The sequence below is a fragment of the Nomascus leucogenys genome, chromosome 3, assembly GCF_006542625.1.
Source record: "Nomascus leucogenys isolate Asia chromosome 3, Asia_NLE_v1, whole genome shotgun sequence".
Taxonomy (NCBI): domain Eukaryota; kingdom Metazoa; phylum Chordata; class Mammalia; order Primates; family Hylobatidae; genus Nomascus; species Nomascus leucogenys.
The window spans coordinates 149,452,250-149,524,338 of record NC_044383.1 but is presented as its reverse complement, the minus strand read 5'-3'; positions in this window follow the sequence as shown (position 1 = coordinate 149,524,338).

Sequence of the window (72,089 nt, the reverse complement as noted above, 5' to 3'; positions counted from 1 at the left end):
TACACCAAATGATGGCTATCCAACCAAGTTCTTCACAGACTTTGGCCTATAAACAGCAGACAAGGACTACCATTTTATCATTTTCCAGGGAGAAAAAAACTAATGGAGGATTAGTTCCACTGGGGGAGACTAGTGTGGCCAGTGTCAAAACACAATACAGTGTAAGTACTGTACTGCTCAGCTTGCCTCTTTAGAGAGAGTCCTACTGGTCCAGGGGAACCAGCATTTATCTTAGTGAAAGCCCCTACCTGACATATTAAGTTCAGAGGTCTCCAGGCCCTAGGAGAACTGTCTAACACTAGTTACCTAACAACTTCCACTTGAAGATTAGCAGCCTCAGGTAGTAGAAAGTACTAGAAAACAAAGACTTCCCCGAAGCTACAGTGTGAGTCACAGGAAGCACCAGAACAATGTCTGATGCACAGTGGGACCTATTTCAGAGTAGCTTGGGAGTAAGAAGAGAACATTTATAATCTGTTTGGCCATGGTGTAACCATTCTGAACTATTTTCTTTTTTTTCCTTTTTTTTTTTTTTGAGACAGAGTCTAACTCTGTCACCCAGGCTGGAGTGCAATGGTGCAATCTCGGCTCACTGCAACCACTGCCTCCTGGGTTCAAGCGATTCTCCTGCCTCAACCTCCCAAGTAGCTGGGACTACAGGCACGCGTCACAATGCTCGGCTAATTTTTGTATTTTTAGTAGAGATAAAGTTTTGTTATGTTGGCTAGGCTGGTCTTGAACTCCTGACCTCAGGTGATCTGCCCACCTCGGCCTCCCAAAGTACTGGGACTACAGGTGCAAGCTACCATACCAGGCCTCATTCTGAGCTATTTTCTAAACAATTTTTTAGATCCCTGGGTCTCATGGATGTTAAAGGCATTCTCCCTATAAACTCGGGGAAGCCCATTGACAGACATTACTGTACAGCAATGGGTACACCACATTAAAGCCATACTACAAATCTACACCAAAACTTTGAAAAAGTAGAAAAATACATTTGTATATGTCTATGATCCACTTTGTGTTTGGAAATTTACTATTGAAAGAGAAAGGTTCAAAGCTGAAACATTAGCTGCCCAAGGACTCATGCATGGCTAGCAATTGCATCTGTCCGGTGAGCTTCAGCTTGGGTGCATTTGTGCAAAGGCAGAACTGCAGTGACGCACAAACACCCAACCACATACATGTAAAATCTGTATTTGTTCCAATAATCATCCTCAAGGTCACATATTTTTCATGTGTAAATTAGGAACTCGATTTTGAAAATTTGGCCCAGTATCTCTGCAAATTGTTCCTTCTTTGTCATTGAGAATGTCACAGCTGTTCTTGTCAGAAAGAAGACAAAAGAACAGAAAGACGGTCTATTTAATCTTCATTCATTGACCTTCCACGTAAAAAGGAAAGAAACATAGAAAGGAAAGAGGAAACAGAGAACTGTTTTTCCTTGCAGGTTTATTCATGTGCTCTCGTCCATGATATGATATGCTCTCATATCAGCCCAGTTCTTGACAGCCACAAAGCCCTACTTAATGATCTAAACCAAGGGTCTGCCCCACCTGAGAGAAAGGCTTGGCCATTTTCTCTTGAAGTGATACCACCTACGGAAGTCTGGCAAAGTGGCTTTTACAATTTTGCTAGACTGAGCTAAACACAGAAACGTGGATAACAGGCTGTTCTGAGCATGCTTGTGCTACTAATTTTAATGGCTGTACAAGAACAAACCTGTTAGAAAAGAAACATGATGGCTTTTGCTAAACCTTTCCAGATCTACCCCGTGCTCCTATCTTCTTTCATCTTTGCTTCTGTCTTCGTTCTGCTCCTCGTCTCACGCTCTCTGGAGTGCCTGTTCTTTCTGGCCCTGGTTCTTTCAGGAGCTGCTGACTGATGAGGCTTCTGTACTCCTTGAACAACTAAACAGTTTCATCCCACCCTTCCTGCAGCCAGTGAGGATGTTTGCAAAAACCCAAACAGCCTGGGGAGGTGTCAGGAAGTGAACCGAAGAAGGCATGCTGTTTATAGGCCAGAAACATTGCTGAGATTTTATTCTGGGTTGGTTGTTTGGATTGCAAAGAGAATACGGCCCCTCCCAGGGAAACGCTGACTGTCTACAGGTTATCATTCAGAGAAACCACCTCTGTAATGTCTGGCCACAAGCCTCAGAGGGCCCACGAAAGGAGACGAATGATGAAAGGATAGCAAAAATAATTGCTTACCTAGGATAGGGTAAAAGAGAAACAAGGAAAAATTTAGAACACACTTTACAAACTCTCTTAAATACTGGGACTTGCCAAATGCCTTGCTTACTGAGATATTGGAGACTTACATAGTTTGAAAATGTTGTAGAATTTTCATTGCCTTAAAACTAAAGAAAACAAAGATATGTGCTATAGAAAACCATCCTGGGAACATTTGGCGGCACATAAGAGATAAAGAAGCCCAAGAAACAGTCAAAGAACACTGATACTACTTTGATTGATGAGTGGATGAAAGGTTTATATTGCCCTTATGGGATAAAATAGAGAAGCGCCTTATGAAGATGAGAAAACGGATTATAGACATTTTAGAGCTAAATAATGCCTAAGACATCACCTAGATGAACTCTTAGGCTTTCTATATTAATTATATTGGGGAAAGATCATCCAAGATCATCCAGGATAAGCCATCCTTTGCTTCAAGGATTAGGCTGAATGAGACTGAGGAACTGAGAATAAGTCAGGAGAGAGAGGCAGTGTTTCCCATGACGGACAGTAAGTAAAGTCATAAACAGAGGAAGATCCATCAGGTATCAGGTGGAGAGAAGGAGGAGCTTGGGGCCAGCTCTAGAGTCATGGGGGTTGCCATCCAGGATACATCATAAAAAAAATTCATTCAATTTGAGTATTATCTTCAGAGTCCTTTACCTTTATTTAAACTATTTATTGTAAAGTCATTACAGAAAGGTCAAAATAACTTTAGAACTCTCACAATTGGACTAACCTGGCTATTATTTTTAAAGGAAAAGGCTTCATCCACTAGCACTAAAAATGACTTTTAATAGAACTAAATGCCTACAAGAATTTCATCTGGGAGAAATCATCTTCTTAAGTAGCCAAGAGTCTGAACAGTGGGGCCAAGAAGAACTAGAGACAGGAGGTCATCTCTGCCTTGGTGTAGGTTGCTGTTTCAGGGGAGAATGGAACTTGCCCCTTAAACTCATGCCTTCTATCCTCAATAGAAACAACACTCCTCTAATTCATCTTTCATCCAACCCACTTTCACCACATGACTGGAGAGTACTAAACTCCAAGATTAAAGATCTTCCCATGAAAGTGAGATGATGAGACAAGCAGAAACAACTGCACAGCTATCCACACCTTGGTCTTCCTTCTGGTCCAAACCTGCTGACAGAGGAACACAGGAGGCCACATGCACCCCTGGCCCTCACACTTGGGACTCTCTGCCTTTCAGAACAATTTGAGCTCCTAGGCTTCTAGTTTTTGCTTTCAAAGAGAAAACTAGAAGCAGAAAATATCCCATCTCAAATAGCTTATGCCACTGTGAAACAGTACTCTATAGAAATAAAATAGCTTGAGGACTTTGAAAAAAAAATCCAAAGGTTCTTACAAAGATGGTGTCAAACAATTCTTGAACATGTTAAGGCCAAGGCACTTGTAAACACTCTGGTCTTAGAATATGCTGTGGATTCAAGGTAATTCTGCCTTAAACACTGGGCTACTTCCCTTTCTTTAGATTGGATTCAGAAAATAGTGTTTATTCTCTTTTAAACATTGTTGGTTTCCCTCTCAAGTCATGCTTACAAGATTCAAACTCACAAAAAAATCACCCCAAGTTCAACTTTCTGAGTTGACTTTATGAGCTAGTAATCCATCACCGGTTCATCATTAAATCATAACCAAAATGAACATTAGTAAGTCTCCCTTTCCACAATGCCCTAAGAGGCATACAGCAAAGGTGATTGCAATTCTCTGGGATGTGACTTGGGTTCACACTGGTGTTACTGGCCTTCCACAGGGTCTGTTGCATTAAAAACATTGAGCTTTTTTTTTTTTTTTTTTGAGATGGAGTCTCACTCTGTTGCCCAGGATGGAGTGTGGTGGCGCGATCTCAGCTCACTGCAAGCTCTGCCTCCGGGGTTCAAGCCATTCTCCTGCCTCAGCCTCCTGAGTAGCTGGGACTACAGGCGCCCGCCACCACGCTCAGCTAATTTTTTGTATTTTTAGCAGAGACAGGGTTTCACCGTGTTAGCCAGTATGGTCTCAATCTCCTGACCTCGTGATCGGCCTGCCTCAGCCTCCCAAAGTGTGAGCTTCTTTACATATCAAAAATGTTCACACATTAATAGGCTAACAAAATATATTTTGGCCCTACAGTTGTTACAGGCTAAGCTATATTTCCCCTTCCCGCAAATTCATATTTTGAGGTCCTAAACCCCAGCACCTCAGAAGGTGAGCGTATTTGGAGACAGGGTCTTAAAGAGGTAATTATGTTAAAATGAGGTCCTACGTGAGGTCCCTAGTCCAATCCAACTGGAATCCTTATAGGAAGAGGAGGTTAGGACACAGACAGAGAGATAGCAGACCCTTGTGCACAGAAGAGTGACTGTGTGAAGAGGCAGGAAGAATGCAGTCATTTAAAAACCTAGGAGATGCCAGGTGTGGTGGTTCATGTCTGTAATCCCAACACTTTGGGAAGCTGAGGTGGGCGAATCACCTGAGATCAGGAGTTCAAGACCAGCCTGGCCAACACAGTGAAACCCCAACTCTACAAAAATACAAAAATTAGCCAGGCATGATGACAGGTGCCATTCAGGAGCCTGAGGCAGGCGAATTGCTTGAACTCGGGAGGCGGAGGTTGCAGTGAGCCAAGATCATGGCATTGCACTCCAGCCTGGGCAACACAGCAAGATTCCAAAAAAAAAAAAAAAAAAAGACCTAGGAGAGCATCCTCCCAAAGAAAACCAATTCTTCCGGCATCTTGGTCTTGAGCTGTCTGCATCCAAAACTGAAAAATAAAGTACTGTTGTTTAAGCCACCCAGTTTGCGGTATTTAGCCATGGCAGTTCTAGGAAACTAATTCACTTAGTCATCTCCCACATGTAAGCAGGTTTGGGAGATCTCACTCCATCAACCAAATTCCCCGATTCCATTAATCATATTCAATGGTATGGTTGGACCACATTAATCTATATTCTATTTGCCAGCTTGTTTCATGTTAATCCTTCAGGATCAAGACTCATCTAACTTGGTGCATACTCTGAGCCTAGAAATATAGAAGAGGGTTGTTTATTGGAATTTTCAAGGAAAGTGGAGGCAGAAAGTGAGCTGACCCTCTCAACTCAAAGAAAAAATGAAATGAGGAAAACTGATCACAGGAGCACTTCATTCCTCTTGTCTCTTTGTCTCTTTCCCTCATTTTCCTTTCTTCCCTCATGTCTTCAACTGCAAAATGAATATTATAAGCCCTAGTTCAAAGTTGATGGAAGAATGGGTGAACTAATATGCTTGACTGCCTCTGCAATGACAGAGGAGAAGAAAATGCAGTGGGAGAGGGGGTCTAAAAAGGATGAGGGACAGAGGAGACAGAGAGCTCATGTTAATGAGCTCTCACTGTGTGTCAAAAACAGTGAGAAACACTCTTCATGAACCCTCTCACTCAAAGCTCATGGTAACTGGGTGGGGTAGAAGCATTGCTCCACGCATGCATCTTTCATCCAACCCACTTTCACCGTGTGACCAGAGAGTGCTAAACTCCAAGATTAAAGATCTCCCTGTCAAAGTGAGATGATGAGATAGGGAGAAACAGAACTGCATGGCTATCTCTACCTTGGCCTTCATCACTAACTTCATTTCACAAGTAAATCTGCTAACATTTCAAGAGAGGGTAATTTGCTACCTAGTTCACATGGCTAGTAAGCAACAGATCTGAGAGAAAAAACTTCAAGACCCAACTTGTAAACTACGATGGTTGTTTCCAAGTTTGAACTTTCCTATTCTAGCTCTAAATTTATGCTAATTCTGCATAGTGGTTTGATGCTGCTGTTCATAGGCAATGGAGACAGGAGTTTTTAATGTACATGAGTACACATCACATTCTTCTTGATCTACGGAAAAGGCAAAGAATAATTGACGGGAAAAAAGAAAAACAGGATGGCAGAGAGAAGGAGACCCATCCCCCTGAGCAAAGTGTTGCATTGCCAAGTACCAGGTGGTGTGCAGTTTTGAGGCACTGGAAAGGAAAAATGCAGAGAGAGTGAGAGTTTCAGAGAGCAGCTGCTCTCCCTGTGGAGGATACCGAGAGGGGCAGAAATGGGGAGAAAGAAGTGTAAAGATTCCTGCTGTGCATCAAGAATGTACTCCCAACCACCCTCCTGATATTTCCTTGACAGATGAAGTTAAATATTTGAATTGCTTTACCTGACTTTTTTATTCTAAGTTGTGTTTATTTGAGCTGATAATGAGAAAATATTGGAGCCATGGTGCCCAGTTATACTTGGGTAATATTTTCTGTGTTGTTTTCTAGGCTTACCATTTGAAAGCCAACTTGGGGTCCTGAGCTGCACTTGGCATTGAGCATACCACTCTATACCCGACCAAGAGTGGATTTTGACTTTCTGCACAGGGTCACTGGGAGAATGGAAGGGAACAGAAGTGACTTGATCCAACGGATCCTGATTCTCAGCAAAAGGTCTACAAGTTAGAAGGATGTTACACCTATCAGGAGAGCTTAGGTTATGCCCTATAGCAAGCAGGACCACATTTTCAGTGGCCTCACAAAACAAAAAAAGTTACTTTCCCTCACACTAAGTCTGTTGTAAGGAAACAGTGAGGGGGGACATCTCCTCTACAGAACAAGGCACAGAATCCCAGGCTTCTTCCACCTGTGTCTACTCCATGGCTGTGTGCCGCATCTCCCAGGCTTCTTCTGTCTGTGGCATCCATGGCCGTACATGGCACCAGGAATGGCCAAGACACATGCAAACACAGTGAGTCAGCCCTGGGTTCTAGGGCTTAGCCAGGCTCTGCCCAACTGCAAAGGGGGCTGGGAAAGTAGTCTTCTTCTTTCTAGAAAGGGGAAGAGAACTGGAACCTCTGTTGGAAAATAGTCATGTCTGCCACAAAACATGTGGGGACCACAGAGAGATTCGTTTTGCGAGATGAAGCAAAAATTACTGATTAAGCTCAGTGTCTCACACATAAACCCATACAGTAATACGTAAGTTCACTTAACACAAAGTCTAAAGCCTTCCTCACAATGCTGCCAACCAAATGCTATGCTTTACCCCCACTTCCACAGACATCCACTTTCTGAAGGAATTGGAGTCTTCCTGGAAGGCAAGAGACAATGATGGCAAATGAGCTTGGATTCACTCAAGCCCCTGATAGAGCCACCTGCCAGGTCCCTCAGGAGGTTGGGGCTGCTGTAGGACTTAAAATTCAGTTTTGAAGATGCTTGAGGAGCTTGATTTCTATTATAAACTTGAGAAATTCACAGGATGTGCTAGACATGGACCAGAAACAAAAGGATGTTTGAGTCACAGGTTGACTCACAGGTTGACTTGCCACTGGAACAGTGCAGGATGGAAAACTCTAGAAGCTGAGAAATGCTGCTGGCAGACAGTTTGTGAAGTCTTCTGTTGGGGCTCATCCACGGACTCACAGGGAAAAACCCAATTTCTGCAGGAGAGCACCTCCCTGTGCTAGGGAAACACTGGGGAAAGGGGAGAGTCATCGGGGTCCTCATGTCAGATTCTAAAACACACTTCTGTGGGAGCAATGGGCCAGGCTGCAGGGAGTGAGGAGCAGCTAACATGTGCATTGTGGAGAAAGCTGCCATTCCAGGTGGAGAACACCAGGAATGCAAGAGATGAAGTGGGAGGATTTTTTTTTTTTTTACGTTTATGGTAAAATAAGATCATGCTTCTCCTTTTTCCTGTTTCTTTGAGGGGCTGAAAAAAATACATTGAGTATTTTTTACTGCTTTTTGGACTTGATTTGATATTTTGATTGACCCAAATATAGTTGGTGTGCAAACACTTGCTTCTCTTTAATGAATACTAGTGTATAAAATTACCACTTTCAGAAGACAGACTGTATTAGTTAGCTCAGCTGCCATAACAAAATGCCATTAACAGCGTGGCTTAAACAACAGAAATATATTTTCTCACAATTCTGAAGGCTGGAAGTCCAAGGTCATGGTACCAGCATGGCTGGGTTCTGGTGAGGACTCTCTTTCCAGCTTGCAGACAGCCACCTACTTGCCGTGTCCTCATGAGGCAAAGAGAGACCGCAAGCTCTCTAGTGTCTCTTCTTATAAGGGCACTAATCCCATCGGGACCCACTTTCACTGCTTCATTTGCACCTCATTACCTCCCAAAGGTCCCACCTCCCAATCATATCACATTGGGGGTTAGGACTCCGACGCATGAATTTTGGGAAACACAATTTAGCCCATGGCACATGTCATGGTTATTATATGGCTTCAAGTACGCCAAAACCATAGAGTGAAGCCATAGTTTGGCCTCCCTTCTCACTGGGAGATTTTTTAAATCTATAATCGTAGGTCTCACTTTCACAAAATGTCTATACCATGCATCTAAAACTCACTCATTTTAAAAGTCAAGCCTGTTATATTGCTTTTGCTTTCTAAATATTAATTTTAATTCTCCAGCTCTTCACATTCTCCTAATGGATTTAAATGCTCATCATAATATAGTTTTATTCATCAAATGAATATTTATCATGACACTGTCCTTGTGCCCGGTGCCTTTCCAGATGCTGATGCTTCAACAGTTCATGAGAAAGGCAACCCTATCCTCACGGAGCTTACGTTCTGACAGAAATACAGGTGGCTACACAGCTAGCAAAGACAAACACTCCTTTTACAGACTGTGATCGCTGATAAGGGGAATTTTAACAAGTGATGCCATAAATAGAGCCAAGATCGCGCCAGTGCACCCCAGCCTGGGTGACAGAGTGAGACTCTGTCTCAACAAATAAGTTAACAGGGAGGCTGCTACCTTCAATACATTAGTCAAAGAAGGCCTCTTGGCAGATGTGACATTTCCCTTGTGACTGGAAGAACTGAAACCACTTCAAAGCTGGGAGGGAGGCATCCTACATGGAAGACCCAGCAAGGTCAACGGCCCCTGAGATCACGAAGGACTGACAGGGGCCGACAGCAGCAGTGAGTGTGGTCACAGGCCCAAGCAGCAGCTGCCACAGCATCGGTGAGGAATTGGGATCTGAGTCCAAATGCCTTGGTAGAATTAGTTTTCCACAGAAATGAAACATGGATATAACCTCAAATATCTAACTTTCTTGCAATTAAAGTATTTTAGTGGATATTTATAGAACACATTGGAAAACAAGAAAATTTATAGGATAACATCTTTTCAATACCTAAAAGGCTAGGAAACCAGTGTGTGGCTCTATATAGGAGGTTGGATTGGAGGGTAATTGACATTTCCTAATATGCCAAGGTTATAGACGTACGAGTCTTCAACTTCTGAAAAAAGATGTCTTCTACTTCCAGCTCCTATTATCAGTGGTCCTATCACCACCCTATGTGCCCTTTTCTATTTATTTGCAGGAGTCACTGAACCTCTAGATTATACTTTTAGAAGTACGCAAAAGTAAAGTAAATGTTTACCATGGAGGATGGTGGTTTTTTCCTCCAATCAATCATTTAACAAATATTTATTCAGCACCTACCATGTGCCAGGCACTCTGCTATATCCTTGGGATGCAGTGGTGAGTAAAACAAGTAAGGACCCTGCATTCCTGTGAGCTGACAGTTGAGGAAGGGGGAAGACAGTGAGCAACCAGAGTGACTGCCTATGTACTGGTAAATGCTGGGGAAGAAAACTAGTCAACTATAGGAAACAACCAGCAACCGCAGGGAGAGACTATTAGCTTCAGCAATCAGAGAAGTGTTCTCTAAAGAACCAGCAACTTCACTGACCCAGAGGAAGGATGACCAGGGAGCAAGTAGGTGAAGAAAGGAAAAGAGAGCAATTTGGGAGGGGAAAAAAAAAATCAGAATCAGTCTCAGAATGTTCACATAGAATGAGCCTGGGGTGGCCAAAGGCCCCCGTACCCCACTCCCGAACTCACTCTGCTTCACTTCCTTGCCTCACGTTCTCTCCTTAAGTCACTCCAAATGTTTTCCAGCTCTCACTTTTGGCCATCTCAGCATCATCTCCAACTTGAAGTACTTCCCACCAGCTTCAGTTTCCTTCTCTTTCTTGATTTTCCTCCCATCTTCCTGGCCTTGCCTGCTCCTGGGTCTTCCCACTCTTCAGACCTTCAATCTTCCACCTGTTAAAAGAAAAATGTCAGCCAAATTAAATTTAAAGGAGTTCAACTGAGCAATGAACAATTGACGAATGGGCAGCCCCCAGAATCACAGTAGATTTAGAGACTCCAGAGCAGCCATGTGGTCAAAAAAGATTTACAGCCAGAAAAAAAAAAAAAAAAAGGAAATGATGTACAGAAATCGGAAATGAGGTACAAAAACAGCTGGATTGGTTACAGGTTGCTGTTAGCCTTATTTGAACTTGGTTCAAACAGTTGGCTACATTTGGCCAAAAACTCAGTGACTGGCACAGGTGTGGGCTATTGTTGGTTTACACCTCCACTTGTTATAGTTCACGATGTACAGAAAAACCTTTAGGCTGAACTTAAATATGTAAGGAGGCAGCTTTAAGATAAACTTGATTAACACACCTCTTCTGTTCTCCCCCCATTCCCACCCCCTGGGACCACATCACTGCTCTTTGAGAACCTAGGGAAGCCTGTACATATAAGATTGTAAAGAGTGGGTCAAGATAATCCAGAATATATTTTAAAGAGATTGCTCTACGTGGAGTATAAAAAATAAAAGCATGCATATGGGGAGCGGAGCTAGAAGGCAATAATAAGACGCACGCGGCAGTAATGAGGATGTGTTACAGGAAAGGGGTCCTGACCAAACCCCAAGAGAGGGTTCTTGGACCCCACGCAAGAAAGAATTCAGGGCCAAGTCCACAGAATAAAGTGAAAGCAAGTTTATTAAGAAAATAAAGGAATAAAAGAATGGCTACTCCATAGGTAAAGCAGCCCCTAGGGCTGCTGGATGCCCATATTTATGGTTATTTCTTGATGATACTCTAAACAACGGGTGGATTATTCATGCCTCCCTTTTTAGACCATATAGGGTAACTTCCTGATGTTGCCATGATATTTGTAAACGATCATGGCGCTGGTAGGAGTGTAGCAGTGAGGAAGACCAGAGGTCACTATCATCGCCATCTTGGTTTGGATGGGATTTGGCCAGCTCATTTATAGCAACCTATTTTATCAGTAAGGCCTTCATGACCTGTATCTTGTGCCGACTTGTTATTTCATCCTGTGATTAAGAATGCCTTCACCATCTGGGAATGCAGCCCAGTAGGTCTCAGCCTTATTTTACCCAGCCCCTATTCAGCCGGAGTTGCTCTGGTTCAAAAGCCTCTGACAGATGGACAAGAGTTGATAAAAGTAGATGCATGTACGAGGTATTCGACATATTTAACAGTTGAAATCCTCAGGACTTGGAAACGAAAGGAGGAAGAGAAAGCGGTCATAGTCTGAGGGTCCTGGTGACCAGGCAGATAACAGTGCCTTTTACTGAAGTGTGGAATCAAGGAGGAGGAGCAGCTTTCAGAGACAGACCAAAGGTTTAGGTTTGAACATGAAGAGTGTCCTTAAGAAGTGCAAGTGGGAATGTTAATGGGCAATTAGATCATTTGCATCTGGAATTCAGAGAAGCAAGCTGATCTACAGATTTAAAGTTTGGAGTCATTGGAATGCAAATGACACTTGTAGCTGGCAACAGCCATGACCAAGGGTGAGATCTCCAGGCAAGAGCAGAGTGTGAAGGAGACCTGAGAGCAAACTGTGAAGGAGCACAGGATGGAGAAGCCTGCTGAAGAGGACAAGCAGGAAGAGCAGCCTGAAAAGAAGGCAGGGCCATGGGGGGATACTGGCTGCCATCAATGAAGCCAGTGGGAAGAAGGAAAGGAGAGATCAGCTAGGTCAAATGCTGAAAGTATGAAATGAAGGCTGAAAATGCCCATCACACATGATGACGTGGAGATACCTACTATTTTGTTAATATGATATTAGCAGGATCCAAAGTTGAATGCATTGAGGAGTGAAGAGGAAATGAAAAAATTGGGCTAGTTACACTCAACAAAAAAAGAACAAAAGACGCAATTAAAAAATGGACAAAGAATAGATATTTCTGCAAAGAAGATATACAAATAGCTAACAAGCACATGAAAAGATGCTCAGTACCACTAATCGTTAGGGAACTGCAAATCAAAACCACAGTGAGATACCACTTTATCCCATTAGAATGGCCACTACTAAGAGAAATACGAAATAATAACTGTTTGCAAGGATGCAGAGAAATTAGAATCTTTAAGTGCTGTTTGTGGGAATGTAAAATTGTATAGTTACTATGAAAACAGTATGGAACTTTCTAAAACATTAAAAATAGAATTACCACATAATCCAGTAATCCCACTTCTGGGTGTATACCCAAATGAATTGAAAGCAGGGCCCTGAAGAGATATGTGTACATCCATCTTCACAGCAGCATTATTTACAATAGCAAAAGGATGGAAGCAACCCAAGTGTCCATCACTGATGAGCGAATGGATACACAAAATGTAGAAATATAGTGTATATACGGCCAGGTGCAGTGGCACACGCCTGTAATCTTAGCACTTTGGGAGGCCGAGGCGGGCGGATCACGAGGTCAGGAGATCGACACCATCCTGGCTAACACGGTGAAACCTCGTCTCTACTAAAAATACAAAAAAAAATTAGCTAGGCGTGGTGGCGGGCGCCTGTAATCCCAGCTACTGGGGAGGCTGAGGCAGGAGAATGGCGTGAACCCGGGAGGCAGAGCTTGCAGTGAGCTGAGACAGCACCACTGCACTCCAGCCTGGGCGACAGAGTGAGACTCCATCTCAAAAAAAAAAAAAAAAAAAAAAAAAAAAAAAAGAAAAGAAAAGAAAAGAAATATACATACATATATGTATGTGTGTGTATACATATATATATACACACACATACATATATATACACACACACATATATATACTACTATGGAGTATTAGCCCCAAAAAAGAAAATTCTGACACATGCTACAACATGGATGAGCCTTGAGGACATTAAGCTAAGTGAAATATGCCAATCACAAAAAGACAAATACTGTATGAGTCCATTTACATGAAGTATCCAGAGCAGTCAAATCAGAGAGAGAAAGCAGAATGGTGGCTGCCAGGGGCTGGAGAAACGGGGAATGGAAACTTGTTGCTTCATGGGTATAGAGTTTCAGTTCTGCAAGATGAAAAGAATTCCGGAGAACAGTTGCACAATAATGTGAATACACTTAATACGGCTGAACTGTTTACTTAAAAATAGTTATGATGGTAAAATTTTTTGTTATGTGTATTTCACCACAATTTTTTAAAACTCAGCTATGAAAATGTAACCCTTATATGTGGGTAGAATAAATCACATGTTTTAGTAGCTAAAAAGAAATACTCGGCTAATTATTGTATACACTTCTTTCAAGGAATTTGGTGTAGAAGAAAAAAGAGATCAGGTGGTAACTGAAAGACAAATGTGAGATTAAGAGAAATTCATTTCTTCTATAAATATGGTAGAAGCTCAAGCATATAGAAATGATGATAGGAATGAACTGGGACGGGGGGAATTTAGAGCAGGAAAGAATAATCAATATTGAGACATCTCTCAGAAGTGGGAGGAGATGCAATCCAGAATACAGATAGAAAGATGAGGCTCTGCCAAGAACGCAAACACCTCCTCTAAGTGCAAAGAGAGGGAATGAGGCTGGGAGGAGGGAACGAGGTATTGGGTCAGGTGTATTGATTTGGGAGCAGAACGTTGAAGGGTTCTAGTCTAAATGCTTTAATTTTCTTAGAAAAGAATCAAGGTCCTCTTCTGAGAAGACAGGTATTGATGAGGCTTTAGAATTTCCAAAATAGTAAAGAAAGTTCAAAATAGTCATTAAGGAGCACAGGAGAACGTCCTGGCCAGGGAAATATGGTAGGATTGCTCGGCAGGGTGGAGCCCCCATTCAAGGCTGGTATCTGTGAGTTTATCAGGATTCTTATCTGCCCTATTGTGAGTTTTCTCTGACCCCCTGGGATACCTGGGTACAGGTACAGAGAAAATGTATTGTTGAGTTCGTGCAAAGTTGGGGTTTTGACAAATCTGCGAAGGGACAGGGAGATGATTTGGTAAGACCTAATGTTGAGGAACCAGGGAACCTAAGGTACATACGGAGAGAAATAAGAAGAGAAGCCAATGGATGAGGAAAAGGTTAAAGAATGAATGAACAGGGGGTTCTGAGGGTCAGAGATGGTTTTAGTGGAAGTAGCTGATCAGGCAGCTGGAAAGGTAAAAAAAAAAAAAATGTGTAGTGAGAGGAACATGCATATTAATAATCTTGGCAATGACACTGCATCAAGTTGGTGGGGCAGGGTGGGGGACACATGACCAAGTGGGGGAGTGGCCACATGGTTGGGGCACCAAGAGGACAGGCCATCAAGCGCATGCTGAAGGCACCCAGGAAGACAGCAGAACCAGGGTGGAGAGAAGACAGAAAACCAAGTGACAAAGCCTTCATTTGTTAGGGAAAAAGGGGGGGTGCTTTTTACAGTTTTATTCACAACATTTGCTATTATGAGTTATGTCGTATCCCCCCAAAATTCCCATGTTGAAGTCCTAACCCCTAGCAACTCAGAGTATGTCCTTATATGGAAATACAGTCATTGCAGATATAATTAATTAATTATGATTATTATAATTAATATAGTTAAGGTGAGGTCCTTAAAGTGGACCTTAATCCAATATTACTGGTTTCCCTATAAAAATGGGAACTTTGGGCCAAGCACGGTGGCTCACGCCTGTAATCCCAGCACTTTGGGAGGCTGAGGTGGGCAGATCACGAGGTCAGGAGATCGAGACCATCCTGGCTAACACAGTGAAACCCCGTCTGTACTAAAAATACAAAACAATTAGCCGGGTGTGGTGGCGGGTGCCTGTAGTCCCAGCTACTCCGGGGGCTGAGGCAGGAGAATGGCATGAACCCTGGAGGCAGAGCTTTCAGTGAGACGAGATCGTGCCACTGCACTCCAGCCTGGGCGACAGAGCGAGACTCTGGCTCAAAAAAACAAAGGTACTTTGGGCCGGGCGCAGTGGCTCATGCCTGTAATCCCAGCACTTTGGGAGGCCGAGGCAGGCGGATCACGAGGTCAGGAGATCAAGACCATCCTGGCAAATACGGTGAAACCCATTTCTACTAAAAAAAAAAATACAAAAAAATTAGCCAGGCGTGGTGGCAGGCACCTGTAGTCCCAGCTACTAGGGAGGCTGAGGCAGGAGAATGGCATGAACCCAGGAGGTGGAGCTTGCAGTGAGCCAAGATCGTGCCACTACACTCCAGTCTGTGTGACAGAGTGAGACTCTGTCTCAAAAAAAAAGGTACTTTGGACACAAACACTCACAGGGAGAACGCCAAGTGAAGATGAAGGCCGAGATGAGGGCAATGGGCACACAAGCCAAGGATCACCCAAGGCCACCACCAGAAGCCAGAGGAGAGGCCTGGAACAGATTCCGCCTCACAGCCTTGCAAGGAACCAGCCCTGCTGACACTTCGATCCTGGACTTCATCCTCCTGAACGGGGACAGTAAACTGCTGTTATTTCAACCACCCAGTCTGTGGTTCTTCATGACAGCTGACCTAGCAGACACATTTGCCTTAATGCATTTCTACCCTACTCTGTAAAGACAAGTTTTTAGAAGTATTCCTTGGGCCTCAATTTCCTGTCTGCTCAGGCATCTTCACTGAATTCCAGGAACAGAAGTTTTCTTGTCTTCTAGGTACTAGAAGGTCTGTTGCAGGTCTGCTATGACTCACACCATGGGAGTCATCATAGGCAACAGCTCCAATCTATTCACTTCTCACCACTACTGTCTAGGCCTTGTTCATAGAACCGCTTTCACAAAATTTACACAACCACCATACATGGTTAGTATCATTTTTCTCATTTTGCAAACGAGAATACCAAGGCTCAGAGAAGTTAAGGATTTTTCCCAAGATCAGACAAGTTTCAGAGCTGCCATTGAAACCCAGGCTGTCTGATTCCAGAGCTGGCACTTCTCCCACTTCCAGTCCTAACTGCAGACTGACTCCACGCAGAGGCAGGTCTCCCCTCAGCCCTCTAGAGGGGCTGCCTGTTCCACGCTGGATGCTGAAAAGACGTCTTTCCAGCCTGGTGCCATGGCTCATGCCTGTAATCCCAGCACTTTGGGAGGCCAAGGCGGGCAGATCACCTGAGGTCAGGAGTTCAAGACTAGCCTGGCCAACATGACGAAACTCCATCTCTACCAAAAAATACAAAAAAGTTAGCCAGGCATGGTGGTGTGCGCCTATAGTCCCAGCTACTCAGGAGCCTGAGGTGGGAGAATTGCTTGAAACTGGGAGGTGAAGGTTGCACTGAGCTGAGATTGTGCGTTGCACTGTGGCCTGGGTGACAGAGTGAGACTCCATCTCAAAAAAAGAGAAAGGAAGGAAGGAAGGAAGGAAGGAAGGAAGGAAGGAAGGAAGGAAGGAAGGAAGGAAGGAAAAGGAAAGGAAGGGATGTCTTTCTTCTCTGTTCCGTCCTGGCTCTGGAGGTTATTGCTGTGCCTCCTCGGCTTCTCACTATTATCATCACCTTCCCAAGGACCCATTCCAAACCCCCTGAAATAACTGAGGCGTCCTCCACAATCCTGCACCTGCCTAAGCTTTCGGTCTCTCTCTCTTCACTGGCAGCCCCGTTCCTCTACCTCTGATCCCTCCAACCATTCTGCAAACCGCGCAATTCCCCACACAGCCCATGCTCTCCAACCTCTCTGCCTTTGCTCCTGCTGTGCTAGGTCACCCTTTCTCATTCTGACCTCAGCTGGAAAAATTCCTCCCGTCTTCCGATTCTGATTTAGACATCCACCTGGAGGGAAGAGACCCTTCGTATTCTCTGTTGTATTCCCATTCTCTTGACATTTCAGACAAGTGTGGCCCTCTCTGCGCCCAGCCTCCGATGGTGTGGCAACGGTTGAGACCAAGCTCCTGACCCACAGAACCAGAGTCTTGGTGAGGGAGAGTGAGGCCGGAGCCACACTAGCGCCTGCCATGGAGTGTTTGTGCTGCACACTGCTCTTGGTGGGATATTTGACTTTATGAAGGAAACCCAGACTCCTTCCTAAAGCCTGCCTTCTCATATTAGGGGAAGTATGCAAAGGCTACATACGTAACCCAAGTGTGCAATGAAATGGGCCTGGATCAAGTAGTCTGCGTGTGCAGGCCTTTCCTCCAGCTTCTGTGCAAAGGGAGCATGCAGGTGGCAGCACGCAGCTTGACTAGCAAAAGGTGAAAAGCTCAGATCCACAACAGAGCGAAGGTTGTGAGGAGGGCGGCGCGTCGGGAGTGCAGGCCCAGCGAAGGCCACGAGGAAACGCAGGCCTGAGCGGGCAGATCCGTCTTTACAGAGAAGCCAGAAATCTGAATTTTGTTGCCCAGGCTGGAATGCAGTGGCACAATCTTGGCTCACTGCAACCTCCGCCTCCCGGGCTCAGGCAATCCTAGTGCTTCGGCCTCCCAAGTAGCTGGCATTACAGGCATATGCCACCAGCCTGGCTTATTTTCGTACTTTTAGTAGAGACATGGTTTTGCCATGTTGGCCAGGCTGGTCTCAAACTCCTGGCCTCCAGTGATCTGCCTGCCTCAGCCTCCCAAAGTGCTGGGATTACAAGCGTGAGCCACCACACCCAGCCAACAGTAGTTGAATTTTTAAATATATCTCCAGACATCACCACCAAATATTACTCTAGCCCTCACTTGGCCCGAGGACAATCAGTCACCCTTCATTTGGGGATCATCGCCTCCTCCTCTCCTCTGTTTCGTGCTCCATCTGGCCTTTCTCTCCTGCCTTCCAGGGACTGCTCCACCGCAGGGACACGTTGTTTAGGTTCATTTTATTGTGAGGCACTTCCGACACCTGGGTCCCGTGGAAATGCCCTGGAGAACAGAGACCAGGGCTGGACATCCCTGGCCGCCAGGGTGGGCAGGGCCGTGCAGGCCCGAATTCCTGCCTGGATTAGGGCTGCAGGGAGGGAGGAGCTCCAGCAGGCGGAGGTGGGAGGGAGAGAGGAGTCTGAAGGGCAGGAAGAAAAGCTGCTGCTGTTTGGGTGTGCCGTTCCCGCAGAGGTGACCGCAGCCGAGTAGCAACGTGTTAAATGAGGTTGACAATGTGTGAAGTGGAAAATGTCACCAGCAGAAGAGAGACACCGTGAACTTTAGTTTTGATTTAAATTAATGGGAACTCAAGGAGAGAAAATCCTTCCAGTGTTCCAAGAAAAGCCACAAGGTTACAAGTGTGGGCCCGCCTGAGTAGGCGGCTGCCTGGGTGTGATAGATTCACCCACACGCACCTCGTGTTTACTTGCCGACGACAGTGAAATATTTAGACACATAAATACTTCAATTATGGGGATGTCATCCACCTACCAAGCTTTGGGTTCCACTGTGACAAACTCGAATCTTTTTTCTCCCTTTCCCTTTTTGCAGCCATGGCCTGGAGGAGCACAGGCGGCTGTGGCACTCACAGCAAGGAAGGCGCAGCCAGGGGAAGCCTGGGGGACCTGGCGCGTGCCGTGTTGAGGCTTGTGGTGCGGTGAAAAATCAGCAGAACATTTAGAGGGAGGAAACCCCAGACAGCAATGAGAGAATGAATTGCTTCCAGAGGAAACTACCCACGGCCTCTTCGCAGCATGTGCTGGGCCAGGCATTTGCCAGTGGGGACTCTGGCCTCTGTGGGATGAAGGGGTGCCAGGCCGTGGGAGGGAGGCTGTGATGATGTCCCAGCTTGCCCACGTGCCCTCCTGCCTCACATGTGGCGCTGTCAAGCGACCCAACTACAACACAACAAAGCACGCCTGCTCCGCTCCTTCCCTCATTCATTCTCCAGAGCATCAGGCTCCCAGAGCACCCAGCACGAATGGCTTGGAGCGAAGTCTTGGCAAGCAGTTGAACAGGGGAATCTGGACTTCAGGCAGTTAGCCCACGAGAAGTCCTGGTTGAAGAGAAGCCTAATGGATGGGAGGACAGGGAGGGAGGCAGGTTTGAGGGACTGCCGTGGTGCAGGAAAGTCCCCACCGCCACCATGAGGGGTGGGAGACAGCTGCAGAGCGAGAATTGATTAGCATCGCCTTAAGAATCCAGAGGAGTACAGAGGCAGATGAGGAGTTGCGAGGAGAATTAGCATCCTTAACTAAGAGACATAAGTGTAATGGGAGCCAAGATGGTCCTAAGTGGCTCATCCCAGGCTGCTTTGCAATAACGTGACTGTTAAATATGCACCAAAAAGGAGGGGGCAGAAAAAGGAAACCTATAAATAAAGCCAGTGTGGGTATTAGAAATAGATGACGCGTGTGCATTTATATACAGCTAACTCTCAGGTTTGTTTTCAAACAGACACATGACCATTTTTTAAAAATTGGTATGTTAAGCCTCATTGCAACGCTATTAGAATTCCAGGGAAACTGCCTTCTGTGCTCAGGGTAATGGCAAACACATCTCTTCCCCCTATCAGGGGAGGTTTGCGATGGTGGCATCGCCCTTCTCTGATAAGGGTGCTAGGGCTCCATGGAGCCAGCCATCTCTGAATTTCAAAGCAAATATTAATTGCTTTTTGCCAGTGTAGGGTTTATTTTCCCAACCAGATTGTAAGTCCTTTAAGACAGAGAAGAATCCTGCACCTCCTAACATCCTCCCCACTCCTAGCTAATGAAACCACTTAAGCATTTGCTAGTAGACTGCTCTATGGACCAGCTGTGGCAATGTGCCCACCCTGTGCGCTTTGCAGCCCTGACAGTGAAGGAAAAGCCATTTTGATGTCTGTGAGCTACCAAGAAGCAGGCACTGTCAATGGGTGACAAGAATGCATATGCACATCTTTTTGAAATGGGGAAAGTATTTTGAGAACTAGATATTAATAACAGGTAACTCACAATGCATGCTCCCCAAGGCTATTCCAAGCAGATTCTACAAGGAGGATCACTATTAAGAGAAATGAGTGGTATTTATTTTGTCTTGCTCTGGCCCTCCCCTGAACCTGCAGGGCTTCCACCCTCCCCCAAAATTCTTTGGTGTCCCAGCGGGGACATATTTGTAAACCAGCTCTGCGGGTGCCCACAGGGCCTCTCTGTCTGCCTCCTCTGCCTTCCTGGCCTCCGCTGGGGCGATCTGCAGCAGTGACATCCCCCAGCCCCTCACCCCATCTGTTCCCCTCGTACCTGCGAGATCTCTGGTTCTACTTCCTCTGGAGGACACTACTTCTCACTGCTTCCAGAGCAGCCAGTCCCACTCCCCAGTGCGGCCCAGCTCCCACCACGCCTGTTGTGGGAGCCACTTTGGGCAGGGGCTGTGCTCCAGGACGGAATGCCAGCCCTGCTGGAGCCCCCGCCCTCAGCCAGCTGAGAGGAGGCCTCTCTGCCACTTAGCACTGTGGCTGTCGGAGGGGTCCCTGCAAGGCTGCCCAGGCCCCCCTGCCCCACCAAGGTCTCGGGAGGCTGTTCTTTGCCTTTGGTTTTGCTGCAGCCTCCCCGGTTTGTGTGCTGAGAGTGAGGAGTGGCTGGGCCGCCGGGAGAGACGCTGCAAGCCCACACTCAGGGCCCCTGCCTCCTCTCCTCCACTCGCGTGTCCTGACGTTTCTCGAGCTTCCCACCTTTTTTCTTTGTTAGGTTTGTTTTCAGGGTGCTCTGCAGGTCCTTCGGCCCAAAGAGCTACAGGGAAGCACGCTCAGGTCCCCCAGGTGGGTCTGAACCTTTCAGTAAACACCACTTGGGTTCAAACTTAGACCCACCCATGCTGGCTGCATTCCTAGGACAAGAACAGCTTGGGTCACACCCATGACCTCACTCTATTCTCACCACCATCCAGGGAAGCCAGCGGTGCTCTCTTATTCTCCTTTCACAGGCGAGCAAACCGAAAACCAGAGGAGCCCAGAAGCCGGCCCAGGGTGGCACAGCTCGAAGAGCGAATGAAGACTTAAGTCCAGACCTCTGCTTAATTTTGTTCTCTGATGGAGAGAGGTGAAAAGGGTGCATGCGTCTCCACAGCCAGGACCAAACAAGCCATGCAGTGTGGTCATCGTGGCTCCTTTCTGCTTGTTGGTGGCAATGGGACCATAATCCTGATTGATGCTCCCCAGACAGAATGGACCCATGAGAACCAGAGGTTTGCAGCCCCCGACCCGCTCCAAGCTGAGGCACAGGAAGAGCATCCCAGTGAACAGTGACCACTTTGAAGCAACCCAGGGGACAAAGCTGAGCGAGAGTTTATGGTCCAGAAAAGTACAGGTTCTGTTCAGGAACATGAAGACTGGACCCCACGTCCCCCGTGTTCCTCCCTGCTTTCCTCTCCCAGGTGAACACACCTACAGTGGTCAGGTCACCGAGTCAGACCCGCATGCTGCCAGCCAAGCCCTGGTCCCTGGGAGCAACCCTAAGGGACTCCCTCGTGGACAACATCTCTGTCCCCCTGCATTTTAGCTTCAAAGCTCACCACACGTACAAATGGGTTACACGGCTCTTCAAACCTTTAAAATAATAACCATCACAGAGCAATTTTTCTTCCTTGAACTCTGAAAACGAAAGCTTCATGCTTTGTTTCTTCAGAGGTATTAAGATGGAGGGATAAGAGTAACGCACTGTTTTGTTTTGGCTTTTTTTTAAGCTTGCTGGAAAATCACACAACTTACTCGTTTTACCTAGAAATTTTCTGAGTTTTTAAAGAGAATATTCCCAATTGCAAAGCCATCTCTATGAAGACAGCAGTGTTCAGTTTTCCCTCCCATAAGCTGGGGAAGCCCCTCCTGTTCCTGGACCTGATGCCCTCGATCTGGGTGCGGCTCACCTGAGAAAGGGCACAAGTGTCCAGACACCAAGTCCTGAGGCAAAACTGAAGCACAGGACTCGGGGGTTTCCCAGGCAGAACTTTCTAGACTGTTCTTAACACTCCTGGCCAAGATGGGTAGCATTTGATTTATTACCCAACAGTAAGTAAATGCTCAGTCATGAGGGAAACAATTTTCAAAATGTAATATGAATACTCTGCAGGACTCATGTCAACATTTAGAACACGATGACACTGTAGAGGGGACCTTGTCTGCCAACTGATACAGTTTGGCTGTGTCCCCACCCAAATCTCATCTTGAATTGTAGCTTTCATAATTCCCACGTGTCACAGGGGAGAGCCAGTGAGGGCTGACCTTTCTCAGGCTGTTCTCGTGATAGTGACTAAGTCTCACGAGATCTGGTGGTTTTATAAACGGGAGTCCCTACCCAAACTCTCTGGCCTGCTGCCATGTAAGACGTGACTTTGCTGCTCATTCACCTTCCACCATGATTGTGAGGCCTCCCCAGCCATGTGGGACTGTGAGTTAATTAAACCTCTTTCCTTTATAAATTACCCAGTCTCGGGTATGTCTTTATTAGCAGTGTGAGAACAGACTAATACAGCAGCCCATTTTCAGGGAATTTCAAACATCCTATCCAGAACTCTGCAGCCAGCACAGGGGCAAGAACGCAGTTCCTGACTCACTCCCATTGTGGGGGCTTCCAACCTTGTCAGGCAAACTGTCCCTGCAAGGAAGATGATCATCCCTCAGAATACTGGAAAATGGGAAATAGAAAAAGATAAAAAATAGAAATAGATCCAAATTAAACAGACCATGATGATGATAGTTATGTACTGAACACCATCCATGTGTCAGGCACTGGGATGGGGATTTATACACATTAAATAATGGAATCATGCCAGGAGCAGTGGCTCACACCTGTAATCTCAGCACTTTGGGACACTGAGGTAGGAGGATCCCCTGAGGCCAGGAGTTCAAAACCAGCCTGGGCGACATAGCAAAACCCCATCTCTACAAGAAAATAAAAATGATCAGCCAGGCATGGTGATGTGTGCCTGTAGTCCCAGCTACTCAGAAGGCTGAGATGAGAGGATCCCTTGAGCCCAGGAGTCCGAGGCTGCAGTGAGCTATGATTGCACCACTGCACTCTAGCCTGGGTGACAGAACAGGACTCTGTCTCAAAAAAAAAAAAAAAAAAAACAGAAACAAAAACAAAAAAAAACAAGAAAAGAAATCTTCACTCTGACCTTATTATCTATTTGTTCCATGTTTTATAAATGACAAAACCAAGGTGCAAAGAGGTGAAATCAAATGGCCCAAAGTCATCCGTTTACTGGAGGACAGAGCTAAGGTTCCAGCCCAGGTCTTTCCATTACGTCATTAAGTCTTCTTGGGCCAAAAGCCCTGAGCCCGCCAAGTGACAGTGTTGCTTGTATATAGCTTCTCTCCTATCGTCACCTTCTGGCCCATACACAATTTAATCAGAAAAGACAACATTCTTGCCTGATGAGAGTGTACCAGCATGAAAACAAGAGACAGACACGGCAGATCTAGCACATGCCCCTGTGGCTGCTGACAGCTCCTGCATAGCTCTGCACATAGATCACCCATGTAGGTCATCACAAGTCACTCTCAGAGGCTTCTCAAAGCCTGGGTCATGCCCATCACCAAAGCAGTCCTGCACTCCCAGGAGGCCCAGGCTCCCTACAAGCCTGCTCTATCCAGAAGCCATTTATTTTGCAGCCAACAAAAGGAAACATGCTCCAGATCTTAAGAGTCCCACTGGAGAAGCCTCACTTTAAAATTAAGTGTAGCTGAAATGCCTGTACAATGTAGCCCATTTAAAAGATCAGTTTTAGTCACACCACTTTTAAATGAATTTTCTTATGTCTAGTGTGGTAGAGGTCAAACACAGCTGATTTTAATACTGCCTGTGGCCAAGATTAGTAAAACCTTGTTAATGCATGCTCTATTCATTTGGAAGTTGTTTATGTATGTAGACACATAACCTGGGCAGATCCAGATTGACATTTGCCTTTGAACTATCTTTGAAAAAGGAATTTACTAAGCATGCAGTATAATTAATATTGCACAGAAAATGCCCAATTTAAATGCTCCCATTCAATCACTCTCATTTATTCATTAAATAGTTGCCTAAAGACAACTGTCTCTTACTGTTTTGTTACTCTAGTATCAGAATACTATGCATTCTTTAAAGCAATACAAAATATAATTCCTTTGTAAAATTTCAACTATGATTTTTCACTGGCGTTTTTGTTCTCTAAATCTAATAGAGGGTTTCCAGGGAAAGTTCAAAAGATGACAAGAAAAGGCTTACAGCGTGAGGCAGCCAGGAAGGAGGCACAGCGGAGGCCCTGACACCCTCGGGTCGGGGAAGGTAGAGAGAGGCATCTGAGCTGGGACTCTAACCAGGAGACCCCACCATGAAGCTGCAGGAGTGGGGCTGAGCTGTTCCTAGCACACACGAGGATACAGTCTCTGTTCTAGATGGCTGGGAAATACCCACCGAGCTTCCACCAACTGCTCAGAGCTCCTTTCCAAGCTGCTGGCTGGATGACATTTTGCCCAACCTTTCTAACAAACATGGGGGTGAGTACCACAGTTTGCCTGAAAAACTACATTTCACTAAAAAAAAAAAAAAAAGGTGGGGGGAATTATTTTGGAGGCTTCAGCAAATGACACTAATCACCACAATCCCAAAGCACAACAAATACAAATTAGAACTGGAAATTGTAAGTCTGGGGAGACTTGGTGGCTTTGCTTACTGACTCTGTCCGCCTGTCGTACACCCCGCTGTGCAGGAGGACGGCTGCTGAGGCATATGTCTGCGGGCCCGACGTGGCTACTCTCCACACCCATCCCAGCTGCGCCCCTGGCAGAGTGGGGCCATGCAGCTCACCTGGCAGGACCCCTTCAGTGCAAGGAAAGGAGGCCTTCTTGGCTTTCTTCAAGGAAATGGAAACCATCTGGAACCACCCTGACAAGTTGGGAGTGTGCCCACCCGCCTCCCTGGGGCCCCACACCACGGCGCAAGCCACCCCCTCTGCACTCTGCCTGCTGGGCTCTGTGTTCCTTCCTTACACACGGGGCATCCTCAGGACCTGCAGCACCCAGGATGGTGCCCTAAGCCGGACCTCCCAAAACCCACATGCTTAAGTTCCAGGCCAGTAAGGCCCTCAGAATGGGGCTGCATGTGGGGACAGGCAGATTTACTGAAGTCACCAAGGGAGGATGAGGCCACTAGGGTGGCGGGCCCTAATCCAACCTCAGTAGTGTCCTTACGAAAGGGGACATGTGGACAGACAGATGGGCACGCACGGAGGGAAAACGATGTGAAGAGACGCAGGGGAGAGGCAAGGAGGGAGGCCTCAGGAGAAACCCACCCTGCCAACCCCTTGATCTGGGACTTCCAGCCTCCAGAACTGTGGGGAAATAATTTTCTGTTGCTTAAGGTGCCTAGTCTGTGGTATTTGCTATGGAAGCCCCACGCTGAAGACACCCTCCTTCCAGAATGTTTGCCTCAAAGCCTTAGCAACCGGATCTCAGTTTCCAGCTTCTTGAAAGAAGCAGCTGATGGCCCCATACAGAGGTGGCCTGGCCCACAGAGGAGGATCAGAGCTGGCTGGGCCATGGCTGGCCTGGCTTTGGGTCAGGGGCTCCCCAACACTCAGGCAACTCAGCGTCGAGGAGGCAGGGTCACGATGCCCAGAACCCAGGTGCCCAGCTCACCTCAGTGCAGGGTTTGGGGACCCAAGTCCCCTGAGGACAGGCAAGGCTGAGCAGGCCTAGGGCGGACGTCCCTAGGTGGATGCCACTGGCCACTAAACACAACTGCCTGCTTCCTGAGGATGACGTAGCCAGGTTCAGATGGGTGCACTGCTACTGCAGCCGTGTTACGTGACACAGGATTCAACTTCAAGCATTTATACTAACATTAAAGAAAGCACTGCCTGAAAGGAGAAGGGCAGTTAACCTGAGACTGGGGCACTGTGGACACGGAGTCAGTGTTTAATGGAGACAGACGTCCGTTTAGGAAGATGAGTATGTTCTGGAGATGGGGGTAGGGACAATTGCCCAAGGATTTGAAGGTACTTAATGCCACCAAACTGTACACCTACAAACGGCCAACATCATTAAGTTTTATGCTATGGATATTTTACCACAATAAAAAATAAAATAAATTTCGAGGGGTATGCAACATGATGAAGACAAAGCTTTCCCCCGAGTCCTATTTAACTGGTTTTATTGGGGACATCCCCTTCACACTACTTGTCAGAGTCTCTTAAGCTCACAGAGGGCTACTCTTCCAGTCTTAAGTACCATCTGCTGAATGACGAGCTCCGAGCCAATTATGAAAACTCCAGGCAATCAAGAGATACTAGAGGGAACACGCCCAAGGGGCTCCTGAGATGAACTAAAGAAAAATCCAACGAGTGGCTGCAAGTGACCCCACAGTCCAGCCCAACATCTTGTGATCTGAATCCAGCAGGGTCAGTGCCAGGACACAGGTGAAGCCAGACCAAATGCCTTCACTCACCCCTTGAGCTCAGGATACCAAGATAATAATTTTCATTTATATGGAGGTTACATATTTCTCAGTAATAATATCCTCCTAAGCTATTTTTCTGGTTTAGAATCCTAGAAATTTTACCCCCATGGGGCAATTGAAATGGGACGGTTAAAATAGAAAGGTTACCAAGTGCATAATTCATTTGCAGTCCCAAAGATAAAACAGCCTGGTTCTCTCCTCCATCCTCCATCCCCTTACGAAGCAGAGGTTGGGAAAAGGCATCAAATGTGTTCTTTGCAGAGATACTCAGAGATAAAGAAGAGAGAAAAATCAATACGTCTCTCCTCTCACCATCCAATCCCCAGCAATGGAGACAAGAAAAGGGGATGAGAGGAAGGGTGGGATGTGGGTGAGTTTGGAGTCTGGGAGCTGAGGCAGCACTGGCCCAGATGCATAAAGAAGGACTGCTACGAGGTCAGAACATGGGGGACAGGACCCCTCAGATGGAGTGAGGGGGCGGAGGGCCCACCCCGCCCAGTGTGCAGGATGGTGGGAGGCATGCAGGTCAAGGGGAAACGCATCCGTGCCAGGGGGAGGAGGAGGCAGCGCTTTCAAAGGAGGCCTTTGGACACCGGTGGAAGAAGAGGAGAGTTTTCCATCACAGGCTTTGCTGGGTCCCATGGACTGTGTCAGTGTGTGTCACTGTATTCTGCATCACTTTCCACCTAATGTGTAGATGTATATTTGTATGATTCTGTTGGGTTGGTCTGGCTTCCTGAAGTTGGTGCTGTTCTATCTTATTTTGGAAAGAATTTCTCATTTACAATGAAAAAGAAAAAGCTCTCCTAGCGGCTAGCAGGCTCTGGGGAGGAGTGAAGTGGGGTGCAGGCCTGGGTCCTGCTCCAGATGCATGCTTCTGATGGTGCCAGGACTCGGGCGTGGAATGGCTGGGCCTCTCCAACTTGCCTATGGCCCTGATTCGCAGGCTAGGGTGAGGGTGCCTCAGAAGGATGCTGATGGGCCATCTGTGGGAGCAGCCACAGCTCAGCTGCACTCTCCTATGCCTCCAAACTCCAATTTGAATAAAATCTCCCCAACCAGCAGCTCACGCAGAATGGAAGCCCAGTGCTGCAAAGGATCTGATAAGCAAACAAATTCTGAGCTAGGAGTAGGCTCGGCCACTGGAGATGTCCCTGGGGCCTTTCGGCAGGGACTCGGGCAGAATGTGTGGTGAGCAGCTGCCGGAAGGCAGGGGTGTGGACTGGAGCCCACACCATGGCTGAGGGCAGAAAGGGACCTGGTCATGCTCCCAGGAGGGGACGGGCACCTCGAAGGAGTGCCAGAAGGAGCTTGGTGGGCACTCGGGCCCCCGCAGCTGGCTGTGTCTTGAGGAGCATCCATCTGGTCTCACCAACTCAGCATCCCTAACAACAGAATTTAAATTGCATCGAAAGTAAGGGAGAGGACTTAATAATACAAGTGGCACACGCCTGGACTCCCAGCTACTTGGGAGCTGATGTGGGAGGATCGCTTGGGCCCAGGAGATGAAGTCCAGCCTGAGCTACACAGTGAGAACACGTCTCTAAAAATCATCATCATCATGCGACAGTAATACACTGTGCTATCAAAGTGCAGAGAAATGGACGTTCTCACATAAAATGGTGAAAATATCTCAAGTTTTATTGATGTACAGTAGCAATATACACTTGGTGGGAAAAAAAAAGCTTAAAAGTGTTCTAGCATTTTACCCCGTAATTTCATCTCTAGGAATTTATCCTAAAGAAAAGTCAGAGACTCACAGTCAGCACATACAGGGAGAGTAATTAAGTCATAGTTACCATGCTGCAAATTTGGAAACAAGAAAGAAATATTAGCCTGCCATTAAAGAATGGGTCATTAAGAAATATTTAAAGGCATGGAAAAGGGCTTATGATATAAAAAGTTAACTGGAAAATATAAAACTGTTTACGCAGTGTGGCCTTAAGTTTATGTAAATGCACACTACTCCTTCTATGATAAAAACACAACTAGAAAACAGACTGGAAGGAAATAAAGAAATTAAATGTTAATGACATCTCTGGAGAGGTGGATTACAGACTGATCTTTATTTTTTCCTCTATTTCATGTTTCAGCATTTCCTAAAATTCCCACAGTGTGTTTTGTATCCCTTTAATCATGGAGATAGAATACTATATTTAAAAAGGGAAAATGAATCCCATTCCTCTCTGCGTTGAGTTGAAACCTAGGCTGTGGAAAGTGAAGACAGAGAGCTCTCTCTGGCCGCACCTGGGAGCTGCAACCCTCCTGCAACTCTCCTTTTAAATGTGCCTATGCGAGTTTAGCCCAGTACCTGGTGTGGAAGATGCTGGACATGAATGAATTCCTCCTCCTCCCAGCCTCTTCCCTGCCCGCCCTTCCCATCTCTTCCTCAAGCACTCAGATGCAAGTCCCCACCAGCTTCTCCTGAAGTGGGTCAGAGGGTAGAGTCTACAGTCATGAGCCTTCTGTCTCTGATCCTCACATTCTCCAGCTTGGAAGAGAAGCTCCTCAGCCTGAGCCAGCCCCAAGTGGTGAGATGGGAAGAGAGACCAGCGCAAAGCCAGAAGAGGCAGGTGTGGACTCCAAGGCAGCTGGTGGCACCCACGTGGCCTGCCCTAAAGAACCCAGTGGGATGCTGGCACCCACTCCTCTCTCCACGAGAGAGAATGGACTTCTTTTGACTTCCCAGAGGAGAGCAGTACTGAGATCAAACCTTCTGGCTCCTTTCTCCCCTAGAATTCTCTCGTCCCCTCAGGAGGAAGAGGGGAGAGATGATTAACAAAAATGACCAGTAAATGCCAAAACAGAATTCAGCCTCCTCAGCTGGGCCCACATGAACAGGGTCTGCAGGCCTGGCTGGGCCCGAGCTCTTGCCAGCCCTGCATTTCACAGTGTGCACCAGACAAGCAAGGCTGGCATCCACCCACGGAGAGTCAAGGAGCAGCAAGCTCTCCGCAGGCCCCAGGTCTGAGCTGCATTCTCCTACCCACCTTCCTATTAGTAAAGTTTCTAATCTGATCTGTAACTAGTGCATATCTTTGTGTTCAAACCTTGTAAGTCAGAACTACTAAGAGAAAGAAGGATCAGTTGCAGGAATCAATCACATATATATTTAAAATATTCCCGCTGAATAGCAGGAATGACAGTATGTACAGCACATAAGAAGCATAACAAGAAGTTTAAAAGGATAGGAGTTTGACAAAATGATTCTTAAATACACTCAGATGTCTCTTATGCACCCAGCTAGTAAAGATTCTGAAGAACGGAATCTGGGCAGCATCTTTGCAGTGGGCCCAGCAGGTTTCCAAAACATCTGATTGCTGCTAACAAATAGCCTTTTAGCAAATTAAGTGTCAATGAATCAGAAGCTTATGGATCATGTGCTAGCTGAAACAAACAAAGGCTGCAAAATTTATAAGAAAAGGTGCTTGGCAAACTCATTTTAGTTTGTTGAACCCAAGCATTAGAAAAATAGTTTGATTAATTTTGCCAACTCAAAACCCTGCCAATTTTCTAATGTCCCTAAGTATTTACTAGCATTTTTCCAGACTGAATTTCCTATCCATATTTCTAAATGTTCTTGGCCATTCTGCTGGTAATTATTTGAAGTGCTTTATATGCACAGCAATAGTACTCCTCATTCTTTGAGAATTAATCCAATGTCACACTAACTTTTGCACAGTTTTACAGTTTGCAAAATTCTTTCAAGAATATCACTTTGCTTCATACTCACAGCATTACCCTGGGAGACATATATCATCTTCCCTTCCAGAAGTAAAGAAACAAAGGCTCAGAGAGGTTAAATGACTTCCTCAAAGCTACAAAACCAGAAAAATCCAAGAACACAAATTAAAGTCCAGGTCTCCTAATCCCAAATCTACACCATGGAATCAAGTGTGTGTTGAGTTTAAGACTGCTCTCAGCAAGCCCTTCCAAAGAGGTAAATCTGTGAGGCACTTCACTTGCTAGAAGAACAGAAGCAGACTGAGAAAACAGAACAGACCCCACAGGAGTCAGCATAGAAGACTTGGGTCTCCGAGCAATTGACTTAGCTGACCTCAACTACTGCACGTTACTCTCTGTTCTTGCTTCTGTTTATTCCACCTCATTCTTCCAAAAATATTTTCATTCTACTTGAGTCCTTAATACACAAATAGGATGACTCATCATTCTGAAACTAACTTAAATAGAAAGGCACAAGAATAAGAATATGCACGTAAAGAAACTCAACCAAAATGCCAGCTACACACTGAGCCAATAGTGTTGTCAACAAAGATATGTCCCATTTTTAACCACTAAATACACCAAATTATACAAGTTCTGCACGCTGAGTAAATGATAAAATGATTAGTCCATCTTTTGCAACACCTCTCAATTTAGTATTCAGCCATTTAATTAATGTTCTGTTTACACCCCATTTCCAGATCATTAATAAAGATGTTTAATAGAGCTGAAGTTAACACTGATCTGTATGCATGACACCTTACTGAGTTCCTTCCCGAGCTGTGGCCCTGCCCTCATCATCGTCACCACACACCACAAGCACCATGCAAGGATAGAAGATCCTAAGTGTTACCATCTATTTAAAATCCCGAGAAGAGCAACCTCACACTAGCACTGTGATGGGCCGGGGACATCTGGGTGCTGGAGAACCGGGCCTGCTGTGAGGAGTTCTTTTGCCAGAGGGAGCAAGGAAACCCCTGGAAGGGACCTGGTAGCAGGCCCTTTGATGGAGGGAAGGGGCACTTTGAAGCCTCATCTGGGAGATCTGGACCCCAACTCCAAGAACTCCTGTCCAAATCTGAGGTCAAGAGGAGGGAGCAGCAAAAACGGAAAAACTCTAAAGACAGTAGGGCCCAAGTCAGTGTTATTTCTGAGCCTTATTTCTGATATAAATTGTGTAAATTTATATTCAAGATATAAACTGAGTAGTGAATTAACAAAGCTCTCACAGATAAAGGCATATGCCTTGTTTTCATAAGGTTTATTGCTTGCAGTTCATAATTAACTAAATAAATAATTACTGAGCATCAGTTAAGTGTTAGATATGAGACTAAGAAATGGGGATCAAAAGGAAGACAATTCTTGCCATCAAAGAGTTTGCTCTGTGGTTGGGGGAAAGAAGTAGGTATAAATTACTCTACCCCAAGAGACACAAATAATCCCCCCACCTGCTGCCCACATAGTCACCTCCACACCTAGCCTCAAACCAAGAGGAGTCCTCTCACTGAAAGGTCCTCACAAGGTTCTATAACTGATGAGTCCAGATTGCAGAAGATTTTATGATTCCTAGAAGGTTTAAACAGAATCCTCCAGAGGAATGGAAAGCTACAGACTACAAGGAAGCCCATCTGCCTCCCTTAATTCTAGCTTAGAATTACTGCGCTTGCCTGTTGCCACTGATACCGGACTTGCTGACCACACCGATTTGTTTTCAAGGAAAAATGGACAGGGCAATGAGGGAACTGGAGTGCCTAAGGGAGGAAGACAGACAAGGTCCCTAATTCATGTTTCTGAATCACAGAATACAAATTAAAAGTCATGCACGGATGGTAGGCCCCCACGAAGATCACCACTAGTGAACTGCAAGGCTGGTAGGAGCTTCTTCTTCCAAGACAAAGGCCTCGGGACTCTGGCCGTGCTCCAAAACAGCACCATGAGGGGGTGGGTATCAGCATCCTGAGAACCAGCACAGCCAGCGCCCTGAGATGCACTCTGGGACGTTCTAGATCATTTTCCAATTCTGCCCTTACCTGGTCCACATAAAGCCCCTCCCACTCTTCGTACCAATTCCCAGTGAAGTTTTCAAATGTCTCCATGTTTCTGTTGGCAAGGCCTTATCCTGGTGTGATAGGTGCTGATGTAGAAACCTCACTTCTCCAGCCATTGCCTTCAGCAGGGTTTCACTCATCCTTATCTCCCTAAAGCAGTCCTTGGGCACTGTCTGGGGGTCTGCCCTTGACCCTTCCCAATAGACTCTTTTTGCGGAGATGAAGGCACCCCTTTCCAGATACCCTCGACTCTCTCCAACTCTGGAGCAAACTGCCCTGATTTGTGAGCTCCAAAGGCCCTCAAACTTCTTCCCCGACCCTGGCCCAGAGCCCTCTGGGTGTTGTAAATGTCAGCCCTGCACCTCCATGCCATCCTTCCAGAGTCAGTCTTGTCTGACCTTAGCATTTTAAATGTGCATATATTCATGCAGATGAGGCCATCATTCCATCCACTTTTGATGACTTTTGCCATCATTCAGTCAATAATGATGGAGAGATGGGCAGTGTCTCCCACCGCTCAAGGTCTAAAATGCCAGGTTCCCCAGTCACACATCCAATGCAGACGCACAGGCAGCTCCCAGAGAGAACATGCCTGAAGAAACTCATTGAAATATGGATTTCAATTGTATAAGAAATTACTTCTGCGATTCAGCCAGCAAGAGCGCATATAACTGTGTTTTTTTAATCTTATCAGGGTGTGACAAAATCAGAAAATTCATAGTTTTGCAGCAGCAACATATGAATGCACAAGTTATAAGAAGCCCTGTTTAGAGAATTTTAACGTCTCAATGCAACCTGTGTATTTGCAGGGCTCATCTGAGAATCCGGGATTCTCAGATCGCTGCAAGGTGGCTTATAAAATTCCATTAATCTTCCTGCCTAAAGGAAGAGACAGCAAGCTTCATCCCTAGACTATACAGCCCCATTTCCCTGGGCTCCCAGGAGAGACCTTTGCTTTGGTTCCATTCTTTCAAAGTTCTGAGGCCCCAAGTCTCTGAGAGGGACCTCCCAGGCCAAAGCCTAGAAGGAAGGATTTCCTCCAACAGCTTTGCAGAAAACGTGCACAGGCCCTCTCAAAGTCTCTGCCATTCCATTAGGACTCAGTGTCACACAGGAGCCTAGAGGGAAGGCAGGATCGACTTCTCCAGCTTCTGAGTCATCACACCCTTCCCTGAGTGCTGCCCGCAGAGACTCATACTTTCAGCCACACAGGCTGAACGTCCGAGGGCATCTTGTGGTTGTAGGGATTTACAGCAAACTTAACAGGTAAAGGGCAAAGCAAAATAATGATAGGTAACATTTATTGAGCATTTCGCACACATCAGGCACCACTCCATGCTCTTTACCTGTATTAATTCAGGCAACCCTTTGCAAAAGGTAATGTTACCATTCCTATTTTACAGGTGTGGAAACTGAGACTGAGGAGGGAGGGGGCTGCTTGCAGTCATGCAGCTGGCCAGAAAAGGAGGCCAGACAGGGAGAGGGGCCCACTGTCTCCACTTGCATCCCACACCCTGGACAGCTGCAGGCACTGCTCACCCACGATGTGTAGCTTCCTGCTCTTTCCCTTCGGTCACTTTCTGTTTCCTGTTTGCTAGTCAGAGACAGCTTCTGAGTGATGGATCATCTCCCACCCCTGAGACGCTTCCAGTGGAACACATAAGCCAAGTTATAATTAATCCATGTTGTCAGGGACTTTTGTTCTTTTGACAAAAAAAAAAAAAAATCTGTAGTAGAATCTTGAAATATTTTACCCCTATTTGTCCCCTTTCTCTTGAAAGTAGGCATGGCCATGTGACCTGGTTTGGCCAGTAAAGCATAAGCAAAAGTGACTGTGGCCACTGAAGCCAGAGCATGGAACTGTCAACCCCAGGCTCACCAGCAGCCTCTTCTCCTGCCACAGAGAACACGAAAGCACACGTGGCCCTCGCAAGCCTCGCAGCTGGGGACCGAGGGCAGCAATCCCACCCCGGAAAGGTACGAAGCCTCACAAAGAACTGTGCAAGAGAGAGGACTGGACCTCCGCTGGGTCGGCACCGGGACCTCGGGGGGGTTCTTACGGCAGCAGGACCTCTCCTGGCCATCTGATAGAGGAGCTGTGCTGACAGACACTGCAAAGGGAAAGAGATGTCCAGCGACCTAGCTCAGCAACTGGGTATCTCAGAATTGTGCGCCACTGCCCAAGCTGGACCACACTCCACACAGATACCAAAAGTTTCCAGGTAAAAGTTTTCAAATGTTTCCATGTCCCCCCATCTGAAACTCTGCTCTTGAATTTTCATGCAAATGAGATCTTTCATGTGGTCTTGGAGTTGGTAGGAAATCAAGTAGAAGATTATTTTTTCTTCCATGGTTCAAAACATGAAAATTAAACAAACTCTGAGTTGATAAACTCAAATAACAAGATGAAAATGTTTAAGGAGGGAAAGTCAGGTTTAAAATGTTAAAGGATGTCACAGTTTCTAGAGTTATAATGTCTTTAAAGTTGGAAGGGATGATAAAGGTTGTTAATCCAGCTTCTTCATTTCACAGACCAAGATATCAAGGTTCAACATAAGAAGTGAATCCTTTCTGCTGGAAAGTAGCAAAATCAATCCTTGAACTCAGGTCTTCTGCTTCAAGTCAAAGGTGATTTCTCCTCTGCCACAGGCCTCTCAAAAGAAATGTAACTTTCGAGGTTGGGGCTCATGTTTTATGAGTCCTTGTTGTTTTCTCCAAGGATTAACATTTATTGTCATATGTTTCATGGAATATTTACTAAGGAATTACAATGTGCCAGCACCCCTAGACATCAGGAGGAGGACACAATACGAAAAGCATAAAAATATTACATTTATTTTTATCTTATATGTAGGTAGATTTCCGTGATCACTACCATAGTCAAGATACAGAAAAGTTCACACAAGAATCCCTCATGCTTCCTGAAATGGTTCGGCTCTGTAACCCAAACCAAATCTTACCTCGAATTGTAATCTCCATAATCCCACAATCCCCCTGGGGAACAGTTTCCCCCATGCTGTTCTCCTGATAGTGAGCGAGTTTTCACGAGATCTGATGGTTTTATAAGGGGCTCTTCCCTCTTCGCTCGACACTTCTCCTTTCTGCCGCCTTGTGAGGAAGGTGCCTTGCTTCTGCTTCTGCCATGACTGTAAGTTTCCTGAGGCCTCCCCAGCCATGCTGAACTGTGAGTTCATTAAACCTTTCCTTTATAAAGTACCCAGTCTCAGGCAGTTCTTTATAGCACTATGAAAATAGACTAATGCGCTACCTTTTTAGGGAATACACACACACACACACACACACACACACACACGTGCGCATGCAGCCACATCCCTGTGTACATGTAAAACTGGTGAAATCTGAATATGGTGGATGCACTGTATCAATATCAATTTCTTGATTGGAATATGGTTTTGTAAGATGATATAACTATAGAATATTGGGGAAAACTGTGTTATTTCCTACACCTGAATGACAAACCAGTTATCTCAAAATAAAAAGTTGTTTAAAACACATTATATAAGCATCAGGATGATAATTTTCTGAAGTAACTGCATGTCAACCATCTCAATTCATAAGCAGAAGAGCTTCTGCAGGGCTTGAGGGATGGGAAACTCTGGATTCCGAGGAAAGGAGTTCAGTAAGTGGCTGCCAAGTGGGAGACTACTCCAGCAGCAGAGGGGCTGTGCTGAGCAACAGCCAGGTAAGTGGCGGGCAGAAAAGAGGTGAATGAGGGAATGAACAGAAGTTGGGGGTTTTACCTTAATTCCAACAGAAACGGACACGAGGAGCCACCAACGTGTGGTGCGACTGGCTTCACACCGTTAAACGCAAAACTCTCTTTTCGCAGGAGATCTTCCAAGGCACCCCATACATAAAGCAGGTAATGCTGAGGTGGTCCAGAGGCACCCCCTGCAGAACCTGGGCCTGCTTAGAGTCTTGCAAAGTACCAGAGGCAAGAAAGAGCCAAGGTCTGCATCAGGCTCAAGGGCTCCTCTCTTTAGTTACCAAGTTAGTGGCTTCCTCATGTCTAAAATGAGGAATAGTCATACTCCTCTTAGAGCACAGCCAGTGCAGACCTTCAGAGCAGGGAGGGACATAGGGGTCCTGAACGGTGCTGGCAGAATTCCACTCATCAAACTGGGGGAAGGAATTACAGGAAGAATGAATGTAACCTGCAGCTTATGGAAGTAAATCACCCAAATATAAAAAGAACTCAAAATCTTGGTCTGTAGATTTTAAACTGAAGAGAACTTAGGAATTGTTCAGTTCTATTCTTCCATTTTACAGAAGGGAGAACCAACATCAAAATGAGGTCAGTGGTAGTTGAAAGAAAGAGATAAATTAATTGAAAAGAATCTGGACAGTTCCGATCCACTCAATAAACTAAGAGCTCGGGTCATTGTCCTCATTGATTTAATCTCTTCTTGCTTAAAATTAAACATGTGCCAGATAAAAGTTTTTCACTGGGATCAAAACAAAAGAACAAAAATCAGCAAATATTTCCACTGTTTTCTTCTTCCTGACATTATATCTGTCTCAACGATGAGACAGAAAACTGATTTGTTAAATCTATATTTAGCTTTATGATATTTATCTTCTTTCTACCTCCAAAAATGGATTTGAGACAGCAGTACAAACTCAGATGCTTACATTGAAGTAATTAGGGCAAGGCAAAACGAGAAACAAAGAAAAAAGTGTAGGAAACAACAGCATACAAGAACTGTGGTGACATACAAGAATGTGGTGAAGACAACTTCAGCTTCTGATCGCAGATTTTAATGCTGAGCGTCCTGCTAGCCTAGGCAAACAGGGCTACATCATCTAGCTCTGGCAGTGGGAAGAGACTTTTCTGTTGTTTGTTTTTTGTTTGTTTTTGAGACAGAGTCTCACTCTGTCACCCAGACTGGAGTGCAGTGGCGTGATCTTGGCTCACTGCTACCTCCAACTCCCGGATTCAAGCGATTCTCCTGCCTCAGCCTCCCGAGTAGCTGGCATTACAGGCACCTGCCACCATGCCCAGCTAATTTTTGTATTTTCAGTAGAGATGGGGTTTAACCATGTTGGCCAGGCTGGTCTCGAACTCCTAACTTCAGGTGATCCACCCACCTCGGCCTCCCAAAGTGCTGGGCTTACAGGCATGAGCCACCGCACCCGGCTGAGACTTGTTTTTATACTAACATAAACGAGGCTTCTCAAATTAACTCAGCAACTGTTTAGAGGCAAAGAAACAGAAGGCAACTAGCAAACTGAGCACTTACGGTGTGCCAGGGCCTGTGCTGATAACATGATTATCACATGAATATTTAATTTAATCCTGACGATAACATTATGCAATCACAATGTGAGGGCCCACGGCCCGTGGTGGACACAGCCTGAAGCCTGGGTTGTCTGAGAGAGGCTTGACAGACACTCCACTGTCTACTTTATGGGGTAGGAAGGAAATTAATTCACTTATGTATCCTCATGCATCAATAAATAAATTCATAAATAAAGAATATGAAAGCCCTTGCTCTGGAGCGCATGCCATTTGGTTATACTTAGAAACTGATACACATCCTGGCTCAGGGCCAGGAGCTGAGGCCTAGTGTCAGGGGTCTCCCATGCCCTCATCTCTTTGATAAGCGGATCCCGCCAATGCCTTGGTTAATGACTCACCCCCCATCTGCTGCGACTGCCTGAACTCAGGCCTTCACTGTCCTGCAGCATCCTTCAGGAGGGGGCCTGGCTGGTGGATGGCAGCTGGCCTCTGGGGTTGCACTGTCTGGGCCCAACCCTGGACCTGTAAGTTACTAGCGAGTGACCCTGTACAGAGGCCTGAATTCTCTGTGCCTCAATTTCCTTGTCTGTTAGATGAGGATGACGATAATGTGTTTATTTATCTCAAAGGGCAGCTGCAGCCTCTTAGATGCCTGCACCTAACACATGCTCTATGCATTTCTGTGGTGGCCATGCCTGAGGCCTGCAGTCATGTGTCCTTTTGAGTTCATTTACCAGATGCTTCCAGGGTAAATGATGAAAGTGCAAATATGAGCAGTGCCTTCCCCTGCCAGATGACCTGTAAGAGGTCTCCATGGCCTACCAAACAGAGCCCAAACCTTAGAGAGCTTCTGGGCCTCATGAACTGGCCTCCCTCGGACCCTCCATCCTGGCCCTCACCATCCCCTCCAGCCTGGGGCAGCCCTCGCCCTTCCCCAGCAGCTGGCTCTGTCAGGGCCCTCGGCCTCCCTCCTGCTTCCTGCTGTGCCTGGGATGTTTCCACTCCAGGGACTCCAAGGTCACCTACAGGACTCGGCCAAGTCTCTGCCTACTCTATGAGACGTCCCCATGCCCAGACCCCAGCCACACGAGCATCTGTCCCTCCATGGCCTAGGAAGTGGCTGCTCCCTGCACAGCGCCCAGGGCAACTCACAGCTCAAGCCTATCCATGCATCTCTCTCCCCCTCAGAACACAAGCCCCTTGTTGCCGGTTCAGTGACACGAGCACCTCTGACCCCCCAGTGCCGAGCACAAGCCCCAGCCGGCAGTCTGCTCAGCAGGTGACAGAGGAGTGTGACAGGGAAAAACAGCCGCAGCAGGCATCCCTTCCACTCCAGGCACCACCGTGCACCAGGCACTACGTTAGAAGATTCCGCAACACAGACAGGAGAGAGGTCCCAGTGGGCTTGGCTCTGGTGGAGGATGCAGAGCCACAAGAGCTTCAGAAACACCCCCAGGCTATCTGGGGGCGAATGGTAAGGGGTGGTAAGGGGCAAAGCCATGTTGGGTTCGTGGCTGCTGTGGCCAGGCTCAGGGCTTCCGAGGCCTCGAGCTCTTGATCTGGTGATTCTGGCGTCAGAGCCCACGGGGCTCCCACAGGGCTGAAGCCATGGTAAGCAAGGCGCGTCCTTCCGCGGCTCTAAGAGAAGCCCCTTCCTCACCTCACCCTGCAGCAGACAAGACAAGACCCCAGAGCAGAATGAACACGTTTGCCTTCTTCAAGTTACTTCCGGCAGGCGCAGGCCCTGCCTCCCTGCAAGAGGGAGGGCCAGCTGCTCACCAGGGACCATTCTGAATGGGGATGCTGCATCCCACAGTTCCGACCATACAGGTAATAAACTCCAGAAATACCTGTTTCCTCTTCTTTCCAGTTCTGTTCAGTTCTTCCCACCAAAAGCCTACGTCCAGTCTGGCATGTTTTCAAATTAACGCCAATTATGCAAAAGAGTAGCTTATTCCATAGAATTATAAACAAAGCAAGACAGGCACCGAAGAATTTGATGTGGCTTTTAGTAATTGGGGGAGACTCAACCACTTTAGGTAGGTCACAGTCTGCCCCGGGTTCTCCCAAGACCTCATAAGAAAATCACCTCTGCCAGGCGCGGTGGCTCACGCTTGTAATCCCAGCACTTTGGGAGGCCGAGGCGGGAGGATCACGAGGTCAGGAGATCGAGACCACGGTGAAACCCCGTCTCTACTAAAAATACAAAAAATTAGCCAGGCGTGGTGGCGGGCACCTGTAGTCCCAGCTACTTGGAGAGGCTGAGGCAGGAGAATGGCATGAATCCGGGAGGCGGAGCTTGCAGTGAGCCGAGATTGCGCCACTGCACTCCAGCCTGGGCGACAGAGCGAGACTCCGTCTCAAAAAAAAAAATAAAAAATAAAAAATAATAAAAAAAAAAAAAGAAAATCACCTCTGATAAGAAAAATGAAATGGGAAGGAAGAGCGGGAGTTGGAGAATAGAAGAATCATTTTTCTTCTTGCTTCAGGAGCTGAAAGGGCCCAAATTGTCACATCGACCTGCAATCGCAGGCCTTCCACACCCAGGGAGCCACTGGAAGGGAGGGGCCCTTTGGGACTGCTCCTAATGCCTTATCTTCAGTTCTGCCACCTGGGCCTTAAACTCTCCACTCAGACTCCTCACACTCGGTCAAAACAGTAACTGGAAGATTAGATCTCTCTTCGCTGGGAATTAAAGTGTTTCGAGAAAGGGGATGAACACAGCCTTGCCTGTCTCTGATCACAGCCCCCTCCCCACCTACTCTCACCTTCCTCTGCCACTTAAGTACCCCAGGTCGTTCCTGGCTGGATTCTAGCAATCCTAACTAGAATCACAGGACCTGAGAGCCACTATTCCTTATGTCCATCCAATTCTTGGGAAGAGAACTGGCAGCCTGTGAAAGTTCCACCTAAAATGATCGGTGTTCTTCATTCCAAAACTCCGTCAGTACTGGACACGCGCTATCCGGGGCTCCACTCACGTTACGAGCGTGCAGGTGCTGTCCCTGCGAGCTGGTGTTGGCCCTGGTGGTGACCAGCTGCTCGTGCGGTAACGGGCTCTTTCACCTCCTACTCATGGAAGTCAGTCCAGCTTCTCCCCTGCCCTGCACACGCTGTGCCGCCAGGTCTGATTTCTGTCTGGCCAAACCTGATCTCAATACAAACCCTGTGTGCATCGGGGACTTTTCTGAGTCCAAGGGATCCTTTAACCCACAAATAAATATTTTCCTGCCTCTTGTAAAGAAAAGTCTAGAGCGGGGTTTCTCAGCAGCAGCACTACTGCCGCTCGGGGCTGGACTCTGTGGCAGGGGCCATGCTGTGCATTGCACGATGTTAGCGGCTTCCCTGGCTTCTACACACGAGATGCCAGTGGGAGGTACTCCCTCTCCCAGTGTGGCAACAATCAAAACTATCTCCAGACAGGGCCAAATATCCCCTGAGGGAAAAACTGCCCCAGTTGAGAACCACTGGCCTAGGGAAAAGACAACAGGAAGTGGTGCCTGTGTGACTATAAATCCAGACAGTGGCATCTAGAGCTTAAGGATGTCGGATCTGGGCTCTTCTTGGCTGTCAGTCCTGACTCTGGCACCTCTGCCGACCACTGTGAGAGGTGAGGGGGTAAGGGAGCTGCCTGTGGAGAGGAACCAACGTGGAGCCAGGGAGTCCCAGAAAGGCAGCACCCAGTGCCGACAACCACAACAAATCCACCTCCTGACGTCACACCTGATTAAAAGTCCTCTCCAACCAAGGCCACCACACTGAAGAAAGAAAAAGAGGCCCTATCAGGACAGGAATCTGCTTTAAAATGCACCCTGGGCAAAGATATATGCTTATTGCAGCCTTCTTTGTAGTAGCACTCTGAAAACCACCTGCCTATAAAAAAGCACTGGTTCAAATAAATCACACACATGCAGCCACGTCCTACCGCCATTTTAAAAAACAGCAGACCCGTTTATGCTAATATGAAACGGGCCCCAAGACCTACTTGTTAAGAGAAGAGCAAGACGCTGTAGTGTTTATGGTGTGCCTCTGTTTCTATGAAATTAAAATGTGGATTAAAGTGCATGAATGTACAGTTTTTCTGATTTTTAGTCGTTATACTAATTTGAATCCTTCTGCACAAAGAAGTGTGCCTACACAACAGGAAACCGACACAGACCTTCTTTAAAAAGAAAATGCTGCAAGGTGACCTAAGAAAAGGCAATTTTGCTAAAAGTATTTGGCAACCAAGCTCAGTTGGCACAGCCCTGAGGTCTCAAGCCTTTAAATTTAATGCACTCTTTAAGTCCTTGGTGTATGCTAATTCTCGATAAACAAAGTTGAAACAGTTGGTGGGTTTTTATGTGACTATTATATTATCATGAATGCTTACTGAGGATTAATCCACAATAAACCAGGAAATACCCTCAGACTGAAGGAGTGATTTCTACCAACATCACCCACACCATGAACTTGGTCTTTGCTGGAAGTGGGTCTAACAGACACGGGCAGGATGAGATGAGCAGACCACACAATCAATACACCAAAAGTTACAACTGTCAAGTATTTATTTGTTTTTAGTTCAGGGAGTAACATAATTTTATAACTAGCAGCAATGTTGTCTGATTCGATCTCAATTTCTTCCAAAGTATTGAAATGGAAATCTCTTTGTATATCAACAAAGTCATAACTACTACCTAAACACTACCCCTCAAGCTGGTGGGACAGTGACAGGTCAGGAGCCAGGAAGATACAAATGAATTAACAACGAATGAAATGAAAGGAAGGGCTGAGCGCAATGGTTCACATTTTGGGAGGCTGAGGTGGGCAGATCACTTGAGGTCAGGAGCTCGAGACCCACCTGGCCAACATGGAAAAACCCCATCTCTACTAAAAATTAGCCAAGCATGTTGGCGTGCACCTGTAATCCCAGCTGCTCGAGAGGCTGAGGCAGGAGAATCGCTTGAACCTGGGTGGCGGAGGTTGCAGTCAGCTGAAATCATGCTACTGCACTCCAGCCTGGGCAACAGAGCAAGACTCTCAAAAAAAAAAGAGAAAAGAAAGGAAGAACATGTAAGTATACATCTAAAGTGATAAAACAGTAGGATTTCTCACATTTTTGGGTAAGTTTTCAAATGTAGTTAAAATTAGAAAAAGTCACCAATTTTGTCAAAAGGATCAACTTTTTCAACATAAAGTGTGCTTAAAAGTTTTCATAACAGAAATTATTTATTTTGAAAAAGAAGATCCTGCTTTGGAGTTTCATGTTAATTTTGGTCTGTGTTCTTCGATCACTGAATCATATGCGACTCTGTTGTCTGCCTTTGATGCTATCTTCTTCAAGGAAGGCCAGGCTCTTCACAGTGAAACAGATTGGCCAATTAGCAGAAAACGTGCCAGTAAAACTCCTGTGCGTGGTCACTTAATCTCATGACCTTTTTGCCACCATATAGTTTTAAAAGAGCTATCCTATGCACGCCTATAGCTCAGAAACACCAGAAAGCAAGAATGCAATTGATCAAGCACCTGCTATAGGCTGGGCATATCGACAATTCTTTTGCCAATCTTTCAAATAGGGTACCATCATCACTGTTTTTCAGATGAGGAAACTGAAGCTCCAATGGTGTGCCCAGATCACATAAGGAGCAGGTGGTGAGGCAGGGTCTCCACGGGGACCCTGGAGGTGGAAATGCACTCTCCTGACCACATCCCACGAGAGCCACACCAAGTTGGGGCATCAGCGCTGCCACTGAGCATGATGTGCTCCCACTGGAGAGACAGCTAGGGTGCCCCGTCTTGCTCTCTCCTGGCAGCTCTGGCGCTAAGGAACCCGGGGACCACTTTCCTCCCAGAGCCCCATGTTCATCAACTTGCCAGTGAGTCTTACTCCTTCCTTGCTTGCCTTTCCTGACGGTATTTGTTTTGCCAAGAAGGGAAGAAAGCCAAGGCAGGTAGGAAAATCAAGCCTCGGATGTCCTTGGCCTGGCCTTCTGCCTTTCAGCAGTGCCCGTGGCATAGGCAGGGCGGGCTGGCCTGGCCTGAGGCCTAGGGTGAGAAGACACTCATCCTGACCGACTGCCCGTGGGCTGCCAGAGGACCCCACATTTTCTACCAATAGTTCAGCTTGCAGCATAAGCAGGGGTGGTCCTGACTGTCCCCTAGGCACTGCCACCACGGGGAGAACTGCAGACTCAAAATGCCATGCAGAACGGCCGCCAGTCATTTTCCTCCAGTTACACTGTGGCCTCTTTCCCCACATCAGGAAAAATGAGACCATTTTAAAAGCCAGTTGAATACACTGATGAGCCCATTGGGCTGGAATCCCTAAACAGATTGCAAGTTGGTGTAAGACAGCCGCAGAGGAAAAAGGAGGAGGAAGCATGTTGGGCAGGTACTATCTAGGTTTGATCTGGGAAGAAAACTCTCCTACGAAAAGAGAACAAGGAACCTAGCTCAGGCCTCATTCTTTACATTTGCTGCTAGCTAGCACCCGTCATGGCAGGCCCCATCAATTCAATTCTGGGATGTCTGGAACCCAGCCAAGAGCCGCTGGGCCTCCACACACTCAGCAGAGCACGAAGCAGTGACTGCTGTGCCTGGCAGGCACGGCGGGTAAATCATGGCCGCTTTCTCTGCAGCCCAATTTCTCGTTTATTACTTGATTTTGAAACATCTCCTCCCTGAACAGGCTTCCTGATCTTGGTCTTCCAGGAGTCTCTGGGTCCCACTGCCCACCCTGAAGACCTGTTTTCCTCGGTTTGCTGTGCTCTCACCTGGCCAGAGTTGCACTTATCATATCCATCACCTTCAGGCTGTCAGAACGAGAAGTCAAACATATTAGTCACCCTCCTTCCTGGGCCCGTGTTCCTCTCGGCCCTCTCGGCCTCTCAGCCTCTCCTTCACCCACAGTGGAGGAGACGCAGTGGCAGAGAAAGCAGTCGATTCTCCCAGGGCCGTCACCCCTGGGTGGAGATGATGTGGCCTGAAGTCCCCCCAACCCCTGCCATTCTGAGTCTTCCTCTCTCTTCACATGCACACATTCAAAAGTGCAAGCACACACATGCACACACACATACATGCAAGCACACACATGCATACACACATGTCCACACACACACTTTTTTTGCTCCCTATTCTGAATCAGGCCTGGGAAGTGTGCACTCTGTGTGCAACCTGAAATTGATGCCCCTGGCTGGCAAGCTGGTCTAGGTGGACCCTGCAGAAGGGTCCCTCGGTTGTGAAAAGTCCAGTTTTTACGGCCCAGTGAACATCAAGCATGAATGGGCCTTTCTCCATTCCTTGAATTTTTTTCCCATGAAGTTTAAAACGTGTTGAATAAATGAATTGAACTAGTTACACACACTCTGACAAGTCAGTGAACCTCTCTGTACTTCATTTCTCCATCTGTAAATGGGCAGAGATACATCCAACCCATGGGGCTGTTGTGTGGCTCAGGGGACGGGGTCAGCAGGCACTCACAAATACTTGTATCTGCAGCTGAACTCGTGGGTATCCACTGAGGTCTCACTATTGATAAGATCTTTATTTACAAATGCTATGGGATACAAAAGAAACTAAGGCCCGGGATCCAGGCACTGTCATCTAAGAGGTGAAACGTATGTCACCATGTGCAGGAAGCAGACATTTCCTCGGGAGCACAGACCTGCCTTCCTGCCATCCTCACTCTCCATTTAGAGGCTTTATGTGTGATTTTGATTTTGATTTTCTAGGGATGCTGACAAGCAGCAGAAAGAATCTGTGTAGCAGGTGGGGAGAAGTAAGGGACAGGGGTGGGCAGCTCTGACTGCGCCCATAAACTCTGAAAGAACGAGACCCCATCCCCTCCAGGCAGGGGTGCCCTAAGCATGTGCACTCCCTCTCCAGGCCCCGGGGGGCAGCGCCACTCCTCTTCCTATGCGTGCTGCCCACACCCACGCTGGGGTGACTCCCTCCCTCCTTCAAGGCTGCAAGCCTGAGAGGGTATGGAATTGAGAAAGCAAGAAAACACAGATCTAGCCCAAGAGATGCCACCTAGACCAACCCCCAAAGACATTCTAAGCTGGGCCACTTCCAAATTTGGTGGGGTTTGAATCTTACATACTTGCACGACCCTCTTTTAGAAAAAGGCCACAAAATAAATGCAAAATTCAGCACGGATATGAACGGTTATTCGGAAGAGGCTTTGGGCTTCATGTTCCTTTCCTCTGAGGCATGTCTAGCCGACCAGCCACTCAGGTTCACGCAGACATCGTGATTGTGAACTGGCTTTCCTCCCCGCCTAGATCCCCCTACAGACACCAGCACCAGCCACGCACGCAGGGGCACACACAGGTGCCTCTTCAGTGTCTTTGTGGTCAATCCACCTGTGTGTTCATTCGGGGCTAAAAGGCATGCTGCTCTGCCTATGTTTTTACAGAATGATGACAACTATGTCAAGAGCTGAAATCCTTGGATGATTTTGAGTGTCCAACGGCAGGCTTGAGGGGAGAAAATGAAGTTAAAACTCATCGGAGTTGTTTTCATTAAGTGAACTAGATCATCTAAATAACCCCACAAGAGCCTTTCCAAATTCTGAAGGGCAAGGGAATTGCTGCGTTCTAGTTTAATGGTTATTCCAGGCGGCATATTGGTTTTCAGTGGCCCACTTGTGATGCAGTAGAGTGGACCCGTGGGCTAATCCCACTCCCAACCCCACTCTGCCTTTTGCGCAAGCTCTTTCACACTCTGACACCTCCCTCCCTCCTCTGAGTCCCAAGACCACGCTTCGGGGCCCACTCCCCTTTCTTCCATGTCTCCATCCGCCAGTACTCAGGATCTGTTTAGCTCCATTTGGACGACAGTAAGCTTGCCCATGCTTGTCACTGCACAGTGTTTCAGAAACTTCCGCCATAGATCCCTGTTCTATTTCCCCAAGACTACAAGGCGGTAGGCGAAAATGCCCCCAGCTGTCATCCCGGAAGGCCCAGTGGCCACATTTCCCAGGACAGAGCCTCACCTCTGTCCCACCTCTACCAGGCAGTCTTATTCCCACATGGGTGGGTCTTTAAGGCCTACCCGTCTGTGCAGATCACCCACCCACCTGAGCTGGGGGTGGGTGTCACTCCTTTTCTGAAGTTTTGTGGCAGTTACACTACTGCACAGTGATTTTTATCAGAGTCACACATGTGCCTGACTTGCATATCTTCACTAGACTGCAATCTTTCCAAAGGCAAGCTTCCCAGCATGTCTATCCCCCTACGCGGAGAACTTTGGAGAGTGAATGATCAATGAACTAAAATGCTTTTTATACAAAAGACTTCAGGGTACTTTTTTATTTAAAACTACAATATTTTGAAAATTATTGATTAAAAATGTCAAGAACAACATTGGACATAGAGAGGTATCCGTGTGCCCTTGGGCAATTCATTTACCCTTTTGGTGCCTCCGTTCCCTCAGCAGTAAACTAAGGACAACAATGGCCTCTCTGGCTCATCAAGAGTGTAGGTGGATTAGTGAGTTCAATTGCCACACAGTAAGCACGCAGAAAATATATGCTGGCCTAGATGACAGGGAAGAAATTCTACTTGCCCCTATAGCCAGAATTACAGCCCCTTTGGGAATAAGGTTGTCTAGAAGGCACAGTGCTTGGGTAGTTGGGCCGTGTCAGCACCATTGCTAGGCAGCTTCTGCCTGGAGAGCAGCGTTGCAGCTTCCTGGCTGCAGAGGGCCCATCTTCGCACACAGCCCCTACGACCTGCAACTGTCCCTGTGCAGATCTGTCTAAATGAGTCACCTTCATCTGTGTCTCCACAGCAGTCAAGCCTGAGCCTCTAGGGAAGTGCAACCCACCCCAGTGTGGTTCTTCACCCCCAGAGGTTCAGGCCTGCCCTCGGCTGGATGCTGCCAACACTCTCCTGAACAAATGAACTTGACTGTGTAATGACTACACCATATCTAGTCTGCCTGTATTTCTCTCCAGTTTGTTTCTGCAAACTGCAAAGTGGCCACCCTGATGATTTGGTAAAATTGGGTATATTTTTAAGGGTAAAATTAGAGAGAGTTGACATACAAGGCCCAGGACAATAACTCACTCATCTTAAAATGACACAGAAATATCCTGTGATAACTTAGCACTCCCCTGCCATACACACAGCATGTGAACAGCACTCTGTATAATAATCGCCACTGTCAGACGTCACATCTTCATCGGACCCAGCTAACTAACCTCCTAACTGGTCTCCGTGTCCCCATCTCACAACCTCTCCTACCCACCCATGCTTCCCATAGTCAGCCACCCGTGACTTTTAAAAACTCTTAACTAAGGGTTTTTGGGGAAAAAATAATAAAAGAGAACTGAACTTCAATACCAAAAGCCTTACAGCTGAGAATAACTACCACATCATTTTGCTAGTTCATGAGTTTAAGATCTGATTTTCTAAAATGATTTAAAACCCCAACTAGACAATTCTATTTTAAAAATACATTGATAAAATGGATGACAAATTTGGAGCAGGCAAAGGAAATCTTTGGTATTTGGCATTTTGAAAATCATATGCCATCAATGACCTCTACATGTATCCAATAATAATAACAATCATAATGGCAAGTGGCATGTGAAAATGAAAAAAGACCACAATGACCACACCTCATAGCTGAGAACAGTATTCAGGGTCTCTGTGCCTCTGTTGGTTTCAAAGCTTCGAAGTCATGTGTTTGAAACTGAAGTGCATTTATCAGTTTTAGGGATGTGAATGTTAGCTCTGGGAATATTTTATTTTGTGTCTTCATTTTGAAAATCTTTTAAAAATAATGTATTGTCTCTGTGCTGTTTCAAAACTTGTGTTTATGTCTGTGCTTCTAAGCCCAATGATCATCTACATCTATTGAGCCTTTAATATGCTGCTGCGCACTTCTGTCTGCCTTCAGAGCACCATGTCCTCAAGACAAAGCCCTACCATCATCCAGCATCTATTGTTCTTCATTCATGTTGAGTTCTCTTTTGCTTTTTAAATAAGTTTTTTAAACAACGCTTGTTTTGAAATAATTCTCAACTGAGAAGTCTTTCCAAAAAGTTTGATTTCTCAAATTATTTTGTAGATTTCACGAAATAATGTAAAATATTTCAGAGAGAAAGCATAGGATGGTGGTTAACAGCACAACCCTGGAGCTACAGTGGCTGGGTTCAAATCCTGGTGCTGCCACATATTTGCTGTAGAACCCTGGCTAAGTTAATTAACCTTTCTGTGCCTTAGTTTTCTTAACTGTAAAATGGGTATAGCCTACTTGGGGAAAACATTACTCTTCAGTAAAATTTCTAGTTCTCTTTTATTTTCAGGTACGTGTCCCCTTGAAGTTAGGTGTGGCCCTATGAAATGCTTTGGCCAACAAAATATCAGTGGTAGTGCTGTGAGTTACTCTCGGGGATAAATATTTAAAAGCTGGTATACAATTCTCCAAGTTTCTTCCTGAAGAGAAATAATCTTGAAAGCTGAAGTTCATTTTGAGGTGACATAAGACGGAAACAGCCTCGAAAGCTAAGCCTCCACTTGGTCTTGGACAGTCTCTGAGACCCACGAATGACTTCACACGCACAAGAAATAAACATTTGTTGAGTTAAACCACTGAAATTTGGGTGTTGTTTCCACAACAAAAGCTAGCCTGCTCTGGCTGACACATTTCCTCACGGAGTGTTGTGAGGATTAAATGAATTCGTCTACATAAACACTCTAAAAATGCTAACACATAAAAACTATACAAATATTTGTGAAAATTCTCTATTGCATTCATTCTAACATGCATTGTTTTTCACATTTTCACATCTTTAATTGATGGTGTTTCATATTTTAACCGGCACCAGTGTTTCTTTCCTAATGGTCCACAAAATCACAAGGCATCTTAGATCCAATGAGATAACATATTAGTATTCTTATTATTTTAGAGGCTAGTGAGTAAAGAAAAGAGGGCTTGAGAAAAAAGTACTGCATTCCCACCTATGGTACAAACAAAGGTTTTGCAATAGTTTGAGTAGAGGAACGTGAGGGAGAACAGAGTCATTGCTCAAAACACAGCAGTAACACATGCCAAACTCAGCATTAGTCCATATTTATTTTGGGCGCAGATGTATTATTTGGATTCTCTCTTTGTACACACCAAGTGGTGACAGTTCATTAGTAGTGAATACAGCAGTCAATATCAAGGAAGGACTTTTGGTAAGTGCTTTTAAAAAAACCGTTCAGTATTATACCTTGGAGTGCACTAATAAATTAATTCACATGGCAAAATAATAATTGGCAGTTACAAACAAATTCATTAGGTCTTTTTCTCAGCAAGACATCAGTCATCACAATCAATTAATACTAATCTGAATATTATTTGTTGTTATAATTTTCTCCACATTAAATTTGGAAATTTGTTTTAGTGATTTAGTTACATGTATAAGAAATAAATATAGTTTTTTTTCCCAGTTTTGTATGTGTACACATTAATGTAACGGAATAATAAACATAATTAAATCAAAAAAGGATGTCCTTTAAAGGGGTTGCAAACATTATTAAACTTTGAGAAACACTTGCTCACACTACACAAACATGCAGTGGTCTTAGTTTTCCCGACAACACTCCTAAAATATTCTCTGTAAGACAAGAAATCTTCCCAAATGTGCAAACCAGGGAGAACTCGCTGTTGGACAGCCAGCCTGCAAGCTGAGGCTGGAGAGGCCTGTCTGAATCCTCCACTCTCAGTCTCCAGCCTCACCAAAGGCGAGGTTTCCCCTCTTCACAGCTGCTCCTGCGGCTTCGTCACCAGAGCCAACCTTTCCAGCCAAGGAAGGTGGCCGGACCAGCAGGGACGAGAGAACAAGCTTGACAGGAGGTCCTGGGAAACCCAAGGAGGGAATGAGCCTTTCCCCACATGCCTCCCCTGAGCGGTGGAGGCCCAGTGTGGGAACATAGCCTCTATCTGCTACTGTTGCTGCCCGGGACCCACAGTCATCGTGGGCTTGTTAACGAACCCCCACCGAGGCCTGGCTCCTGCTGGAGCTCCTGTTGGGGCTGCCTGTGCTGCCAGGGCCTGATCGTTGCAGCCACCGAACATCTGGGCCCCAGACCCACAGCATCTGTGCTGCCTTCTCACTGACACCAGCAGCTCCCTTGACCAAACCACACTGCACACAAACCCAATTCCATTTACGAACGCTGTGCTTGGCTGCTTTTATAACTAAGAGCAAGAAAACGCTTGTTCTTTCTGCATCTTGATTGGCATCTGGACCTCGACTGAATTATTTAATGAATTAATTAATGATTTGGAAACGCTGATTAGAAGCAGAGTCATGTTGGCTTCTTGGGGAAAATATATTATTCAAGGTGAAGAACTGAAAAATCATTCACATTTGATTATCTGGCTCCGTGAACCAACACATGAGCTAAAAACAAACACACAAAAACACCACCACCCTTAGACAAAGAGATTTTAGGAATTGTCTCATCTTTTCCAAAACTTATAAATGTGTTGATGTTACGGTGCTGGACTTGACCTTAGAGTCTTCTGGTTCTATCCCCTAGTTTTACAGATGAAGGAACTGAAACCCAGGGTGAAAGAATAACTTTTCCAAGGCAACATAGCTAACAAGCAGCAAAACTAGGCTAAAACCAGCTCTCCTGACTGCAGACCAGGGATTTTTCCTAACTTGAAGAAAATATAACAGACCATTCCTTCTAGTTTCCTTCTCACCATCCGGCGGTTCTCAAGCATGGCACCTGCATATGATGAATAAGCCACCACGTGTAGCCCCAGATTTGGGTCATTCGACTCAACTGAGCAAACACACTGTTTGGCAGCATCAGTCAGATGGAGCTGAACTGAGTAGCCAGGGGACCAAGAAACAAGGGCACAACTCCAGGCACTGGTCAGGCCCCTCGACAAAGAACAATAGTGGGCTCATTGCAACATGACTTGTGAAGATGCAAGGATGGGGTCAGTTGTCATGGTCTGAATTATGTCCCCTGAAAGTCATCTAGAAGACTCCACCCGTAGCACCCAAGAATGTGACCTTACTTGAAAACAGGGTCTTTGCAGATACAACCCCATTAAGATGAGATGACTAGGGTGGGCCGTAATCTAATATGATCGGCATCCTTCTACAAAGAGGAAGAGAGACATGGGGACAGATGTACTCAGAGGGAGACATGAAGACACACAGGGAGAAGCCCGGTGAGGACAGAGGCAGAGACGGAATGATGCACCCACAAGCTGAGAAGCTGCAAGCTGGAGACCACCAGAAGCTGGAAGAGACAATGAAGGATCCTCCCGACAGGTTTGAGAGGGAAACCTTGAGCTTGGACTTCTGGCCTCCACAGCTTCTGTTGTTTTAAGCCACTCATTTTTTGGTACTTTGTTATGGCAACTCTAGGAAATGAACACAGGTGGTCAACAGTTTTACTAAAAAAATACAAGGCTCACTTGTTGAGTGGTGATTTTAGACTTTTAAACTCTTGAAGGACACCACCAAAAATCTCTGGAATCTGAAAGTATCCTACAAACATGAAATAAGACAGCACAGCTACCCAGACGCTCTCATTTCCCCTGCACGCCTACATTCCTTCTAATCACTATTTACACCCTCTCCAGATCCCACCCCTGCTTCTCTGCCTTCACTGCAAAACAGAAGCCTCTCCCAGTCATCACCCACAGGAGGCAGGACTGAAGGCAGGGGATGGTAATGCTGACTGTGACCTGGCCCCATGGCCTCTTCATGTTACAACCACACACAGGCCTCTCAGTCAGACATTCATTCAGCAAGTAATTACTGAGCACCTACCACGTGGTGGACATGGCTCCAGCCTGGGGACACTGTGGGGGGCAACAGACCAGGAGGCTGTCCCAGCATGCGTCCATCAGAGATTAAACAGATAGATGACTGATTGACAGATGCTCAGATAGGTGACAGATGGTGTAACAGACAGATGAGAGGTGATAGAGAAAAATGATAGATGACATGTGATAGATGATTGACAGATAAATGATGGACATGTACAGAGATGATAAATAGATGATACATAGATGACAGATGATTGACAGATAAATGATAGAAAAAAGAAAATTTCAGGTAGTAATGAATGTCAGACAGAAAGAATAGAGTGAGTGATGGTGGCCAATCACGGGGTTATTTCATGCTGTCTGGTCAGGGCAGTCACAGAGGAGGGGAACCCTCTACCTGGCCTCCGGATGAAACACCAGTTCCTTCATCCTCACAGAGGGTGTGACCAGAACGAGGACCCTCAGGAGTGAGAGCATATCTGGTGACAGAGACACCCCCAGCAGGTTCCAGCCCACCCACTTCCAGCACAGGGTCGCCTGCACTGCCTCTTGGAAGCCAGATGTGGCCACGTGACTCACTCTAAGCAATGAACCCTAATGGCGCCCACTTCCCCTTCCGCCTTCTGCCAAGGGACCAAGGCCCAGGTGCAGCCGAATCCTGGGCAGCCCCAGCAGAGCCTGTCATAGGCACAGCCTCTGGACCACCCATGCTGCACCTGGAGTTAGGAGACCTGTGCTCTGGTCCCAGTGAAAATACATTTTTGTTTTAAACCATGAAGGTTTGGAGGTTATTTGTCAGCACAGCACAGCCTGACCCTCCATCTCCAAAGGCAGGTCTGGGGGAGGAGGGTGGGGAGCCTGAGCGGGGCTGCCCAGGGCTAGGGTGTGGGGGCAGGGGCTAAGGGAAGGGGCTTCTCTTAAGCTTATGTGAAGCCACTGGGAGGTTTCCACAGGGAACTGGTCCACAATGGAGAGTAGGCAACAAGCAGGAGGGCAGGCCTCACACAGCAGGGGTCTAAGAGCGGGACCCCCAGGACCATGACCTCTATCTAGGATGCACCGTTCACCAGCTCTGTGACCTGGAGCAGGTCACTTCTGTGCAAGGTTTCGTTCACCTTTTTTTTTTTTTTTTTTTTGAGATGGAGTCTCTCTGTGTCGCCCAGCCTGGAGTGCAATGGCACAATCTCGGCTCACTGCAACCTCCACCTCCCGAGCTCAAGTGATCTTCCTGTCTCAGCCTCCTAAGTAGCTGGGATTAAGGTGTGCACCACCACACCTGGCTAATTTTTATATTTTTCTAGTAGAGACAGGTTTTTCAGTATTTTTTTTAGTAGAGACAGTTTCACCATGTTGGCCAGGCTGGTCTCGGACTCCTGACCTTAAGTGATCCACCCGCCTTGGCCTCCCACAGTGCTGGGATTACAGGCATGAGCCACTGTGCCCGGCCTCATTCACCTTTATAAACAAGGATAACAAAATGACCACTGGCACGGTGCTGCGTGAGGATGAGAGGCGCCAGTTCACATGAAGGGCCTGGAAGAGCGCCAAGCGTCTGGTCAGCACTCAAGAGGAGCTGAGGAATCACTGCCATTCCTGCTGCTAGAGACCAGTGACCCATTCCCCAACAAATACCAGCACTGACTCTTAGGGGCCCCTCGCCCATTCCTGCAGCTAAGGCTGAGCTCTGCTTCAGCACCTTCCAGGGCAGCAGCAGAAAAGGGGACTCCACCTTTTCTAAAAGTCAGAAGTAGTCAGAAGTAGTCAGAAGTCAATTTAGGAGAGTCCCGGAAGCCACTGGAGCTGCTGACTAGGTGCCCAATTCTGAGCACGTGTGGACGACCACGCTTGAAGGGACAGGTGGGGGGTCGGGAGACACAGAGGCACCACGTTAGTAAACAGCTGGAAGATCTTTGTGCTTTTTGGAGACACACACTCAGTGGCAGGAGTCTTGGTTTCCTTTTTCATTTATCAGTTTTGCCCTGAGGGAGAGACAAGGCAGAGACTAGGAGGTGAGAACAATGAATGACAAATGCAAATTTACAATGGATAAAATATAATTAAAGAGCTAATTAAATCTTTCACTAAAGAGATCAAAAACTGAAGGAATGCTGCCTGAAAGTGCTTCCGACGTCAAGCTATCCTGAAGCACCAAATTCTCAACTGTTGCCATATCTTTCTGTCCCAGCAAAGACCTTAACTCCAAAAAAGGCTCAAGTCTACCAAGAAGGCACCCAAACCTTCTGCACTCAATAAATGCAGAAGGTTTGGGTGAGGGCAGCTAAAACAGTGATTGCCTAGTAACAAAGTGACCAAGGGTCCCTCCCGCCAATATTGTAGCACTCATCTTTTTTCTGTAATTGTGAATCTTCTTGGTAAAGTAAACATATACTAAATTGAAGACCACTGTGCACTGGCTTTTAATCTGTTTTAACTTTCACAGCATCATTAGAAATCACTTTGATACAGTTCAGGATGCCCATAAGATCACAGCCACCACTGGGCCTGTCCACATGGCAAGCTTAGTAACCAAGGAAAAGTTTGCAAAGCAAAACCTATAAAGTGACAACAAACACCATGTTGACCTTCAGCAAACGCTAACTCCACACATAGGCGCTCCCTATAAACATGTAGTTTTATGGACCTTAAATGTCTCTGATGGTTCTGTAAATGCTGTGCTTAGCAGGTGACAAAATTCATGAAGGAAGAGGGGGCTGGCTTTGCTGGATGTCCACCATGCCCTCTCCAGAGTTACTGCGGCCCAGGGCCCTGGCAGGTGGGGAGGGAGAGACTGTAATCCAGGGCTCCTGTCTTCATTGGTTTGGGCAGCTCTAACAGAACACCTTAGACCTGGCGGCTTATTTCTCACACTCTGGAGGTTGGGAAGTCCAAGATCCAGGTGCCGGACGATCTTGTGTCTGGGGAGGGCTCCCTGGTTCACAGCCAGTGCCTTCCGGTTATGTCCTCATGTGGTGGAAGGAGCGAGGGAGCTCTTCGGGCCTCCATTTCGAGGGCAGGAATCCCATTCACAAGGGCTTCACATCATGACGTCATCGCCTCCCAAGGGCCCCACCTCCTAAGACCATCCCCTTGGGACTTTTGAGTGGCACAAACATTCGAACCATTTGGCCCCTGATGAAATTCCTAACCTCCCCTTGTTAGAGTCAGTCTCCTCCCGGCTCTCCACTGCCACTGTCTCTGGCTGCCACCTTGGTCCTAAAGCAGCCTGGCCCTGCTGGCTCGCTGCTCTCGTTCTCTGGAGCCAGACTTCTGATTCCCATGCATTTGACCTCAGGCCTCCTCAGCCCACACCACCTCAACTCACGAGCATGGAGCCCGGGAGGAGGTCCCTCCAGGGACAAGGCCACCGTCCCTCTTCGCCTCCCTCTAAGGTGCCCCCAGCTTTCTCTGCCTCCATGGTCGCTGCCCCCTCCCACCCATCCACATCATCCTGAGAGGCTGTCATCAACCTCCCCTCCCCGCTGTCCCCCCAACATTCCCCTCTGCCCTCCCATCCTCACATCAGTGTCTTAATTCCTTTCCCCGTACTCCTCTGGTATACCCTAAATATGGGCTTCTCTATCGGAGAAGTGGGGTCAGCCCAAGGCCAAGTTGAGAACCTGCCCCAGCCTCCCTAAAGCCCTGGCCTGGGACCCTCCTGTGGAGGAGTTGGGTGCCCAGGGAGACCCTCGCAGGCAGCCAGACAGCCTGAGGAGAACAGGGTGAGGGGCAGGGTGGAGGGAGAGGAAGGGAGGGAAGTGGGAGGTAAGGGGGGCTAAGAGATGGGAAAGGAGGGGAAAGGAAAGGGGAGCAATGTGGAAAGACAGGGAGCACCTTCTTTAACATTCAGGTCACTCTGGGATAACCTAAGTCACTCTACAGCCTCACCAAAGAGATGGGAGTGAGCGGAGAATGAGGAGGAGAGGGTTGGAGGTGGGGAGGAGAGGGTGGGGGAGGGAGAGGAGAAGGTGTGGGTGGGGAGGAGAGGGTGGGGGCAGGAGAAGAGGGTGAGGGTGGGGAAGAGAGTGTAGGGAATGGGAAGGAATGGGAGGAGGGGAGGAGCTGGGGGGAGGAGGGGAGACGGTAGGGGGACTGAAAATGGGCATGTCCACTTCCCAGCCACCCTCTCCTGGGTGGGAGGAGCCCACAGAGACCTGAGGCTGGAGGGATTCCCTGGTGGGAAAGGCACGCAGGGCTTTGGGGAGACTTGCTGAAGTCTCCAGGGGAAGCCCTGAGCTGGAGCTGGGGTTAGGACTTGCTGGAGCCAGCACCAGGTGACCGCGGCCCTGGATGGTGTGTGGAGAGGAGGAACAGAGAGGTGGAGCTTGCGCTTGACTGTGCCTGGCTCCCTGCAGGCCCCCGGGTTCCCCTTTCCAAACCCCAGCCATGCCACCGTGGCCAAGATGGAGCAGCCAGAGCCGGGCAGACCAGGAAAACACTGGCATTTTTATCTGTCCAAAATTCAGTTTTTAACACCAAATAGCTGTAGGCCCTGCAAGAAAGAGATGAGGAAGGGGGTCGGGGGGCCTATAAGCTGAAAAATACCAAACAAGCCTCTCCTGCTATTTGTCCTCCTGAATAAAAAAGCAAAAAGTGGCTTTTCCTCTCCTGGTCCACACCCAGCATGCATTGCTCTGCCCGTGCCTCTCACGCTGTCCTAGTTCTGCGTTTATCCTCATGCTGGTGGGTGTCCTCCACCAGAGGGTACGCTCCTGCAGGCCAAAGGTCTGATTCATTGCTTCCTGCACAATATTTCAGCTCCGTGTATAGTACGAGCTCAGAGAGCAACTGAATTTGGGTGGCTGGAAAACCCAGTGGTCAGGCCACTGCCAGCCTCATTTTCCCCCAGAAGCATACCCCTGGAGGCTTTCACCCACAGCCACCCTCAGAGCAGCCAGCCCGCTCCTGCAAGAGCTGGACGCTGGGTCAGCATGCTCCCCTCCAACACTCCCTGGGGAACAGAGGCCAACACATGGGCTGGAGCACCGTGCTGCGATGCCACAATTCAAGCGCCTATCTTTGTACGCAGCTGAAAAGAGGAAATTGAGCGCCATCGTAGCTTCTCAGCTGCAGGTCACCCCAAGCTGCCAAGGAGGATGTGGGCAGGCACTGGGCAGCTGTGTTTCAGAAGGCCTGCAACACTCCACTTCCCTAGCGCGCTCACATGGGATCCCTGGGTTTCCAGACTCATAATGTGCACAGAGGGACAGCTGGCTGAGAAGTTTTGAAATCCATCCCTCGTCGATGGGGTCTTATGCCAGTTCTACTTAATGCTTTGTTTTTCTAATTCCAAGCATCAGTTCCCTGCCAGAAAATGAGTTGTGTTTGCTTCAAAAATACTACAAAACGCAGAACTGGCGAGTATAAATGGCTCTAAATTTAATAAATATTGATCACCCAACCAATGTGCAATATTTTTCTTCCCACCTTTTCAAACCCTTCCTTGACCTTGAAGTCAAAGTTGAGCTGGAGGACCAGCCTCCCACGCCTGTTCTGGCCTTCGTTCCCAAGTTCAGCCTGGACAGTTAATTGATAACAGGTGCGCCACCCATGGTCCTGGCAGGGCTGACCCGGGCTGGAAGCCTCCAGCGCCCCCAGTGGCAGCCCTTCTGCAGGATTTGTGTCCCAACCCAGTTTATTTGGCAAACAACAGTCTTGGTGTGGGTGGAGATGAGAAAAACATCTGCCTTCCTCATCTGGCTTTCAAAATACAGCGTTCCCTAAAAGACTGGAAGGGAGAACAGAGAGTTCTAACTGGCTGGAAACTCCTGCCCAAACAGATGACTTGGAAAGCTGATTTCATTCTGGGGGATGGGTGTGGAGTGTTCTAGACCCGCCCAGCAGGTTACAACCTTTCTCTTCATTCCTTCCTTTCCAGAATTGGTTATGGCTATTTTTTCTTTTTTACCCTGAGCCTCCACACCACATCAAACACCATCCAAGTACACATATTTTGTGTGCAGTAGGTTGTTTCTAAAAGAACACACAAAAGCATTCGAGCCAGACTTAAGTATCGCCAAGAAGGAAAAGGCAAAAGGGACCCTATCCTTCTGTGACCTGTCAGTGAAGACTTTAAGAACTGAAAAGGACTCTTGTTTCCTCCATCACGTGCTGCCCCCTTGCAAACGAGATTGGTGGCATATCTTGTTCTTCAGACCATTCCTGATTCTGGACCTCCACACAGATGCTCCGTTGCTCTGCAATATCACCCAGTATCCAACATTGGGTGGCCACAAGCACAGCGGAGAGCTGGTGTCATGAAGGGCTCGGATCTCTAGAAGTTTTCATTTTTAGAAACAGGCACTTACATTCTACAAGAAGTAAGGAAATGTTGGCAAGTAGCAATTGTAGGCATGGATGCAGGGGTTAAATAAAACTTTCCCTTAACTAGCTGCTGGAATGGATTAGAGAAATCCTTCCAGACATAAACTGTGTGAAGGAGAAGACAGATTGCCTTTCTTCAGCTGACTGAAATTTCAGTATTAAAAATTAGGCTTCTATGAAAGCAGGAAATGGAACAGGAAGTCCAAAAAGTAACCAGGAGTGGAGAGATGAGGAAGTAAGTAAAAATCATGAAGCACCTCCTTGGCTACACCCAGGACCCTGGGGCTTCACTGCAATCTCTTCTCTTTCCAGAGGTTTCTAATCTCCAGTGCTCCTCCATATCGATGCAGAGCAGGACGCTTGTGAATGACATGAGGTGCTTGTCAAACACACAGGCTCCTGGGCTGAGAGTCTATAGCTACAGGCCTGAGTGCAGCCAAGGATTTTGCCTGTTGATTTCCAGATGACCCAGATCCACACTCGGGTTTAGACTAGTCTCCAAAACCTAGCTGACTTTCTTCCCGTATCTATGAGCACGAATGTTGGGCCGTTACATAAGCAGCATTGGAAAATCATTACAAAATTTGAGAAAAAAATCTGAGCTATTTAAGCACAAGGTTTACTATGAGCATTATTTTGGCTTCATTTTATGTGCCATGCTAGTTTATGAACGTTCTATGAGATTTTAGGAAGACATTTTATATTCATAATCAAATATTGAAAGGAGAGGGCCCCTTAGAGCTAATCTGGCTTAAAATCAGCTTTCTGAGAGGATAAGCATGCTCAGGAACTACTGATTTAGGCTGGTCTCCAAAATGCTGCTAAGTGTCAACAGCCTGTTGAAAGTGGCATCGCCCTTCCCTAACCTCTAGTGTCTGTTTGTGGGTATGCTGAGGAGCTAGGAAGCGCCCATAGCCTTCAGGGAGTATCCAGTGTGGTGGCGAATGGGCGCCCTTTAAAGCCTGTGCTTCGTGCCCAGCAAAGAGCATTCCCATCAACTCTGTTATCTCAACAGGACTGGGTCCTGGGACCTGGCAAGGAGAACCAGTGGCCCTGGACTCTGGGTTCTGCCCTGGGCTGCCCAGATCCAGCCAGAAAGAGCCCAGGGTTGGCAGGGGATGAGATGTGGGGGCTCCATTGACTGAACTGCCTAAGTACGCACTGCTGCCTTCCATCCTGCACCCCTTCCCCGCTTGGCCACAGTCAGAGCCAAGCTGGAATGAACTGCACTGAAGAGAGAAGTGGCTGCCTCCCCTCCCTCCCTGGGCTGCAGCCCTGGCTTCCTCTCCTACAGGAAGGGAGGTAAAGCCGCTCCTTATGAAGGATGTGGACTCAGGAGGGGCCACACACAAAGGGCAGCCTGTCACATGGGGGGAGCAAGTCAGGATGTTACTAACAATCAAAAGCTTCCTTCAAAGGTTCCTGTTTAATTAAAAATTTCAAAGGGCAGGACTTCCAACCTGCTGGTCTCCCCAAGACGCCCCGAGGGTCTCAGGGGAGGGTGCAGTCAGACAGATGGTGTCTCCCCACCCTATCAGCCACCCTGGCCTCTCTCCTCAGTGTCTCCAATATAGGGTTACTCTTAGGCGGTCCTGGAGAACATTTTCTTCTAGTGGTCACCTGGCTGAATGCACAGACGTCCCCTGAGACATCTTGCTGGAGCAGAGAGGGGGGCCTGAGGATATCATCACGGGCAGGCACCGTTCCCCGGACAGCGAGAGAGGAAGCAGATCCGTGCCCTTTCTTCATGATGGGCTCATCACTGAACAGAAAGGAAATCACTGTCAGTCACTCCAGCTGCCAACCTGGGTCTCCCTTCTGCTGCTGCTGCTGGGTAGAAGGCAGTTTTGGTGACCCCAGGTCATGCACCCAGGGGTATTTATTGCCAAGGCCCCTGGGGGACATCTGCCCCCACTGTTCCCTTTGGAGCTTCTCAGTAAGAGAACTCATAATGTCTAAAAATAGTGCACGTCAAACTTCATAAGGTTCTAGAAAGAGGCCTAAGTATAGTTATCCACTAATAAATTAAGCTGATTTTGAGAAAGATTAGCTATAGGGGGCCTTCTCAAGATTTGATTATGAAGATAAAGTGCTGTATTAAAATATTACAGACTATTTGTAAAGCAGTATGGCACATAAAATGAATCTCAAAATAATACTCAGTAAACATTTTATTTAAATAGCATGGATCTTTTTGCCTTGTATTTTATAATCATTTTTCAATCCTTATTATATTAAAAGCCCAGGATTCTCATTTTGTGGATATGGGGGAAAAAAAAAAAAAAACAGCAAGTCTAAGCAAATAACAAGAAATCTGGTTTCACAACTCCTAGCCCAATAAGTTCTCGGTACAGAATGAGGTCTGACATAGTCAACAAACATGCCATCATGCCACCCACGAGCTGGACACGCGATACCCGGGGCTCCAGCTGGCCATGCAAAAGGGGAGAGGTCTCCATCCCTCCTTCTGTGATGAAAGTAAGCTCTCCTTTCTGAAGAGCCCTCAAGCCAGAGACTGAACCCCCAAATAAAAATACAACAGAGGTCAGCTCTGAGAAACCAAAATGACTCATCACCTTACCTCCTGTCCTAAGTCCCTGGCTTCTCACACTCTCCCCTCTTGACTGTGTTCCAGGGCAAGGAAAATACCTATCATTGCCAATTATGGAACCTGCTACCAATGAAGGCCACCTTGACTGCAAACTTATCTTTGATATGGGACATTCTCCATTGCTTGTGGTGGAGAGAACAGACCCTTTTCCTTTCTATGATAATATGCCCCAATGGAGGTTTTCCAACACGTGAATAATCTAGATGACAGGTTTTCTGTGTAGCATCTTATGCCAACCTACGTCCCTCATGCACAGCTTTGGAGAAGGGTCCACAGCTCTGTCTAGGGGCCCGTCCACCCCGAGCCCAGAACATCTCCATCCCTCAGGCGGCCGCCTGCAGCAGTGCAGCTGGAGGAAGTAAGTACTTTAGAGCATGTTTTCACACCTTGCTACTAGAGAAGTGGCAAAGCACTCTTGTTTTTGAGAAGTGATAACCTCTTAGAGATGAAAAAGGAAAAAGCTAAGGGGAAGCACTGAGCTGGGGAAATTCTTACAAATCAAGAATCTTATAGCAGAAGAGTTTTGCTTCTTTTGGAAACTGGATCAGTGTCACTAGTGGAATTACAGCCCCGTAGGGGGTGGGGGGGCACTGTTTGTCTGGCAAACAGTGCAAGTCATTTGTCACACCTAAACATGACTAGGTTCCCCTCAGCTACACCGTGTCTCCCACCGTGTGACCTGTGATTTCTTCCTGCTCTCCTTTCCATCTGTGTCCATAAAGACTCAGAGTGAGATCCGGTTTGCTTTTCTTCCTTCTCTGTCCTATTTGCCAGAGAAAACATTCTGGAATTCCTCCCAGGAACCTTCCCCCAGTGGTTTCTGTCCAGCCGTCCGCATTCTGTCCTTTGGGGAAACATTTCTCCCACCATTGTGCACCACCAACAGGTGTGCTGGCGTAAGCTTGTGCACGAGCACCACTTTGCCTGAAGATCACACCTGTCACAGGAGTGTCTGTTCTGTGGACAACACTGAGGAACGCCTCTCTTTCCTCATGCCAAGCCACTAGCCCTCCACAGACACTTTCTAAAAACTGCCACCCACATCACAAATGGCTGCTTTTACTTCTCTCTCTACTCTCCCAGCTCGTTTTAAATGCTGCAGCTTAAATTTATCACATGTCCTCACTGGGGTTTATGGATAGCTTCTAATGTACCCGAACTCTAGAGTTATGGGAGAGAGGAGCAAATAAAGTACAGGATGTGGCTAAACCAATTTGTAAAAGGAAAGGAACAAAACGCAACCCAGGCAGAAAACAGTAGCATTCTTTTCCTATTAAATGTAAAGCAAATATTAAACTCCTGCAAGGATTTTAGAATTTATATCCATACCCATGCATTTATATCCTAATTGCTCATCACTATGGGAACCAGGTATTTTTGACTGATACTTTAAATATAATAAAGACACAAAAGAAAAAAATAGATCCAGCTTTCTGGGTGTAGACATTTTTCTAGGTGGTGCTTAATGAATTTAAGCTTCTGAGAGATGGTTTGTATTCATCGGATCCCCTATCCTGATACCAGACCCTAGTTCCTTGGTCTTAAACCGCAAGGATCAGACTCGCCTGGAGGCTTGTGAACATCCAGACTGGTGGGGGCACCCCCAGAGTGTCTGACTCACTGGGTCTGGGAGGGGCCCTAGAGCCTGCAGTTCTAACAGGTGCTATAGATGCTGCTGGCTTAGGGCCCACTTTGAGAACTGGCTGCTTAGCTCAGTGTTTTGAGAATTAATAAGAGAAGGACACGTGGTAGATGAGACTCTGACATTAAGGATCACACCAAAATACCTCTACACCCTTCGCCGAAGTCCTCACTTGGTGTCTTCATGTGCGTATTCAAAACTGGAATTCAAGTTAATAATAGAGCATAAAGGCCTTATGCTCTATGAAATGTCCTGACAACATCCCTAACTCACCTCAAAGAGACTTACTACACATTGAATTTAGGTTTCACAGGGAAGTTTTTGCATGTTAATTAAATGCCAATTGATTACTAAAGGCAAATCCACTGAGGATTAACTAATGTCACTGACGCGGACTTCTGACATAACTGCAAAATCCAGTACTTAACAGATAGTAACAAGCTGTCTCATTAGAAATCAAGTGACTATGGAAGAAATCATTTTTAAATGTGGCTATTTTTCATCGTGAGATTTGCTGACACACGGCAGCAAACAGACTTGATTTGGGATAACATTTTCTAACTGTTGTCCTTAGCCTGCCCTGTTTCTGAAGCTGCTCCTGCCACAGCAGAATGCCTGTAACGGATGACCCCCAACTTAGGACACCACTGACTCGCCCATGCAAATCCGAAGTGTGGTGCACGCAAATTTTAGCCTTGAGTTCTAGTCTCAGAGCACAAAATAGTAACAACTACAACAAAAATAACAGCACCACGCACTGAGTCTACTGTGCTTCATGTACTACATGAAAGAGGAACTGTAACACCAATATTCCAGTCAACGGAAACGGGGCTCAAACGGACTAAAGAGTGGATTGACCAAGGTGACATGTGCAAGTCAATGGTGGAGCTCAGATCAAATTCTAGGTGGTCTCACCCCAAAGCTCTTTGCTTAATCACTAAGATATATTAAATATTAAACATTTACAGTCTGCGGAGTCTCTATGTTGTTGAAGATTTTTATGTGGTAAATAATGGAATCATTTTACATGATACATAATAGAATATTTATTATGTTTTACAAATAAAACTGAGGCCGAGTGAGGTTGGGAGAGTTACACAAATTCACAGAGGAAGTCCATAAAATGCCATGATTCTAACTAGACTACAAAGCCCCCTCTAAACTCTGTCATTGCTCTTGGAGAATCCATTTGTGTGCTTCACTTGGTAAGTTCAGAGGTACTTACAAAATGCCTTCTATGTGCTAAACACTGGCAAAATGAACTTGCTGATAATTTTTATGACTGATCAACTTGAATGATGAGCTCCTATAGATTAAAGATGGCCACGTGTTCTTTGATGTGCCTCCCTATAAGGGGAGACTATTTCCCCTCCCACGGGAATTCTGGGCTAGTCTGAGGCCCAGTAATTATATCCCAATTACTCATCACTATGGTTACCAGGTACTTTTGACTGGTACTTTAAATATTATAAAGACACAAGAGAAAGAAAAAATTGCTGGCCAGGTGCAGTGGCTCACACCTGTCATCCCCACACTTGGGGAGGCTGAGGCGGGCGGATCACTTGAGGCCAGGAGTTCGAGACCAGCCTGGCCAACATGGTGAAACTCCGCCTCTACTAAAAATACAGAAATTATCCAGGCATGGTTCTCAGCTATTCGGGAAGCTGAGGCATGAGAATCACTCCAGGAGGCGGAGGTTTCAGTGAGTCAGGAGTGCACCACTGCACTCCAGCCTGGGCGACAGAGTGAGATTCTGTCTCAAATAAAAAAAGAAAGAAAGAAAAAATTGACAAGATACGGACTGCTGGGTGTAGGCATTTTTCTAGGTAGTGATATAATAAGTTTAAGCTTTTGAGGGACAAAAGAGAGGGAGACTATTTAACCTCTTTAGTCTTCTATATAACTCATCATTCAAGTTGACCAATCATAAAAATTATCAGCAAATATATATTCTGTCAGTGCTTAACACATAGCAGGCATTTTGTAAATTGCTCTTAACTCACTGAGTGAAGCACACAGATTGATTATCCTGGAGAAATGACAGCTTAGAGGGGGCTTTGTAGTCTAGTTAGAGTGCATTTTATGGACTCCCTCTGCGACTATTCAGCTTTGACTAACAGGGTATGGTGAAGTGACTGTAGGCCAGTCCACAGGCTTCAAAAGGACTGGCAGCTTCTACCTTGATCTCCTGGAGCCCTGTGCTGCCAGGTAAGAGATCTGACAGTCCCACCTTAGAGGCTATGGGGAGGCCCTGAGATTACATGGGGAAGCTGAGGTATCAGCTGAGCCCTGGCTTCCTATCCCTACCAGAGTGCTGGGCCTCTGAGAGAAGCCTTCTTGAACCCCCAGGACAGCCTAGCTACTAGCAGAAAAATTTCAGGTGTCTGAGTCCATTCATGCTGCTAAAACAGAAGACCACAGACAGGTTGGCTTAACCAACAAACATTTATTTCTCACAGTTCTGGGAGCCAGGAAGTCCAAGATCCAAGCACCAGCAGATTTGGTGTCTGGTAAGGACTCGCTTCCTGGTTTGCAGATGGTTACCTTCTCATTGTATCCTCGCAGAGGCAGAAAGTAGAAAGGGAGAGCTAGCACTTGTGTCTCTCCTTATAAGGAAGTAATCCTATTCATAAGGGCTCCATCCCCATGACCTAATCACCTCCCAAATACCCCACCTCCTAACACCATCACATTGGCAGTGAGGATTTCAAAGGTATGAATTTTGAGGGGACACAAATGTTCAGTCCCCAGCACTAGGTGACCTCAGTTAATATAACATGAAATTAAAGAATCGTCCAGCTGAGTCTTGTTCAACTTCCTCACTTCCCAAATTACAAAAACATAGTCAAATTGCACGTGCTTTCAGTCACTAACTTTGGGGTAGTTATGCAGCAATAGGTTACCAGAAAAAAAAAAAAACACTTGTTACCTGGAAGAGGGGTGCTTCTGAGACAAAAATGGCAGCATGTGGCTCAGGACTGGAGACCTGGTGGTGGAGGTGGAGCAAGGTCTGGAAGGCCTCAAGACATCTGTTAACGGGGAAGGAGGGATAGTGAGAAGTTGTTATTACAGACTGGAGTAGAGATAGCCCATGTTACGTGATGGCAAAGAGTTTAATGAACTCATCCCTTGACAAACATGGAAAACAGAAGGTACAGCTATGAATTCATGAATTAGGCCTAGGAGCTTCCCAGGTGGCATACAGAACTCATCTCCTGGTTGTCAATGATAAAATTCAAAACAAAGATGAACCAAAAAAGGAACTGTTAGTTTTTATAAACAGAATGTAGAAGAAATATAAATGAGCCAGGACTTGCTAGGTTTGAAAATAAAACTTTCTTATCCTTAGTCTCTCCCAGCAAAAGATTCTCAAAGGAAAAACTGGTCCGACGGCAAAGATCAAACCCAAGATGTTACTGCAAGATTCTTTGTTAGGTCTTCAGAAGGTCTAAGGTGGTGTCTCACAGGTCATTTCAGACAGTCGAAAGTCCTACAAGGGATGTTCAAGGCATGCCTCAAAGAGCTTCTCTATCAAAAAGATGGCTTCCATGGCTCCAGACAGCCTCCCAAAGAGCTAAAGTTAAAGAAGGGTCTGTGTGGCTCCAGGGAATTGGTGTGTACTGAGAAGGGGAGGGGCCCACAAGAGCTCAGCCTCCCAGGAGACTCTTCCACAGCTGCAGGGGCATGTGTAAAGCCATCTTGAACCCTCTGGACCAGCCCACTTGCCAATGACCACAAAGTGATCCCTGTCAAACTCTATGTGAAGCAGAATAATCGTGGGCCAGTACCTGCCCAAATTCCTGATTCACAAAATTGTGAGACATAAAAAGATGATACTTTAAGACACTAATTACAGAAGTCACTTCTCACGCACCAAATAACAATTACGACATGAAATTTCACAGCAAATGAGATGAGCACTCCAAAGGTCAAGTAGAAATTGTTATCACCTTCTTTGTGTTCATATCTGCATATGGTTCCACCAAGGTATGACCTGCTACTAACCACCTAACAACCAGATGCAAATTTCTTACCCTTTCTGCAGCAATAGACACAGTTCACTTATCCCCCTACCCCTCTGCCCTTCTTGAAACTCCTCTCGGCTTCCACTGCACACTGAACTTATCATTTTCTCAACTCCGTTTTCAAAAATGGCTACCATTTGTCCCTTTCTATTTTCACTTCTACCACCTGCTTTAAGCCATTCTATCTCTTACCTGGGCTGTTGTAGTTGCTTTGTAAGTAGTATCTCTACCTCCAGGATGTTCTAAACCTCATGTCATACTAATCTTCCCAAAGTGCAGCTCTGATCATATCCAGCCTTACCTCCTACCAAATGTAAACTATTCACCAGTCAAAATACATTACTCACTATTCTCCAAATATATGCCCCAGATCTTTACACATGCCATTTCTTCTCCATAGAATAACTTCTTTTCCTCACTCAACGTCCCTCTCAGCCTTTAAAAGTCAGCACTATTGCCACCACTGCACTGCTGTTTTCCTCTCTGAGGAGGTATGGACCTAACCCCCCAGCCTAAAGTCAGTCTCCTTCCTCCCAAATTCCCATGGTGGATGGCTCACAATTGCCTAACAGTTTTACCATATTCGGTCAAGTGATAAATTCATAGGTTCATCTTCTACCAGATTATATGCTCCTCAAGGTTGGGAAGTAGATCCCAGCTGTGGAAACACAAGAGGTCCACACACTGGGGAAGATAGACCTTGCTCTCAAAAAATGTTATATTCAACAAAAGACAAGACTAACACAATGAACACTTAGAGAATGAAATAAGACGGGATATAATGAATTTCTAAATTACATGGTACAGACTGTAAGTGCTTTAGGAGATTGGAGAAGTAGAGGAGCTATCGTGGAGCACTGGAATCATCAAGCGGAACTTTGTGGATGAGGCAGAATGTGCACTTGTAATGTCAGGCTGGGAGGAGACAAGTGGAGAGGAAGGAAGCCACTTCAGACAAAGAAATCAACATGAGCTCACAGACAGGAGCGGATAAACACGATGTATTCACAGAAGAGTGAGGAGATGGGCTTCAGCTAATTAATTCTCCAGGAATAGGAAGACTCTCCAAGGCAGCCTCTTCTCCTAAGAAATCCCTATTCTCATCATAAGCTCACCTTACCTTTGGCTATAGAAATCATTAAGGTATTTCCCGGGCTAAAATCTGGGACGTGTAAGGGAAAAATATTTGAGTTCAGTACGGTTCAGGAGAATCAAGGAAATACGAGCACCCTGCAGTGAGCGTTTGGGGCAATTATTCCCCCCACCTGTAAGAAGCACACACAGGAGAGTGGATGAATCCACTGCAGAGGGCACTGAGCCACAGACCCTCAGCAGCCCAATCTCTGCTCAGTTTGAAGAACCACTGTCAGTTTTTCAGCCTGTCCTGCTTAACCTAGTGAGCCTTTAGTCATATATGTTTCCTAAACAAGGTTCTCTCACCTTCATTTTAAAGACTGTGGATCTGTGGCCCCAGGCAGGTTTGAGGAAATGGCCGAAGACCCCATTACCCAGGATACAGCAAACCCAGAATAGGAAAGCAGCTGTCTGGCTCTGCACCCCAGGGGTTCTCCCTCTGTTGTACTTTCTCCCAAGAAGATGAAGTCTTGCACAGGTCACTGATATTATCTAGAGCAATAAGCTGCCCCATGGAACTATCTCATGACGTGTACTCAATAAGTGTTTGCAAGGAGAGCACCCTCTCCTACCTCCCTGCCAGCCTACGAGATCAGAATGTCCACCAACACTGTCGCCTTCTCAGGAGGGTGGAGGAAGAAGCAGCCGCCTTTTCTCATCTCTTGTCGGCTTTTCCCTGAGGACAGTAAAGAAGATTAGCATGAGATGGGACAATACGCATCCCCCAACCATGGTCCTCATTCCTCTGGGAGTTGGGGAAGCGGCTCTCCTAGGCTTTCTCTCGAGCTGCCTGTCCCCTCAGGCCACATCACCCTGGAGAGCAGGCCCTGCCCATCTGCTGGGCCCACAGGCTCAGCTGGGAAGTTCAACTCAGGAGAAAGGGAGTAGGGCACTTATTTGGGCTTCACAAACAAGCCGTTGGATCCAGTTTTTCCAGCCAAGAGCAAATTTGGCCCCTCTCTGAATTCTCTGTATCTTTTTCCACAAGTTCAGAATTCAGAAGGGTTGAGAAAACTGACTCCCTCAGAACCCTCCAATGCCACCATCCTGAAAGAAAAATCAACAGAAATTGTGCTTCATGGGAAACCTCAGGGGGCTCAGAGGACAGAAATGATCCATGCCAACGGTTACTCATGTGAAATTCCTCCACCCCCTCTCAAAAGGACTCTGAATTCACGACCCCACCCCAAAATAAATAAAGCTCTGGGCCTGACATCAGTCAACTCGTTTCACAGTGTTGTGGGGCCTCAGCCTTGTCCTCTCCATCTTTTTCCCCAATTCTTCTCTGTGTGCAGGGAAGTGCCTCCCAGAGGAACCGGGGGTGCCTATTGTTAGCAGAACTGACCCCAGCCCTGGAGGTGGCACTGAGTGCTTCATCGTGGCCTCTGGAGCAAGCCAGCAACCTACAATGCCTTTGAAGAGCCAGATGGCAGGAATATGTTTTCATAGCTACCATCAAAAATAAGAGAACAATGAAACAGACCTAGACCATGGAGAAGCAAAAAAGGGCAGCTCCTTTGTGACTGCAGCCTGTCCAGCTCCATCTGCTCCTGGGTCTGTGGCTGCACGGCACTCAGGCTGACATCTCCATCCAGGGCTGTGGGTCCTCCTCCTTCTGGATGAACTCCAACCTTGAGTGGGATCCCACAATATCCTTCCTCTGCCAGACCTGGCTCCACCTACTGTCATTCTCCTAATTCAAACCGTGATTCTTTCTCTGTCAACTGGATCCTTGCCCCAGCCTATAAACTTGCCCCAGTTGCTCCCATCCAGAAGGAAAGAAAGAAAAACCTCTACCTGTCTCTCTAGCACACCACCTCCGCTCTCCTCTCCCCTGGCCAGGTGCTTCAAAGAACTGTCCACGTGCTCCATCTCCTACCCCTCTATCAATGCTACCAACATCTGCCCACACCACTCATGGAGACCACTCTCTCCGTAACCGTCTCCAAAGATGGCCTGTACTGGGCTAAAGAGTGTCTCCCAAACATTAACATCCACCCCAAGCCTGTGAATTTGAGGTTATCTGGAATTAGGGTCTTTGCAGATGTCATCAAGTTAGTATGAGGTCATTAGGGTGGGCCCTAATCTAATCTGACTGGTGTTTTTATAAAAAAAGAAGAGACACTGCAAAACACACAGGGAGACCACCATGGACCATGGAAGCAGTGATTGGAGTGACGCATCTACAAGCCAAGGAACACTAAGGTCTGATGTCACCACCGGAAGCTAGGGAGGCAAGGACGAATTCTTCCTAAGAGCCTTCAGAGGGAACAAGGCCCTGCCAGCACTTTGATTGCAGACTTCTGGCCTCCATATCGATGAGAAAACAAATTATTGTTGCTCTAAGCCACCCATTTTGTGGTACTTTTTACAGCAGTCCTGGGAAGCTAACACATGACCTCTTTCCAGTTCTTCTAGCCACTTGTTTGCAGAATTTGGCACCACAACTCCGTCCTTTCTGAAATTCTCTTCATCAGTGATTTCAGCAAGATAACTTTCTGGTTCTCCTCTTAATTCTCTGCTTCTCCCTTGCCTTTTTCAATGTCAGATTCCCCCACAGTGCTGTCCTTACTCCCTTTCTCCTCATTCTACTCTTCTTTCCAAGGAGAGCTCATTTGACTTCTATCCATGATGACCCCCATATTCACACCTTGCCTCTCCATTGAGCTCCAGACCCATGTCCCCAAACACTTAACAGAATCCCCACCACACACACCTCATAATACCACCCACCCAGAAGTAAACTCATTATGTGCTATATTAATTCTTTATATTTTTTTTATTTTTATTGAAGGTTGACCCTGGCTATCAGATGGAACGCCAGACCTAGTCTTTTCTATGGCTACTTGGGCTTCCTCCCAGCACAGTGGCCGGTTCTGAAAGTGAGCAACTTAAGGAACACTCAGAAAAAGGTATAGAGCCTTTCATTGCCGAATCACATAAGCCCCACAGCATCTCTTCCACTCAATTCAAGGGGAGGGAGAATAGATGTCACCTTTCAATTGGAGAAGTGACAAAGTTACAATGGAAGAAGAATGGACAGGATGGGAGATAGTGGGTGCTGGAAAATGCAACCTGCCATGGCTTCCTAACTAGCCTCCCTACCTTAGGGTCTCATCCCTCAACCAAAGTGACCTCTGCATCTGTGCCAAGCTCATGGCTCACCCTTGCTTAAAACAGCTGATGAATCCCGTTTCCTACAAAATAGGTTTCTCAAGCTTTCCTATCACCAGGAGCCTGGTTACTTTGCTATTGGCTCTCAGCTCCAAATGCACCCTCGTAAACCCTTCTGTGACACTGGGCTGTGGCTCTGTATACCACACTTCCCAGGCCCCCTTGCCAGCTGCCTCCGTTAGGTTCTGCCAAGTAACTAGAAGACACTAGAAGGAAACTCTAAATCAAGTGGGTGGAGAAAGAGGTTCCTCCCTTCTCTTTGCTTCCTGTCAGCATCACCCCCGCAGGGACACTTTAGTCCGGCAGTGACCGAAGGTTCCAGCTTCCACTTTCTTTCTATGCTCCCAGAAACAGCCTAGCTGAGTTCCTCAGAGTCCTAGAAGCAGCTGGGTCAGAACTCTTTCTTGGAAGCCTGAGTCCCACCTCTATAAAGCCCTCTCTCCAAGTTCCAGGTTCTGAAAACCCCATCTCTCCCCTTGTTCTCCCAGCCCTCAAGGTGGCACCTGCAGCTGTCGGGGTTACCTTGATGTTCTCTTCTGGCCCTTCCATGGCAATGCCTAGAGATCAACCCCCCATATAAAAGTCCCTCTTTGAAACACCTAGTGTGGGTCCTCGCTCCCTAACCAGGCTCTGGCTGACAGGGCGTGTTAAGACTTTTCGTTATCTGGCTGCAATCTGCCCTTCAAAACCGACATCCCAAGATTCTCTCCATAAAGCCCTCTGCATTCTACCCACACCTACTATTTCGCCCTAATTTTTTTCATCCTCCTACAACTATGTATACACTGAATTGC